This window comes from Lactuca virosa, chromosome 9 (assembly GCF_052849685.1).
Source record: "Lactuca virosa cultivar CGN04683 chromosome 9, Lactuca_virosa_CGN04683_v6, whole genome shotgun sequence".
Lineage (NCBI taxonomy): Eukaryota > Viridiplantae > Streptophyta > Magnoliopsida > Asterales > Asteraceae > Lactuca > Lactuca virosa.
Genome location: NC_136434.1, coordinates 237,889,519 through 237,961,607, shown reverse-complemented (window position 1 = coordinate 237,961,607; position 72,089 = coordinate 237,889,519).

Here is a 72,089-nt window from a genome sequence, read left to right as displayed (position 1 = left end):
TGGATCGGTCTGTGATAGTGTTCATTGATGACATCTTGGTTTTTTCCAAGACTCAGGAACAGCACGAGGAGCACCTGAGAGAGGTGCTAAAGACGCTGAGGAGGGAGAGACTTTACGCGAAGTTCTCCAAGTGCGAGTTCTGGTTGCGCGAGGTGCAGTTCCTTGGACACCTCGTCAACAAGAAGGGTATACTAGTGGATCCGGCCAAGATAGAGGCCGTGAGGCAGTGGCAGGTCCCGAGATCTCCAACTGAGATTCGGAGCTTCCTAGGATTAGAAGGGTACTACAGTAGATTCATTCAGGATTTCTCCAAGATAGCAGTTTCGCTCACCCGACTGACCAAGAAGTCGGTGGTGTTTCGTTGGGGGCCTGAGCAGCAGGCAGCATTTGAGACCCTCAGGCAGAGATTGTACGAGGCGTCGATTCTCACCCTGCCAGAAGGAGTAGAGGATTTTGTAGTCTACTGTGATGCTTCGATCACAGGTATGGGAGCAGGGTTGATGCAGCAAGGGCATGTGATAGCTTACGCCTGTAGACAGTTGAAGCCTCACGAGGCAAACTATCCGACACATGACTTAGAGTTAGGGGCAGTAGTGTTTGCCCTCAAGATTTGGAGACATTACCTCTATGGGGTCCGCTGTATCATTTACACGGATCACAAGAGTTTGAGGTACCTCATGGATCAGCCGATTCTGAACATGAGGCAGCGCCGATGGTTAGATGTGGTAAAGGACTACGATTGTGAGATCCTTTATCATCCGGTCAAGGCCAACGTAGTGGCCGACGCCCTGAGCCGCAAGGCGGTAGCCGCCCCAATCAGGGATATTTGTCTGAGGATGACGGTGATTACTCCATTGTTGGAGCAGATCAGAGAGGCACAGGTTGAGGGCCTGAAGGAGGAGAGACAGAAGTGTGAGAGGATTGTGGGCCGAGTAGCTTCCTTTGACTATGACAGTCGAGGATTGTTGACCTTTCATGGGAGAGTTTGGGTATTGTACTGGGGAGGCGTACGGCAGGTACTGATGGATGAGGCCCACAAGTCTCGGTTTTCCATCCACCCAGGGGCGACGAAAATGTACAGAGATCTTCGACCCGACTATTGGTGGCCCTGCATGAAGCGGGATGTAGCTTGGTACGTGGAGAGATGCCTGACCTGCAGGAAGGTCAAGGCGGAGCATCAGAGACCCCACGGCAAGATGCAGCCGTTAGACATTCCCGTGTGGAAATGGGAGGATATCACCATGGATTTCATCACTAAGCTTCCCAGGACCGCACGCGGAGTTGATTCGATTTGGGTCATAGTAGATCGGCTGACCAAGAGCACGCATTTCATACCGATTCAGGAGAGTATATCGGCCGAGAAGCTAGCTGATATTTATGTGCGCGAGGTAGTGGCTCGGCATGGAGTGCCTGTCTCGGTGGTGTCAGACCGAGATGTCCGGTTTACTTCCAGATTTTGGAAGCGGTTTCATGACGAGATGGGTACTCGTCTCCATTTCAGCACCGCTTTCCACCCTCATACGGATGGACAAAGCGAGAGGACGATTCAGACCCTCGAGGACATGCTTCGGGCATGTGTACTAGATTTCGGTGGCAGTTGGGATACGTATCTTCCGTTAGCGGAGTTTTCGTATAACAACAGCTACCACTCCAGTATAGACCTCCCTCCCTTCGAGATGCTCTACGGGAGGAAGTGCAGGACCCCAATCTGTTGGGGTGAGGTCGGTCAGCGAGTCATGATAAGTACAGATGTGGTACTCAACACCACAGAGTTGATCCAGCAGGTCCGTAGCAGACTGCAGACTGCGTAGAGTCGGCAGAAGAGTTACGCCGACAGGAGGCGTTCGGATTTGGAGTTTCAGGTGGGCGATATGGTCCTCCTGAAGGTATCACCCTGGAAGGGTGTTATCAGGTTCCGAAAGAGGGGCAAGCTGGGCCCCAGGTTCATTTGCCCTTTTAGGGTTTTGGCCCGAGTAGGTCGGGTCGCCTATCGGTTGGATCTTCCAGCAGAGCTTAGCCAGATCCACAACACTTTCCATGTTTCTCAGTTGAGGAAGTGTTTGGTGGAAGAGTAAGCGGTTGTACCCTTGGAGGATATTCAGGTTGATAGCAGCCTGAATTATATCGAGAGACCAGTTGCGATCTTGGATCGGAAAACGAAGACTCTGAGGAACAAGGTAGTCCAGCTAGTGAAGGTGCAGTGGCAGCACCGAAAGGGTTCAGAATAGACATGGGAGGCCGAGGAGGAAATGAGGGAGCATTATCCAGAGTTGTTTATAGATCCAGCAGCAGCAGACTTCGAGGACGAAGTCTAAGATAAGTGGGGGAGAGTTGTAACGCCCCATTTCTGGTATGTGATTTAAATAAAGTAATTTTCATTTTCTTAAGGGATACTCGACGAGTCTGTAGCCCAACTCGTCGAGTAGAGACGGGATGTTCACGCATTTTAAGTTGGCTACTCGGCGAGTCCATATGAAAGGACTCGGCGAGTCTGCCTGTCTGGATGAAGCCCTAATTTCAAGGGTTTGTACCCTATATAAACGTCATTATAGCCTCCCACCCCAGCCTCCAGCACCTTTAGAGCATTTCCCCTGTAAACCCTAGCCCCCATTGTTGAGCTTGAGTGTGTTTGTGCTAGTTTGGAGGTTTTGGAAGAGAAAGAAAGAAGGAAGGATCCAAAGGAGAAGAAGAAGATCCAGAGTCTCTTGATCATCAGCCTCACATTCTGGTACTAAAGCTTGTACCTTGCTTGTTATTTCCATTTGATAGTCTTGTATGCTTAGATGTGCTTCTTTTTGGGACTTTTTGGATCCAAACTCAAGATTGAGACTCCTATAAGGAAATGGATCATAGATCTGAGTATATTTGAGCTGTAGGAGCTCAAAGTAGCTGCCTTTATGCACCCAAGGTCGAGTTCCAAACCCTAAGACCCCATTGTTAGCTGATTTTGATTCTAGACTCATCTCTTCATGCATGCACGTAAAGTTGGAAACTTTACGTGTAAAACCAACCCTAAGAGCCTAGATCTTTAATTTGGAAGCACTGAAATCGATTAGAACCGACTGTATAGTAGCTTTTTTCACCATCCAGCTTACGAGGTGAGTTTCCTTCCAGTAGGAACGGGTCTACGGCCACAATGCCGGCCCGTTTAGTTAGCAGAAGTTCCAGACCTCGGTCTGATGCAGTAGTTCAGTGTGCTTGATGTCTTTATGATTCAAGCATGTTTTTGTGATATGAGTTCTGGACTTCGGTCCGATGCAGTATGCAGTATATGTGTTTATGCCAGTAGTTATGATTATGCTATGCTATGCTCAGTTAGTTCCGGACTTCGGTCCGATGCCGGGCGGGGCCCGATGTAGTGGGCAGGGCCCAAGCTAGTTCCGGACTTCGGTCCGATGCCGGGCGGGGCCCAAGCTAGTTCCGGACTTCGGTCCAATGCCGGGTGGGGCCCGATGTAGTGGGCGGGGCCCAGGTTAGTTCCGGACTTCGGTCCGATGCCGGGTGGGTCCCAAAGCTAGTTCCGGATTTCAGTCCGATGCCGGGCGGGGCCCGATGCAGTGGGCAGGGCCCAGTATTTGCTTACATGTCATTGTATGGTATGTGGTAGTTTGGGGAACTCACTAAGCTTTGTGCTTACAGTTTCAGTTTTTGGTTTCAGGTACTTCCACAAGTAAGGGGAAGAGCTCGGGATGATGGCATGGCACACACCACAGCTTCAGTTTTATCTTGGGAGTTTTATTCAGATATTTCGATATGATTGATACAGTATTTGTTTTGACACAATTACTTGACTTTTGAGTTACTCACTCTATGGTTCTTAGTATGTATGACATTGGATGATGTGATTTTAGTAATATTAAAACAAAAAATTTTGGGTCGTATTTTGGGATGTTTCATCCATCAAGTACCTTAAGCTTTTGTGATCAGTGCAAATAGTACAACGGAAGCCATAGAGGTAGTGATGCCAAATCTTGAGAGAAAAAACCACCACCCTCAACTCCAAATCATGAGCGGGAAAGTTCACCTCATGAGGCTTTAGCTGTCTCGAAGCATAAGCAACAACCCGCCCCCTCTACATCAGCACCACAACCAAACATGTGATCGACGCATCACATTATACCACGAAATCATCCACATCGGAGCCTCGCACAACCTCTATCTCAATCTCTCAAATGTGACCTGCTGGTCAGGCCCCCGACGGAAAGTAACTGTCTTCTTCGTTAATCTGGTCAACGAAACTGCGATCCTGGAGAAATTCTCGATGAACCTCTGATAATAACCTACTAAACCCAAGAAGCTCCAAATCTCAGATAGAGACTTCGTAACCTCCTACTACATCACGACCTCAATCTTGGCCGGATCAACCAATATCCCCTTCTCATTAACAAGTTTCCCCAAAAACTACACCTCACACAACCAGAACTTGCACTTGGGGAACTTTGCATAAAGCCTCTCCCTTCTCAGAGTCTCCAGAACCTCTCGCAGATGATCCTCATGTTGCTCCTTGGTCTTAGAATAGACAAGATATCATCAATAAATACAATGACAGATTGATCCAACATCGGTCTACTCACACATTTCATGCGATCCATTAATGCAATTGGGGCATTTGTGATCCCGAAAGACATCACCACGAACTCGTAATGACCATAACGAGTCCTGAAAGCAGTCTTCTGGATATCCTTATCTTTGACTCTCATCTGGTGGTAGCCTGAACGCATATCGATCTTGGAGAACCAAAATGCACCCTATAACTAATCGAATAAATCATCAATCCTCGAAAGCGAATAACGGTTCTTCACCGTTAGATTTTTCAGCTCCCGATAATCGATATACATCCTATGGGAGTCATCCTTCTTCTTCACAAACAAAATCGTTGCTCCCCAGGGTGAACTACTCGATCTGATAAACCCTTTGTCTAACAGCTCCTGCAGTTGTGTAGACGACTCCCGCATTTCTGGCGGTTCTAACCGATAGGGTGCCTTGGCTAGCGGTGCAGTACCTGGAACCAGATCTATACGGAACTCCACCTATCTCTCCGGAGGCAATCCAGGAAAGTCTCCCAGGAACATATATGAATACTCTCAAACTGCTGGTACATCCTCAATCGTCTTCTTTCTCTCCATCTTGGTATCCAATACATAAGCGGTAAAACCTAAACAACCCTACTAAAGATATCTCCTAGCTCTCGCAACTGAATAGAGATTTGATCCGCGCGGAGAACCCTTGCCTTGAATAACTATTTCTCCCTCACTTGGGGTTCAAACCCATACTAACTGGTGCCCACAATCAATCATTGCCCCATTAGGGATCAACCAGTCCATCCCCATAATGAACTTGCTCTCACGCAAAGGAATAGTAACTAAATCAATTGGTTACCTCTCTCAGAATAGCTCAAGAGTACAACCTCGATGAACCCTCGATACTCTCACTGAACGATTATCAGCGATCTCCACCTCCAACAGGTAATCAAGCTCCCCAGGAGCATCACCAAAACTCTTGTTGAGCCCAATAGATACAAACGATCGGGTTGCACCTGAGTCAAAAAGAACCAGAGTAGGCAATCCGTTCACTAAGAATGTCCCTAAACATCACAACATAAAACATAAGCATAAACAATAATCGAAGCGCATAAATAAAAGGAAAACATACTCATAACCACATCAAGAGTCGCATAGGCCTCCTCGGCCATCAACTGAAAAGCCTTTCTCTTCACTATAGGGTTCGCCTGCTTTCCCTCCCGACCATCTGTGATCCTTAAAGTCGTCGGAGCGGGTGCTGCAACCACCTCTACCATCAAACTCAGTCAATCAACCTTCTTGTGGCCCCTCTGATTTTAATGAAAGCAAATCAGACCTGAAACATGGGTGGTGGTGTTGGCAGTTCAATCCCTGCCAAAGTGCCCATTCTTACTCCACTTATCGTAGCCCGAACCACCCGCCTTGCAAACCCCATCATGCATCTTGCCGCACTTGCCACAGCAGCCCCTTCCCTGCTGGCCCCTCGATCTAGAATCAAAACTTGGGTTTCTTCGCTGAACCCCCAATCTTCTACACCTGCTCTGCCTTCTTCTTTCCGATATGCTCCAAATCGATTTCCCGTTCCCAGGCCCTGGATCTCATGTCCTCCAATTTCAGACATGCTGGATAGCTAACAACGTCCCTGATATCTGCTCTCAGTATGTTGTGGTACTGAGTCTTATTCATCTCCTCATCTGTAGCATACTGGGTTACCAATAAAGCTCTCTCTCATTACTTGGCTGTGATCTTCGCCATGGTTTCAGTCGTCTGTCGCATATCCTAGAACTCCCTCGCCAGTTGTTGCAGCTCAACATCCGGTGCAAACTCTTCTTGGAATCAAGTCACAAAATCCAACCAGATCATGGCCTCGATGGTTGGTGATCCCAGAGCATAACCAACCTCCTCTCACTAATCACAGGCTCGCTCCCTCAGACAGCCTGCAACGAACCTCACCTTCGACCCTCGGGGCAGAATCTAGTCACCTGACCACACTCCATATCTGATATCCATCGTCTCGAGGCAATGGGGTCCATCACCCCAAAGAACTCTGGTGCCCACATCCCCTAAAGTCCTTGAAGGACAGAGTGTGGGATCTGTACTAACCAGTAGCTACCTCGACTCTAAAGGCCTGCAAGCGCTCCTCCATCAACTCGATGACACCCTCTTTGATCGACCTGACATCACCGGGGTCGCATCAAAAATGCCTCTCGTAATCTCAAACGCGATGAACTCGCGTAGCCCCTCATCAATTGGTTTGGTAGCCATGCCCAAACCCGATCCAGATCCTGAACCTCCTGCTCCACCACGTTTCATCACCATGTTGAAACACAATACATAAACAATCAATACACGCACAAAGAGAATCACACTCTCAAAGTTTCTCGAAATCATCAAGGCTTCCCTTGTCTCGGGTATATATCCTATGTTTTTATTAGTACAGGCCCAATACTACCTTCCACACCTATCTATACCTTCCTCAAGGACTGTCTCAAATCCTCCAAGTTACTTCCCTATTATTAATTACTTCACTCATACTATAGAACGCCCTGCACACTAAGTCATATCCTAGGATTCCCTTTTTCCATCACCCTCTGCCATCAGCTGCAGAAGAGACTCCCCCCCCCCCAACATCTTCTAACTGCCTCACGAATACAGTTACATGCTATCGAGATCAAATAATTTTTGAATGCTAGATCCCACCTTACATGGTTGGACTCAAACAAGAGCTGCGCAATATGGTTGAATCTAACCTTCAAAAATTATCTTATCCCCATAACATGTAATTTAACGCATTCTCTTAGTAATTAGCCGACATCAGTGGAGTCCCTATAAGCACGAAGCAAGCAGCATTAGAGCATTGGGTTCTATACTAGTGTACTACCTAATCAGGCCATCTTATATATTCATCTGAAATCTATACTGGCATGCAGTTCTAAAGGCTCATACAACTGGCATACAAGGCACCTTTCCTAGCATCCTACCATGTAATTACGAGCAGATCCTTAGCCCTAATCTAGCATGCTATATACATTACATATACTGAAGCTATAACCATGTATGGGTATTTTGGGAAATACTTACTTGAGCTCGGTTGATTGAACACATCACACCCCTTTCTTATAAAAATATATCTATAAAATCCATTTTCTTTCGAAAAGATTAGTAATTCATCTGTTTGAGTTTAGACACACCCGAGAGTGTGCCCGAATCCCTCAAACCAAGGATCGGATACCAACTTGTAACGTCCCAAAAATTACTAAGTTAAAATTTCATTTTAAAAACCAACAGAACATCATTCATTCATTTCAAAACCCATCAAAACGTGATAATGTATAAAAGAATTATCAGAGTACAAATCATGTCATAAAATGTGGAATGCTGGTGGATGGGGTGCGATCATGTCGAGCCCTTCCCTTTTGAACTGGAGGTACCTGAAACCAGAAACATAAAACGGTGAGCACAAAGCTTAATGAGTTTCTCCCCAAAATACCCAATACCAAACATACATAACAGTTCAAAACTAAATTGGGTCTATTTCACCCCCTTCGGTATCTTTTAACCGATACTGGGTCTATTTCACCCTTTCGGTATCTTTCAACCGGTACTTGGTCTATTTCACCCTATTCGGTCTCTTTCAACGGGTGCTGAGTCTATTTCACCCCTACAACTAAGCATACAACCATATCAGCCAGATTCACAAAGACAACAAGCACATACAGGCATAACAGTAAGTGTCACAAAGACAAATATTATCCTACAAACATAATTCAGTGGGTCGGCATTGGTGTCTTCAACCCACGAGTATAGTGATGAGACTCACCTAACAAACGATGATCAACTGCAACTGCTCCTACTACTACAAATACATATTCTACAAACCACCTATATAGACATATAAAGTCCACCCTTAGCTTTCCTCCGAAACTAGGGGTTTGACCAAAAGTCAACGCAAGTCAAAAGTCAAAGTCAACGGTTAAACTTTACGCGCCACGTCGTGGGCATCGTGGGCATGTCATGGCCTCCAAACGATAAAACACACATGTTTTCCATAGTCGCCACGTCCTGGCAGCCTAGGCCACGCAGTGGAAACTGGATCCAAAACATCATAATGAGTTAAGCCAAAACCTCTAATCCCAGAGGTTCCAAAACCCAGATTTGATCATTATTGTTGTCTAAAGGGATAAAGTTTCCAACTTTATCCCTTGAGATCCACAAAAGGTCTAGATCTCAATTCGTAGTTCCATAAAGAATAACCATGACATGAGCTTAATCAAGAAGCACTTAATCCCTTAAGTCTTGAACCTATTTCTTCAAGAAGGGCTTATAACACTAAAACCATCCTAAAGATTGATGCTTTTTAGACTTGCATGTCCAATGCAAGTCTTGGACTCAACTTAGGTTAAAATGGGGTTTTGTGACCAAAATCTTATGCATGGCATAAACAAACCACCAAACTTCATATCTAAACCCTAAATTATTTCAAATGATCCAGAGATTCATAAAGTTGCAACGTTTATGAAGTCTCACCATTCCAACCAACGAGATCACGGAGAAAATGGGACAAAATGCAAGATTTAGCACTCTATAATAAAAAAAGGTCTAGGAAGGTACATGGGGCTTTCTTGTTGATCCTTGGCTTTACTCCTTCTTGCTTCTTCCTTAAATACCTCTCAAAAGCATTTAAGAAGGCTTCAACAATGGAGGAAAATAGGTGGAGTTTTCTTCAGGATAAAAGAGGGTGGTAGAGGCTGGCGGTGAGCAAACCCTAGCCTCCTCATTCATTTAAATAAGTGCAAAACCTAAAAAAATAGGGTTTAAGACATCAGTGGCGGCCATGTCGTGGCCTTCCTTGCCACGTCGTGGCGAGTCAAAAAGACTCGCGGCTGGAAAATTCCTCGTCGCGTCGTGGCCATCCTTCCCACGTTTTGGCGACTCACCAAACTTCAAATCTTAAATTAAAATAAAACATACCTCAAAACCGGATGTTACATAAGGAACCGTGGTAGCAGCAACTCGAGTGTGTGATTCAGTTATCTTCAGTTAGAGGCGAGTCTTATTAACGTGCTTGTGGGTTGAAAGCACCAATGCCGACCCACTAAATTGTCTATGTGGGATGCTATATGTATTTGTGACTCTTGCATGTTTGTATGATTGGGTTGAAAGATACCCCATGGCTGGGCCCATATTTGTATGATGGATTGAAACAAACCCCTAGGTTGGGCCCATAATTGTATATTGGGTTGGATTATACCTCAAGGCTAGGCCCAGTTGTATGTTGGTATGTGGTACTTTGCAGTGGCGGAACGTGTATATGGCCAGGGGGGGCCATGGCCCCCCTGATTTTTTTACTCCTTAATACATTTATTATAGTATGTGGGATGAGTTTTATTTTTTTAACTTTATGGCCCCTTCTTTTATTATCTATACGATTAAGTAAATTCAGAAAAATATAAATCAATCTTATTTTCTTATTATCTTGAAACTAATAAAATAAAAGGTAACCAGTTGAATTATAGAAATTTACTGAAAAAAATCAAAACCAAATCTTAATTTTAAAAGATACTAACTGTTTGGAAACTAAAACTATACATATAAACCCAAAAACTATTCTAATTTACAATCTATTAATGTAATCTTTCATTAAATATTAAACCCTAAATTAGAGATTATCACTAAGGCCGAAAAAATTACTCACCGAAAAATAGTGCGTCTCCTCAAATCTTCCGGAGTTCTCAGCAGCGAACATCGTCACTACCGCCGGAGTGCTCGTCATTCCTTCTATCATCTCTTTGCTGAACTTTGTGCTCCAAATTGGTAAAGTTTTTTTCTCTTTCTCACCCTCTTCTCATTCTCTATCTTTTTCTTTTTATTTCTCTTTAAAAGAATGTGATTAGATAAGACGTTGGAATGTGAAAAAGATGTAAAAAAGTAATTGAAAAACCTCTTGTAATATATTTACTTATTTTTATTTGTTATTTATTAATTTATGAGTTTTTATTAAATCAAGAACGTATTTGTGAAGACGGGAAATTTAGAAAAGTAGAGTTTAATTATTTTGTTTGTTATGAATGTATATGTTAAATTTTAATTTTTTCTTTTATATTTACTAGTTATTAGTTAGTTTTGTAATTTGTTAATTGTCGTTAGAGTACAATTATAAATTTTGTAAAACAAGAAATGTAATGATATTTCATATTGAGTTTCTTATTTACAACTTTGAATAATAATAAACTTGTTTACACATTTACGCTTTGAGGTTTTAGTTTCGGCCCCCTCGGTCTTAGTACTCGTGTTCCGCCCCTGGTACTTTGAGGAACTCACTAAGCTTTGTTTACAGTTTATGTTTAAGGTTTCAGGTACTTCCGGTACAAAAGGGAAGGGCCCGACGTAATGGCACAACATCCCCTCATGATTCCACACTTGTTTTCATCTGTACTTTGATGTTTTGTTGACATTTTATTTTGTGATTGACTTTGTGATACCTGATGTGTGAATTTAATGGTTTCTAAAACGAAAAAATTTATTACTTTTTTTATGCTATTTCAAAGTGGCACTTCTAAGGCGATGGTTCTTGATGTATTCAGTTCAGTTCCTTAAGTTTTTTGGCGTCTGCTAATTTTGGGGTTGCTTTCATACCTATTGTTTTTTGCTGCGAATTTTCGTTTTTGTCTTGGTGTTGTTCTTGATTTGAGTCATTTGTTTTTCTTCTTGTCTTGTTGCTTTCTTTTGTATTTGGTACTATATATTTCTGCTCAGTTGCATGCTGATTTTTTCTAATAAAATATATTGTCGTTCAAAAAAATTGCAAAAAGATTTCACAAAAGCATAAAATGTCACTGAATCATTTTTTTCTTTTAATTTATTATTATCATTGAACTTTATGTAATTTTGATAATATCCAACTATTTAAGCAATTAATATAATAAGAAAATAAGACTATCTCAAATTTGGTTAAACGACCGGTTCTAAAAAACTTTGTTTTAACTTTTGATTATCAATTTTGTAGTAACTAAATTGAAACTTATTAAAAAATAAGTTCGAAAAATAAGCCGTTAATAAGTTAATACAAACACCTCCTAATTAACCAACTAGGTAATTAGACGATAAAAAATGTCTATTTATTAACCAATATCTGCAATAAAATTTCAAACAACAACAGTTGAGATTAAAGGTTGTCCACCATATGACATCTCCACCATTCAGGTTCTCTAAACATATAAAATTCAAAATCTTTCCTACAACGTCTTTTACTTTCTACCTTCTTTGTTCATTGGAGTGTTGTATAACTTCTTTACAGTTGTTGAACCTCAACGAATCAGCATCCTAAAGTCAATGAAGCACATTGCCCTACAAAAAGTTCAAAGTAACCGTCAAACAACAATTATCAACAACCACTCCAATAAGGTGTTGGAAAATCCAAGATATGGTGTTGTCCTTTTGCTTTCAAATCCAAATTTTGAGCTATAGGTTCTTCATAAAAATTATCCATGGCATTTATGTTCTATTTAAGCAATCAATAAAATAAATTATGAAAAGAACTATAAGTGAAAGTCAAATAAAAATATATGATCATCACATACCCTCACAAGGATCTCTTGCTGTTGCATTGGTTTGTCTCTGAAAATATAGGAAAAATAGTTCGAACAATTTAAAATAATGCCCCAGGTTCCATTTTGTATTTAATTGTTTTCCATTTAGTTGGAGTTTCTATTGCTTTTCGAACATTGTAGCTCGAATCTAGAATATCTCATTTAAAAAAACATTATTAGAGGTCCCCCTACTTAACCTTTTTCAAAATCCATCATTGGTTGTGACTCCTTTCGAGGCTCGAGCTGCTTTCTGTACAAAAGAATCAAATATTAGAATTAGACAACGTTTCATATTTACGTAGGCAGAAACTAAAAAGGTTTGAAATAGAACTTGGGGTTCATACTTAACCTTTTTCAAAATCTAGCAACTCAAAAAGTAACTTTTCATTAAGCGGCTAGCGAAATAAACAATTAATTAATTGGGAAGAACCTTTTTCCAAATCTAGCAACTCAAAAAGTAAATTTTCATTAAGGAGCTAGCGAAATAAACATAATTTATTAATTAGGAAATATGTAATTTATCCATAAAAGGCACAAATTTTATTTAGTTAAATGGCTAGATCATGATTTTCATTTGTCTCGACCATTGTCATGTTGTTCTATTCCCAACAATGTATGTTGATACCGATGCCAACTGCATACAAAATTGAAAGAAAAAAAATGAAATAAATGATAATACTGAAATTGGAACCTAGTTTCTTTTAGGGATAATGACTTAAAAATGTAATATATTTTTCGATTTGTACACATTTGGTCACTAAGTTTTTTTTTCGTCCAAATTTACCCCTTCAACTTGTTAAACTGTACACATTTAGTCCTTATGACCGGCTACTACAAGTTAGTCAGTAAAAATGACTTAATAGGGTAATATATTTCTCACTTTGTATACATTTAGTCCTTAATATTTTTGTACACATTTAGTCCTTAATATATTTTTTGTTGCAAAATAAGTCATTTTTTTTATACTCATTTAGTAATTATGAATGATTTCTTTAAGTTTTTCTCACGACATCTTACGTGGGATAGTTATATGGTGGTGGGATAGGTTGAGGCGGTCATGTTATATGTTGTAGGCTAAGATACCTGGTGCGGGTCGGCTGTAAGCCGTAGGCACGGAGGCTCGAGAGCAGCGGTTGGGTTAAGGTGGCAGACCAACAAACCCTGGGTATTCCAGTCCGATGACTGATTGGATCTGTTGCATGTTGGCATTCCAGTCCGATAACTGATTGGGCCAATGTATTCCAATATGATGAGTGTGGGACCGTTATGCATGATAATACATTTGTTATATCGGGTATTTTGGGGGAAACTCGCTCAACTTTGTGTTGACCCAGTTGTTTATGTTTTCAGGTTCTATCGTTGATCGTGGGAAGGCGAAGGCAGGACTGTACACACTCATCAACAGTATTGAGGATTCAACGTTTCTTATATTACTCTGATTTTCGATAAATGTATTTTGGAATAAATGTTTATTTCTTAATAATAGATTTATAATCAGAGAGTTTTGCCTTATTTAAAAATGAAAATTTTTGGTTATGAAAATGAGACGTTACACATAAACATCAACAGCCCCACACACTTCATTAATGATTGTCTCACGTAAGATGTCGTGAGAAAAACCTAAAGAAATCATTCATAATTATTGAATGAGTACAAAAACAAAAATGACTTATTTTGAAACAAAAAATATTAAGGACTAAATGTGTACAAAAATATTAAGGACTAAATGTGTACAGAATGAGAAATATATTACCCTATTAAGTCATTTTTCTCAGCTAACCTGGAGTAACCGGTCATAAGGACTGAATGTGTACAATTTAACATGTTGAAGGGGTAAATGTGGACAAAAAAAAACTCAGTGACCAAATGTATACAAATCCAATAATATATTACCCTTTTAAGTCATTATCCCTTTCTTTTAACTTTCTTAAAATCAGCAATGAACAAAAATGACCGTTCTAACTAATTTTCTTTCTATTTATCATCAGATTTCCAACAACATTCAACTACTAACCGCCTTTTCTTGCTTTGACCATTTTGCCCATGACTTTTAGTAATAGAATAACCGACTTATCCCTTTCTCATATATATTATCCATCACATACCTAGTACCAAAGAATGTAATTACGAGAATACTCGTAATGAGCACCAATGTTGGACGATAATGATCTTACCTCTTTTTTTCAGGACATCTCAATCTATCTTAGTCATTTCATCCAACACTCGTTAAACATCACAAAAAGTAGGAATGATCAACAGAACAAGGTATCTGCTTTCGAAATCTGAACCGTCTTAAGCGGCTCTGGTTCTAGTTCCTAAAGTTTTGGAACCATTTATGCGGTTTTTATTTTTTCGGAACCGCTAACTAATGGTTAACCCACCGATTGAAAATTGCTCTCATTGTTTTTAAACTTGGTCTTAAAAATTATGTGTGTTCCAAATTGTGTATGTATTATGTAATAATTTACTTAGAAGTTAAAGGACTATTTTTGACATTAATGGTAAAAAATGTGGTTATTTTTGCAATGAAAGATAGGTTCTTTTAAAGAAAGACAACCGTTGGATTAGGCATGTGGTCTTTTGAGCATTTGGTGTCGGTGGGAATGTGTCGGTCCTCAGTAGCCGCGGTGCATATTAAAGTCGTTTTTATGGGTCCATGACAACCACTCATGCCCTGTCCTTCCAACTTTCTTGACGTCCTATTCATAAATAATTTTTTCGCAATTATACTAGTTTTTTTAAATATATATCTTTGTTTTGACATAACAAGCACTTAATATTATGATTATATTATAATGTTGGTTAATTAAGATGGGTAAACATAGTTTGGATTCTTACCAGAAAACCTCTATCATCTTAAAAAAATATCACATGTAACATATTTCTTGCAAATATTAATGAATCATTGCGCCATGGAACAACAATTCCATAAGGTGTTATTACCGAAGGAGTTCAAACATATGATTATTAGATGAACATATGTCAAACCTTACTCATTAACTGGAAGAGCGTAAGTGCAAAGTAATTATAATTTCAGAGTATATATTTTTTTTCGCTTTAACTTTAAATTAGAGTTATTTTACATTGATCGTAGCTTTATACGATATATTTTTTTCGTCCTAATCTCAGTGGCATTTATGGGGAACACTACCTGCTAACGTGAAGTGCAACTCAATTTTGATATCGCGCGAAAGATGTTTTTCATAAGATTCTATTGTTTTTCATCGATTTAATATTGTCTTTTTGAGCATGTTCCATTAATTACAAGATTCCCCGGCCACGAAGCATTCGACCCAACTTTTAATCACAAATTCATGTCTAAAATCTCAAAATGGAGAGTTTGTATGTCACAAAAACATGGGCAAACTAAATTGGTATTTGTAGTTGGTAGGGAAAGCCAATATGCTATGCCCCCACTCACTTGTAATATTGACATTGTGTGGTACATGGATAAGAACAACCATGACATGACTCACATACTTGCTTATAAGATAGATGTCCACAATATCTCTTTGATGATTGTGTTGACCGTTGTATTAATCGGTTTATCACAAGAGAAAATCTGGAACAAATTTAGTTTTAGGAGTATTTTAGGAAAAATTCTTTTTATTTAGTTTTTTGTGTTGGAGTAGAACTCTTTTAAACTTAGTACAAGTAGGGGTATTTCGATTGCTTTGTTTAATCAATTTTAGAATCAAGTTTTGTAGCAGTAAATCCTTCTTCAACAAGCTTCTTAATCTCCTATTGGTTATTCTTTTTTCCTGTGTATTTTGTGGGGCCTAAACCTTACACTTGGTATCAGAGCCTAGGGCTCGTGAAGACGTAGGGCGGACGGTTTGAGAGTCAGTTTCAAGAAAATTGCAGCCTTCCACTGCGGGGCAGACGCAACGGGAACCAGTTCGGTTTAAGGGGGTGTGGATTGTTTTTGACCGCGAGTTGAAGTATCATAACAACAGCCCCAATATTTCTTGATCGGGCTAGTTATAAGGTAGATGATGACTAACCGGAGGCGCGGAATAAACGAACATGAAGATGTCAAAGCCGATGACTTTGATTTGGTTCGTTTTGCGGGTGACAGAATATGGTAAAGGTGGTCGTAACCTTGTCTAGTTGTTCGGTGGTAAAGTGCTCTCGGAGCAAGTTTGATTAGGTCGAGGTTGTCAAAAAAAAAGACGTTGATCGGTTGAAATCAAAAGGCAGAAAAAATCAAAGGCTTGTGTCTACATTAACCGGACAACAATGATTAGAGAGGAAGAAAGTTCAACTTGTTTGTGATAAAGGGATACGGACGTAGGTGTGTGAAAAGCGGGCAGGAAAGATCTGCCAAAGCAGGTAGCTTTGGGTTCAGTTCGTTTGTCACGATTGAAAGAAAACGGCGAAGCAGGTGGCTTTGTTTTCTTGGTCGGTGGAGATGCCTCTTTGAGCGAAGGTGATCGGAACAAAGGAAGAGATTAGAGAAACGACACAGTGTGGACATTATGGCGGTGGAAGTTCAAATCGGATGGCTTTGGATCTGGCCGGGGAGAGGTCGTGAATCCGAGAGAAGTCTAGATTGTAATGAACATATCCAACGAGATGCCAATGTTACATGTTACATGTGTTGTCACCAATTAAAATGGGTTGTTAGAAGACTTTGGATGTGACTGAGATGGAGGTTGGGTGTCCAGGAAAAGTCGGGATTGTTCGGGAAGACGGTGATTCAACACTATTGTGCGAGAGGTACGACCAATCCAATTAAGGGGTGATTGTTGGATTAATCGATTTATCACAAGAGAAATTTTGGAACAAATTTAGTTCTAGGGGTATTTTAGGAAACATTTCTTTTAATTAGTTTTTTGTGTTTGAGTAGGACTTTATTAGACTTGGTATAAGTAGGGGTATTTCGATTGCTTTGTTTAATCAATTTTAGAATCAAGTTTTGTAACAGTAGATCCTTGTTCAACAAGCTTCTTAATCCCCTGTTGGTTATTATTTTTTCCCGTGTATTTTGTAGGGCCTAAACCTTTCATTGACTAATAATTTGTGCCAAATAGTGCCTACCAAGAAAAGCTATGAGTTGGTAAGCTTAGTACTTATTAGCGATAATTAGCCTAAACCCGTGTGTCAGCAAATCAGAAACCACTTCGCTACTCGTCGTGCTCATAATATGGACTATAACGAACAAAACAAAGTCTCCTTAATAAGGTCATTGGTGAATCACTTGTAGTTATAAGGTCAGTCAAGTGGTTAATACTAGTGTCATTGGTGACTTATTCCTAATTTCAAGCTTATAGGTTGTTGGTTCGAATAAAAAAAGGCTAACGTTTGTTAAAACGTCTAACTTTTTGTTAAGATACTAATACATTAGAAATATGGCATAGGAACTTTTCCCTTGAATCATATTAATGTTAACTCTTGCAGCTATATATAATCTTACGATTTATCAAAGGGATGTGAAAACTGCATTCTTGAATGGTGACTTGGATGAGGAAATTTATATGAAACAAACTGAAGGGTTTGTGATGCCAGGAAATGAACACAAAGTGTGCAAGTTAAAGTAAGGAGAAAATGCATCTTTGTAACGCCCGGTTCCTGGTATGTAACGCCCGCAGATTCGGACTAGTCAATTTAAAGACAATAAGCGTCAAAAAAACGTCTTTTTGATAGAAGTTTATTTAGAATGAACAATCTTAACTAAGTTGTAGTATATGTCACAAGGGTTCCATACATATAAAGAACGCTGAAATACGAGTTATAACGAAGAAGTTATGACCCGTCGAAGTTTTACGGCTAAACCGACACGACACTGCGTAACGTAAAAAGTGAATTTTTGATAAATCACTTTTTAGCCTTAGTAATCTAAACGAAAGTCGTAGTATATGTTAAACCGAGAATGTGCACAAAAAGAACGCCCAAATCTGACTTCGTATGAGGAAATTATGATTTTTCTAAGATTTGGCATAGCAGTGCACAGCCCGACATTTGAATTTTAGATCGATCGATTTTTGGCCAACGCAACCTAAATTAGAATTGAATATCTCATTAATAGGAGCTCAACGATAAAAATACAGACGAAAACGGAGTCCGTATGTAGAAGTTATGAATTTTACGCAGTCATTTAACAATATAATCTTCTCATATTGTTAAATTTAAAATCGGTCGAGAATTAGCCGACAGTGTCAAAGTTGTAGATCTTGTCTTTACCTACGTGTGGATATAAGAAACGTCAAAAACGGAGTTCGTATGCGAAAGTTATGAATTTTTAAAGATTGACTATTTTACTTGCGTCTGGCGCCACGTATCAGCACCAGACCGTGGAGCCTACGCAAGGCTCACAACGTGAGCACCCTTTTTCACGACGTGAATCGGCCCAGACATCCTATAAATAGAGGCGTAAATCACTCCCAAAACTCACACCTTTCATACTCTTTCTCTCCCATTACCCCCAAACCCTCTTCCCCCTCCCCTAACAACTTCTTAGTGCTAGAGGCGAGTCCCGGAACGCCGGAAGGCTCCGAGAAGAAGAGATTTCGGCTCAGAAGTTCTACCCCTGCAAAGCCCGGCTCCTAGCTAAACCCCCTCGTAGGTAAGATACGTCTACCCTACTTTAAATATAGCTTATATTTAAATATAATATCGTTATTATGAACCTATAAATAAGATTTATCAGTGATTCAAAGTCGTTATACTGATTGATCTACTTACGGGGATGACGTCTAGGCTGTGATTTAGTGGGGTGTTTAAAGTGGTATTTCCAAACAGTATACTTTGTATACGAAACGGACCCTACCTCCGATATGATCCTACCTGGTTGTTCCTTACTTGATAGATCATGAAAGTAGACTTTGAGTTAATGATGAATCTAGACTAATAATTAGTCGCAATAAAGATTAGACTAAAACTTAGCGATAATAATGCTAGGTTTCATTGAAGAAAAATAGAATCGTTAGAAGTGAAGCGCTGCCCGAGTTTGGAATCATCACTTTAACAAGTGAGTGCATAGTCCCTTTCATGAACATGATTTTAATACAAGTATTGAATAATGTATTAACTGTTTGTTGGTGTGTAAAATATTTGATATTGCCTGAAATACGTGTTAAGAGCATATCTCATAATATACGATAATTTTGGATACAGAGTAAACCTAAATTAATTAAGAGGAATATTGGGTAGTATCTCTTTATGAGAACGAGTGAGATATACACAGAGAGTCGAACTTTAAATTTGCCATTGATCTGAGAGCATTGATTAGACATAGTCAATTGTCCCTAGTCCGAGAGTATGGAATGGACATAATTATTGATCCGGGAGTATGGATCAGACATATCCGATCCGGGAGTATGGATTAGGTAAGGAGGTTAATTTCAGATCCGGGAGTATGGATTGCGTAAAAAGTTTAATTTTTAGATCCAGGAGTATGGATCAGGTAAAAAGGTTAATTTTAGATCCGAGAGTATGGATTAGGTAAAGAGGTTAATTTTAGATCAAGGAGTATGGATTAGGTAAAGAGGTTAATTTCAGATCCAGGTGTATGGATTAGGAAATACGGTAATTTTTAGATCCGAGAGTATAGATCGTATCGTTGTGAGGATTGTCGGGGTGGGATGAAATTGCTTATATGATGTGAAATTTTATATATCGTGAGTTCTAAAGTATATATATATATATATATATATATATATATATATATATGGTATAACATTGTGCGATTGAAATCCCTATGTACTCACCAGGTTTCCCAACCTGACACACCCAGTTTATTTGTATCACAGGTGTCGATACGAAGCTACATTACACTCAGAGATTAAAGGAGATGTAAATCACTAGTGTAAATGAATGTAAGGTCTGTTTATTCTTATGTTTTTGAATTGACGATGACATCCCACAGTTTTAATATAAACAAAATACATTTCTTCGGAAATGATTTGATAATATTATTATCATCTTTTTCTAGCAACAAATTCCGCAATATTTTTCTTTAAAGGATACTCTGATTTTCAAAATAAAGCATAAACAAATCGGTCTTTTCTGGCTGTGAAAATGAGGATGTCACAGTTGGTATCAGAGCATTAGGTTAAGCGAACTAGGAATAAGGATTTATTTATAGACTTAAACTTAGAATGCTAAGCGATGATCGTGAGGAGTGTGTCTAATATATTTTAGGTAGTACACCTGAATAGACTCAAACACTAGCTTATTTAGGGAATGATGCCTAAAATGCTTTTATGTGCTAAATGATTTGTGATTATTTGATTGGATCTATGGTCTGTTGCCGAACGGATCTAGAAACTTTATGTGTTCAGATTTCTAAACGTTTAATTACGGTATTACAACTGGCATATAAATTTTCGAAATAACAAGGAGATTTATACGTCTATCATAAATAAAGTTTCCCTATTCTCGTCACTACACACCGAACGTTTAAATTGGTGTATAGATCGACATGGTAAGAACGCGAACCGGACTCGGACACGCTAACGGAGATGTTAATCAGCGACCTGTGATTGAACGTGCACCAGAGGTAGCAGCTGCACCTGAGCCAATCACAATGGCTGGAGTACAAGCCATGGTTCGAGCTATGATGACCGAACAGAGGGAAGAGATGAGGCAATTGCTGCTGAACAATAGGGATGAACCTATAATGCCTGTTGAACAACTAGAACTAAATGACGGACAGTCGAAGGAAGGGAACTACAGTAGGATTGTTGGTCAAGATGAACCGCCAGTGGTTAGGAGGAACAACCAAGACGACAGAATCGAGAGGAACGGATGCAAGTATAAGGACTTCACAACTTGCAAACCATCGACTTTCACTGGGAAAGAGGATCCAATCAGAGTTATGGACTGGATTTCGGAGATGGAGTTGGCTTTCATAACATGTGGATGCAAAGGCAAGCTACAAACCACATATGCAGTGCGTCAGTTCAGGGGTGGCACTGTTCGCTGGTGGAACACTTTGGGAAAGATCAAGAGCCCTAATGAGCCACTGCAACTGACTTGGGAAAAGTTCTTGGTGCATTTCAAACGAAAGTTCTACTTGGCCCAAAATTTGCTAGAGCTAGAGAACCAATTCCTAACGTTGAAGAAGGGCAGCATGTCTATTGAAGAAAACACCAATGCCTTCACTGACAAGATGGAATTTGCTTTACACATTGTCCCTGACGAGCTGACGAAAATCGATAAGTATACAAAGGGACTACCATGGGAATATGTTGTGCTAGTATGCCAGGCACCTACTCTTGAGGCAGCTATCTGGGCTGCTAAGTTTATTGATGAAATGATCAAGAGTAGAGCCACTAACAAGGTTGAAGTTGGTGAGAAGATAAAGTTTGAAGGATCTTCAAGGTCCGACGAGAAGAGAAAATTCTCGAAGTCTGGTTCGAAGAAGTTCGAAGAAGTTCGAAGAAGGAGCACAATGGTGCTACAAGTGTAGAAGGAAACACGTTGGGAGATGCTCTAAAGAGGTGACCTACTTCAAATACGGGAAGACTGGTCACTATTCCGACAAATGAATGGCCAAGAAAGAAGTCTGCTTTAAGTGTGGTGAAGAAAGACACTTCAAGCAAGACTGACCAAATAAGGAAGGGGTTGCAAAGCCAAATGTGCCGCCAAGGCCAAAGGCAGGAGCATTCCAAATGATCCTTGACGAAGCAGGTGGCAATGCAAGGGATCAGGAATAAGGATCTATGAAGTAACCATGTGGATAGTATCACGTGGTGTAGCCTATTAGAGGCCTAGTATAGGTTGAACTTGAACATTTATGTAATCGCTTGAAGAAATAATTTAAAGCTTCGTTATGTTATCTGATGTGTTAAATGATTATGTGAAATTCTTGAATGGTGACTTGGAAAAACTGCGGGACAATACTTGGGACAAGCATGAGTAGGTGTGAATGGTAGTAGAGGCCTATACTACCGGAAGCACATGACTCGCACTTGGATCAGGGAAGGTCACAAGGTTACCAAGAAGCCAGTAATCGATTCTGTTTTGTTCATGTCTGTCGTTACCATCGTTTCGGTAATGACTGAGAAGATAATTATTAATCCGACCCTAGTGGTCATATCAAATCGAGTCCGACTAAGATGAGTATGTTACATGGTTTAAAGAACCAAGTTCGATGTAAGATCTGAGTTAAGCCAGAAGCTTGAAGTGAAAGATAATCGAAGCGATCAATAGAACTATCGCGATCGCCATTAAAGTAAGAAGCTTGTAGCTAGAGTGCTACAATATGATTATATCACATTAGAACAAGAAGAAAGGTATATTCCATTTGGGAATTTGACTATAAGAGACCTGTGAGAGAACAAAATAGATCTGATACGCAGGGACAAGGTTTGAGAACTCAAACCTTGAGTGAATGCTTAAGATCAATGTCTGCTTGGTAATAAATGTTCAAGTCAAGCCTGGAAAGACCAGTCAAGTCTTAGATAATGTATTCAACAAATGATCAAGTCATAAATGGAGAATGAGAATAAATGATCAAGGTAAAGCTAATAAATGAAGAACAACAAGAATGTTTGAAAGAAGTTTGAAATAACTTAGTAAATGCCAAAAGTTGAGTGAATGATCCGTCATTGACTTTGTATTGAAAGCTCCTATAAATAGGAGTGAAGGTTACATCGAATTAACTAGAAAACTTACATAGGACTGGACAATAAAAAAGTTTCTGACATTCTGATTGTCTAGTATTACAAAAGACTAAGTCATATGAAATGTCACATCAATACAAAGACAAACTTAATAAATGCACAAAGACAAAATATTGTTACTCCGGATCAGCATCCATTCCGGACATGAGAATCATTCCGGAATGCCTTCAGCTTCGCATCTTCTTCTCTTCTGGTCCGGACAAATTCTGGACCACTCTTCACATTTGACTCCGGGCCATTTATTTCGGAACAAGTGTACTTCGGAATTCGGACTTAGGATTGCTAGAGGTTCACTTTCAGGTTGCAACAACCTGAGTCTAAGCGTTGCATCATACGATGAGAGGTCATTAGAACATGACCCATCGATCTGTCATGATAATGGAAGTAAAGAACTTCTCTTAAGTTAAGTCTGCTAAGAAGAAGGAGTCTCATAAAGATTGATTTTTCAAATCGAAGGTTACGATTGAAAGTCCAACGCGAGATAGAGAGCGGATGTAAGATTGAGTATCGCCAGCAGTCAAGAAGTCCAAAAGTTAGATACTCATTTGAAGGAACATAGAAGTTACGCTTGATACCTAGGATGAAGAGATAACGTATGGAGTCATTATACAAGCCCTGTTTTGTTGATGATTCCGGGACGTAATCATCCTAGTAACGCCCGCAGATTCGGGCTAGTCAATTTAAAAACAATAAGCGTCAAAAAATGACTTTTTGATAGACGGTTATTTAGAATGAAAAATCTTAACTAATTTTTAGTATATGTCACAAGGTTTACATACATAGAAAGGACGCCAAAATCCGACTTATAACGAAGAAGTTATGGCCCGTCAAAGTTTTACGGCTAAACCGACACGGCACTACATAACGTATAAAGTGAATTTTTGATAAATCACTTTTTAGCCTTAGTAATCTAAACGGAAGTCGTAGTATACGTTAAACCGAGAGCGTGCATAAAAAGAACGCCCAAATCTGACTTCGTATGAGGAAGTTATGATTTTTCTAAGATTTGGCATAGTAGTGCACAACCCGGAATTTGAATTTTAGATCGATCGATTTTTGGCCAACGCAACCTAAATGAGAATTGAATATCTCATTAATAGGAGCTCAACAATAAAAAGACAGACGAAAACAGAGTCCGTATGTAGAAGTTATGAATTTTACACAGTCTTTTAACAGTATAATCTTCTCATACTGTTAAATTTAAAATCGGTCAAGAATTAGCCGGCAGAATCAAAAGGAAAGTTGTAGATCTTGTCTTTACCTACGTGTGAATATAAAGAACGTCAAAAACAGAGTTCGTATGCGAATGTTATGAATTTTTAAAGATTGGTTGTTTTACGTGCGTCCGGCGCCACGTGTCAACACCAGACTTCGCCTTGGAGCCTACGCAAGGCTCACGACGTGAGCACCCTTTTCACGACGTGAATCGGCCCAGCCTATAAATAGAGTCGTAAATTACCCCCAAAACTCACACCTTTCATACTCTTTCTCTCCCATTACCCCCAAACCCTCTTCCCCCTTCCCTACTAACTTCTTAATGCTAGAGGCGAGTCCCGAAACGCGGGAAGGCTCCGAGAAGAAGAGCTTTAGGCTCGGAAGTTCTGCCCCTGCAGAGCCCAACTCCTAGCCAAACCCCTTCGTAGGTAAGATACGCCTACCCTATTTTAAATATATCTTATATTTAAATATAATATTGTTATTATGAACCTATAAATAAGATTTATCAGTGATTCAAAGTCGTTATACTGATTGATCTACTTACGGGGATGATGTCTAGGCTGTGATTTAGTGAGATATTTAAAGTGGGATTTCCAAACAGTATACTTCGTATACCAAACAGACCCTACCTCCGATATGATCCTACCTGGTTGTTCCTTACTTGATAGATCATGAAAGTAGACTTTGAGTTAATGATGAATCTAGACTAATAATTAGTCGCAATAAAGATTAGACTAAAACTTAGCGATAATAATGCTAGGTTTCGTCGAAGGAAAATAGAATCGTTAGAAGCGAAGCGCTGCCCAAGTTTGGAATCATCACTTTAACAAGTGAGTGCATAGTCCCTTTCATGAACATGATTTTAATACAAGTATTGAATAATGTATTAAATGTGTGTTGGTGTGTAAAATATTTGATATTGCCTGAAATACATGTTAAGAACATATATCATAATATGCGATAATTTAGGATACAGAGTAAACCTAAATTAATTAAGAGGAACATTTGGTAGTATCTCTTTATGAGAACAAGTGAGATATACACAGATAGTCGAACTTTAAATTTGTCATTGATCCGAGAGCATTGATTAGACATAGTCAATTGTCCATAGTCCGAGAGTATGGAATGGGCATAATTATTGATCCGGGAGTATGGATCATGTAATGCCCGTGTTTCTAGGCTAGGCATTAATATTGACATGATAGTCTAGGTTAACCTTTGTGACTCATTTTGGAGAAATGAAAAGGAATTATGTGAATATTATGTGTTTTATGTGTTTTATGCTTAATTATTAGGGTTTAATTAACTAAGAATAAAAATGAGCGTCAAAAATAAATATTAGATAAAGCCGATATCTATTAAGAAACTTGTAGTGGGCGTGACAAGGATTACAGATATATAAAGAATGCCGAAATCCGAGTTATAACGAAGAGATTATGACCTGTCGAAGTTTCGCGACAAACGGCACGGTGCCGAATGTCGTAAAAAGTGAGTTTTTGATAAACCACTTTTTAGCCTTAGTAATATAAATGAAACTCGTAGTGTTCGTTAAACTGAGAGTAGGTATAAAAAGAACGCTCAAATCTGACTTCGTATGCAGAAGTTATGATTTTTCGAAGTTTCAGCTTAGCAGTAGAGAGCTAAAAACTCGAATTTTAGATCGAGTGATTTTTAGCCGACACGACCTAAACGAGAATCGAAGGTCTCGTCAATAGCAGTACAACGGTAAAAAGTCTGACGAAAACGGACGTCGGATGAAGAAGTTATGAATTTTTAACAGATTTCCTGTCCCGGTCTGTTAAAAATAATAATATAAAAATTAAACTCAAAATTAGCCGACCAAGTTTAAACGAAAGTTATAGAGCGTAATTTTACCTACTCGTGCATATAAAGAACGTCAAAAACGGAGCTCGTATGCGAAAGTTATGAATTTTAGAAGATTTTGGCACAAAATTCGAGAAATTTCGCATGGATGAGCTTCACCCGGAAATGCCATGTCCCCTTCGCTAGTAGCGTGCCACGTGTCCGAAATCGGTGAGTCATGCGATCCACGTGTCCGAGCCGAAGACCCAGCCGAGGACGCGTCGCCTTCTGATTCGTCCGAGCAGCGGTCCAATGCGCGTCCGATGCGCCTCGCTTCTGACTCAGCATCCTCGCTTCGCAGGTCCAAACCGAGGGCGCCCCGTGTCCGACACGTGTCTTCCTCCGGATTCGAGTACGTGGCCTTCGCTGCTGCTGCCACCTGCCTCACTGACTCGCCCTTCTGATCAACCGACTTCGGACCTCGCAGCCTATAAATAGAAGGCATGCGAGCCTTCCCGGGTAATTTTGGGAAATTGCCCATTTTTACCCCTTTTTCAATATTTTAGTTATTGTGACCTCCCCCGATGCCCCGAGATCATTTCCAACGCCCGAAACACGTCCCGGAGTGCCCGAGAAGCCCGGGAAATTTATTTTTTTCGGTTTCGAAGCCCGACCCTCGGAGAGCCCGGTTTCTCAATAAAACTCCCGGTTTTATTAGAAACGATCGTTTTAGGCAACGAAGTGCTGCCCGGTTATCGTTAAATCATGTGAGTGTATAGTCACTTTCACCTTACACATATATATGAAGTATTTTCTTTAAAATACGTGCTATGTGTAATTATATTAATTGTTTAATTAAGGTGACTGTTGAATAGATGTTTTATACAAGTTTTAAACTGTATATGTATTTTTATCTACAAATATGTTGGGTAAAACATGGGTAGATGAATTAGATGATGTGTGATGAAATAAAAAGTGATGAGAGGTATCGATGTTTAAGATAATCTAGTCATCTAGAAGAGTATAGACAACGACCACAAACTATTTTAGATAGTCCAGTGGAACGTTAGCAGACTTGTAATCGGTAGGTATGTTTAAACTATATGTTCATAAGGTGTTCTCGAACTATATGTTCATTAGGTGTTTTTGAACTATGTGTTCATCCGTTAGTTCTTCTTTTTGACACTATTACGTGTTGGGGTACGGGAGCGTACGTGAGTACTTTATTAGTATTTTCCCTATACTTTTATTTTGAAGAGCTTTGGAGTCTTTGTTTCTTCTATGAAGTGATCGGACGAGCTTCATGAGTCAGTGTTTCCATTCTCGATGCCGGATAGGGGTGAGTCTGGGGGTTCAGACCACAGCGTAGGCATTAGTCAGTGTTTCCATTTTTTATGCCGGATAGGGGTGAGTCTGGGGGTTCAGACCACAACCTAGGCATTAGTCAGTGTTTCCATTTTCGATGCCAGATAGGGGTGAGTCTGGGCGTTCAGACCACAGCCTAGGCATTAGTCAGTGTTTCCATTTTCGATGCCGGATAGGGGTGAGTCTGGGGGTTCAGACCACAGCCTAGGCATTAGTCAGTGTTTCCATTCTCGATGCCGGATAGGGGTGAGTCTGGGGGTTCAGACCATAGCCTAGGCATTAGTCAGCGTTTCAATTGCCGGATAGGGTGCGTCTGGGGGTTATATACCTCACGATATTCAGACCACAGCCTAGGCATTGATAATTACCCCTGACTTAATTGTCTTGTGTTTCTTTCTTTTACGAAGAAAGGTTTGTGGTTAAACTTATTCCATTCATTTGATGTCTTTATCGATCCTTGTTTGCTGCTAGGGGATTTCCGAAGCAGTTTCGTTAGTTGGTTGTTCATATCGATCCTTTAGGCTAGATCTAGTAAGATCACTGTATAGGATCAGTATGTGGGGATCGACGTTGTTAGTGCTTGTGGTATAAACCTTGGGCAGTGATGGACTTCGTGCCTATTCCTTAGGATGAATCCTTAGGAATGAGTGATAGTTGATTCTTAGGGTAAATACTTAAGACATAAATAAGATAATGGGGATTGGGTAATTGGGTTGATTGTTTGATGTTTAAGCATAATAAATTTATTTATTGTGGGGTGAAAACCCAATATGCTTACCAGGCTCCCAAGCCTGACCCACTCAGTTTAATTGTATCACAGGTATCGATACGAAGTTGCTTTACACTGAGAGATTAAAAGAGAAGTAGATCACTAGTGTAAATGAATGTAAGTTTTGTTTATGCTTATGTTTTTGTATTGACAATGACATCCCAATGGTTTAAGTGAATAAAATACATTTCTTCGAAAATGATTTGATAACATATTTATCATGTTTTTCTGGGAACAAATTCCGTAACATCTTTTAAAAAGAATTACTCTGATTTTATTTTAAAAAGCATAAACGAAATCGGTCTTTTCTGGCCGTGAAATTGGGGATGTCACAGTTGGTATCAGAGCATTAGTTTAAGCAAACTAGGAATTTGTAGGATTTCTAGACTTAAACATAGAATGCTAAGTGATGATTGTGAGATGAATGTCTGCTATATTTTAGACATGAGCACAAGTTTATTTTAGGAAAGATGCCTAAAATGTTTTATGTGTTAAATATTTTATGTTATAGCTATAAGGATGCCTTATATGCTATTATTTGTTCGGATCTATGGTCTGTTGCCGACCGGATCTGGAAACCTTATGTGTGTAGGATTCTAAGCGTATGATTACGAGATTAGAACTAACATGTAAACGTTTTGAAGTGATAAGGAGATTTATACGTCTATCGTAAATAAAGCTTTCCTATCTAAAATTCTCGCCCGATACACCGAACGTCTGTTTGGGTGTACAAAACGTTATGGTGAAGACTCATAGAGAATTGAGTAGATGGAGGAAATGAAAAGCTTATGATAGTGAATGATACCTATCAGAAGATATCGTAAGAGTGGTATCTTCCCTTTAGAATATGTCTAATAAAATAACGGAACGTTTAGAGGGGTACGGTACGTCTGAAGTACACCTTCGATTGGCAGGATGATGGAATGATTGGTGTAATTTTTGAAGTGGTCCCATCGTCTGGAATTTCCATCACCAACCAAGTTGAAGTAGAATTGAAGATTGAAGATACGCATGGAAGAAGTCCTAGTATAGTCTAGGAAAATTTTGTGATTAATTGGACACATTCGTATGTGTTAAATTGTTTTATGATTTTAGGACTTGGGGGCTGCGAGACAGTACTTGGGACGAGTATGAGTAGGTGTGAATAGTAGTAGAGATCTATACTACTGGAAGCACAGGACTCACACTTGGATCAGGGAAAGTCACAAGGTTACCAAGGAGTTAGTAATTGATTCCGTCTTATTCTAGTCTGTCGTTACCATCGTTTCGGTAATGACTAAGAAGATGATTGTTATTCCGACCCTAGTGGTCATATCAAATTGAGTCCGACTACGATGACTTTGTTACGTGGTTCAGAGAACCAAGTTCGATGTAGCATTTGACTTAAGCCAAATTGAAGTAAAGGATGATCAAAGCGATCAATAGAAGTATCGCATTCGTTGTTAAAGAAGTTGGGTTAGGTTGTGTTCTAACCCAAAGGGATAAAGTGATAGTGTATGCATCGAGGCAATTGAAAGGGCATGAAAAGAACTACCCCACTCATGATTTGGAGTTGGCAGCGGTAGTATTCGCCTTAAAGATATGGAGAAGGAATTGAACATGAGGCAACGACGCTGGCTAGAGTTACTCAAGGACTACGACTGTGAGATACTTTACCACCCTGGTAAAGCAAATGTTGTTGCTGATGCTCTTAGTCGGAAGGTAAATCTTGAAAAGGGCCAAGAGCGTTGAGAATTAAAGTTGTCTCGACAATGATGGAAAGTATAAAGAAAGCTCAGGAGGAAGCTTTAGAGAAAAATGACCGAAAGGAGGAACGTTTGGGAAAAACGTTGGTGTTTGATACAAACGGTCAAGGATTGAATGTATTCAAAGATAGGATTTGGGTACCTAAGACGGGGGGAGTAAGAGGTCTTCTGATGGAAGAAGTTCACAAGACCATGTACTCGATTCATCCCGACAATACAATAATGTATAGGGATCTAAAACCCTATTACTGGTGGCCGACGATGAAGCTCGATGTTGCTAAGTATGTGGCTGAGTGTGTAACATGTGCTAGGGTTAAGGCACAACATCAGAAACCGTATGGGAGTTTAGAACCTTTACATGTACCCATGGGTAAATGGGAGAACATTACCATGGATGTTGTAACTAAACTGCCCAGAACAAGGAACGACCACGACATGATTTGGGTGGTCGTTGATCGCTTCACTAAGAGTACGCATTTCATAGCAGCCAACGAGAAATGGTTTATGGATAAACTTGCGAATTCTTACGTGAAGGAAATTGTGAGGCTTCACGGTGTTTCATTAACGATTGTATCTGATCGTGACAACCGTTTTACCTCAAGGTTTTGGAGGAGTCTATAAGCGAAATTAGGTACCAAGTTGTGTTTGAATACAACTTACCATCCACAAACCGATGGTCAGAGCGAACGAACAATTCAAACATTGGAGGATATGCTGAGAGCATGTACCCTGGAATTCCAAGGTAACTGGGGTAAACACTTACCTCTAGTAGAATTTTCCTATAATGATAGTTTTCACTCGAACATCTAGATGGCACCTTATCACGCTTTGTATGGAGAAAAGTGTCGAACACCGTCATGTTGACTGGAAGCTGGGGAAAAGCAGTTTGTGGGACCTGAAATAGTCCATCAGACTGCTGAAAAGTTGAAAGTGATTAGGGAAAATATGTTAGCTGCTCAAGAGAGCTATGCTGACAATAAAAGACAACCGATATCATTCGAAGTTGGAGATTCGGTTTTACTTAAAGTCTCGCCGTGGAAGGGACTTATAAGATTTGGTAGAAGGGGAAAGTTGAGTCCAAGATTTATTGGACCATTTAAAGTTCTTCAGAGGATCGGTAATCAAGCTTACAAGCTAGAATTACCGGAAGAACTAGAGGGTATTCATAATACCTTTCATGTGTGTTATTTGAGGAAGTTCACGGGAGATGTGCCCGACATAATTCCCATTTCTGAATTAAGGTTGGATGAAAACAAGAGGTTGATTGAAGAACCTGAGGCAACCGTTGACCGTAAGACTAAAAGCAAAAGTTGTGACGCAAGATGGTCGATTTAGTGCTTGTGTGTTGGAAACATACGAATGGACCAAATCTCACCTGGGGAAAACGGTGAGTGACATGATGAGTCGCTACCCGTATTTGTTTGCTGATGTGTGATTCCGGGGATGAAATCATTCTAAGGGGGAGAGAATTGTAATGCCCGTGTTTCTAGGCTAGGCATTAATATTGACATGATAGTCTAGGTTAACCTTTGTGACTCATTTTGGAGAAATGAAAAGGAATTATGTGAATATTATGTGTTTTATGTGTTTTATGCTTAATTATTAGGGTTTAATTAACTAAGAATAAAAATGAGCGTCAAAAATAAATATTAGATAAAGCCGATATCTATTAAGAAACGTGTAGTGGGCGTGACAAGGATTACGGATATATAAAGAATGCCGAAATCCGAGTTATAACGAAGAAGTTATGACCTGTCGGAGTTTCGCGACAAACCGGCACGGTGCCGAATGTCGTAAAAAGTGAGTTTTTGATAAACCACTTTTTAGCCATAGTAATCTAAACGAAACTCGTAGTGTTCGTTAAACCGAGAGTAGGTATAAAAAGAACGCTCAAATCTGACTTCGAATGAGGAAGTTATGATTTTTCGAAGTTTCAACTTAGCAGTAGACAGCTAAAAACTCGAATTTTAGATCGAGTGATTTTTAGCCGACACGACCTAAACGAGAATCTAAGGTCTCATCAATAGCAGTACAACGGTAAAAAGTCTGACGAAAACGGACGTCGGATGAAGAAGTTATGAATTTTTAACGGATTTCCTGTCTCGGTCTGTTAAAAATAATAATATAAAAATTAAACTCAAAATTAGCCGACCAAGTCTAAACGAAAGTTGTAGAGCGTAATTTTACCTACTCGTGCATATAAAGAACGTCAAAAACGAAGCTCGTATGCGAAAGTTATGAATTTTAGAAGATTTTGGCACAAAATTCGAGAAATTTCGCATGGATGAGCTTCACCCGGAAATGCCATGTCCCCTTCGCTAGTAGCGTGCCACGTGTCCGAAATCGGTGAGTCATGCGATCCACGTGCCCGAGCCGAAGACCCAGTCGAGGACGCGTCGCCTTCTGATTCGTCCGAGCAGCGATCCAATGCGCGTCCGACGCGCCTCGCTTCTGACTCAGCATCCTCGCTTCGCAGGTCCAAACCGAGGGCGCCCCGTGTCCGACACGTGTCTTCCTCCGTATCCGAGTACGTGGCCTTCGCTGCTGCTGCCACCTGCCTCGCTGACTCGCCCTTCTGATCAACCGACTTCGGACCTCGCAGCCTATAAATAGAAGGCATGCGAGCCTTCCCGGGTAATTTTGGGAAATTGCCCATTTTTACCCCTTTTTCAACATTTTAGTTATTTTGACCTCCCCCGATGCCCCGAGATCATTTCCAACGCCCGAAACACGTCCCGGAGTGCCCGAGAAGCCCGGGAAATTTATTTTTTTCGGTTTCAAAGCCCGACCCTCGGAGAGCTCGGTTTCTCAATAAAACTCCCGGTTTTATTAGAAACGATCGTTTTAGGCAACGAAGTGCTGCCCGATTATCGTTAAATCATGTGAGTGTATAGTCACTTTCACCTTACACATATATATGAAGTATTTTCTTTAAAATACGTGCTATGTGTAATTATATTAATTGTTTAATTAAGGTGACTGTTGAATAGATGTTTTATACAAGTTTTAAAATGTATATGTATTTTTATCTACAAATATGTTGGGTAAAATATGGGTAGATGAATTAGATGATGTGTGATGAAATAAAAAGTGATGAGAGGTATCGATGTTTAAGATGATTTAGTCATCTAGCAGAGTATAGACAACGACCACAAACTATTTTAGATAGTCCAGTGGAACGTTAGCAGACTTGTAATCGGTAGGTATGTTTGAACTATATGTTCATAAGGTGTTCTCGAACTATATGTTCATTAGGTGTTTTTGAACTATGTGTTCATCCGTTAGTTCTTATTTTCGACACTATTACGTGTCGGGGTACGGGAGCGTACGTGAGTACTTTATTAGTATTTTCCCTATACTTTTATTTTGAAGAGCTTTGGAGTCTTTGTTTCTTCTATGAAGTGATCAGACGAGCTTCATGAGTCAGTGTTTCCATTCTCGATGCCGGATAGGGGTGAGTCTGGGGTTTCAGACCACAGCCTAGGCATTAGTCAGTGTTTCCATTTTTGATGCCGGATAGGGGTGAGTCTGGGGGTTCAGACCACAACCTAGGCATTAGTCAATGTTTCCATTTTCGATGCCAGATAGGGGTGAGTCTGGGGGTTCAGACCACAGCCTAGGCATTAGTCAGTGTTTCCATTTTCGATGCCGGATAAGGGTGAGTCTGGGGGTTCAGACCATAGCCTAGGCATTAGTCAGTGTTTCCATTCTCGATGCCGGATAGGGGTGAGTCTGGGGGTTCAGACCACAGCCTAGGCATTAGTCAGCGTTTCCATTGCCGGATAGGGTGCGTCTGGGGGTTATATACCTCACGATATTCAGACCACAGCCTAGGCATTGATAATTACCCCTGACTTAATTGTCTTGTGGTTCTTTCTTTTACGAATAAAGGTTCGTGGTTAAACTTATTCCATTCATTTGATGTCTTTATCGATACTTGTTTGCTGCTAGGGGATTTCCGAAGCAGTTTCGTTAGTTGGTTGTTCATATCGATCCTTTAGGCTAGATCTAGTAAGATCATTGTATAGGATCAGTATGTGGGGATCGACGTTGTTAGTGCTTGTGGTATAAACCTTGGGCCGCGATGGACTTCGTGCCTATTCCTTAGGATGAATCCTTAGGAATGAGTGATAGTTGATTCTTAGGGTAAATACTTAAGACATAAATAAGATAATAGGGATTGGGTAATTGGGTTGATTGTTTGATGTTTAAGCATAATAAATTTATTTATTATGGGGTGAAAACCCTATATGCTCACCAGGCTCCCAAGCCTGACCCACTCAGTTTAATTGTATCACAGGTATCGATACGAAGTTGCTTTACACTGAGAGATTAAAAGAGAAGTAGATCACTAATGTAAATGAATGTAAGTTTTGTTTATGCTTATGTTTTTGTATTGACAATGACATCCCAATGGTTTAAGTGAATAAAATACATTTCTTCGGAAATGATTTGATAACATATTTATCATGTTTTTCTGGGAACAAATTCCGTAACATCTTTTAAAAAGGATTACTCTGATTTTATTTTAAAAAGCATAAATGAAATCGGTCTTTTCTGGCCGTGAAATTGGGGATGTCACAGATCAGACATACCCGATCCGGGAGTATGGATTAGGTAAGGAGGTTAATTTCAGATCCGGGAGTATGGATCAGGTAAAAAGTTTAATTTTTGATCCAGGAGTATGGATCAGGTAAAAAGGTTAATTTTAGAACCGAGAGTATGGATCAGGTAAAGATGTTATTTTAGATCCAGGAGTATGGATTAGGTAAAGAGGTTAATTTCAGATCCAGGAGTATGGATTCGTAAATACGGTAATTTTTAGATCTGAGAGTATAGATCGTATTGTTGTGAGGATCGTCGGGGTGGGATGAAATTTCTTATATGATGTGAAATTGTATATATCATGAGTTCTAAATTTTATATATATATATATATATATATATATATATATATATATATATATATATATATATATATATATATATATATATATATATATATATATGGTATAACATTGTGCGATTGAAATCCCTATGTACTCACCTGGTTTCCCAACCTGACCCACTCAGTTTATTTGTATCACAGTTGTCGATACGAAGCTATATTACACTGAGAGATTAAAGGAGATGTAAATCACTAGTGTAAATGAATGTAAGGTCTGTTTATGCTTATGTTTTTGTATTGACGATGACATCCCAAATTTTTAATATAAACAAAATACATTTCTTCGGAAATGCTTTGATAATATTATTATAATGTGTTAGGGTGCAAAGTCACGCTTGAATGAGGCTTTACCCGCTTGTATGTGTAATGAGTTGCTTTTCCTTTATAAGGAAGTGAGTGACACTCATTTTATGTAAGGAACCATTTGGAGTGTTAGACTAGAGAGAGAAATTGTGTACAAACCCATTTGTATATCCTTTCTAGATCTAATATGAGCTTACAAAGATTTATTTACTCCTTGTGTTCTTGAGTTTGTATGATGATTCACTAGATCTTTTCTTATTCCGTACATGCCATCATAATCAACACCACTACAATTGGTATCAGAGCGGGTCTTCAAGATCAACGTGATTTTTGAAGAACGATTCTCGGTTTGGCAACATTTGTCACAATTGGAGCAATTTTGGTGAGTCTCTCTCTATGATCTCTCTTAATTTCATTGAAATCGTGCGTAGCGTTTTTTGATTTGTGATCGTTTGACTCGTTGGTTCAAATTTTTCTTGAAAAACCCCATTGATGATCCAATATTTTTTTTATTGATCAAATCCAAAACAAAATCATTTTAGATCTTTCAAAATCCAAAATTCGTTACTGTTTATGTTTAAGCCCAAAAATCCGAGATTGCAATTAATTGTCAATTTAAGTCTAACATATCGGATCTGTCACTATTCATAAATCCAAATTTTGAGCCCAAACTAATAAATCAAGTAATGTTCATCTATCTGAATTCGAAGTCCAAGTGATCAATGAATGTGTTCTTTTTCATCATGCGCATAAACGAGTTGTACATTCTCGTTTATTTTCATTGTTCTTGGGTTTAACTTTCACTTTCTTGTTCATTAATCGATTAATGTTTAAGACCAATGTTCGTGAATATATTGTCATCAGCCATCCGATCCAATGCTTCATACTGTGCTTATATGAGTTGTACTGTTTGGTCGTCCAAGCAATTCATCTGTTGAGTGATTGTTCTTGATTCTTCAACCTCGTTATCTCAATTCTTGTGAATCGGTTCATTAACTGAAAATCGTAATAGATTTCTTGATATTGAGTCCTGATCGTTCTTCATCATACTATCTGGTTTGTTATTGCGATTCAATTTATGAATCGAATATGTTATCTGTTGAATAGAATCGATTTTCTTATTCATTGGATCGATTTCTTGATTTTGTGTGTTCTTGAATATTATTTGATTTTGATAAAATTGGTCAAGAACACGATGAAGAACAGTTGAAGAATGTTATGATTTATGTTGAAAATGGGTGTTTGATCCAAAAAATTTTGGTTAAAGATCGATAGATTTGGTGTTCGTCGGGGTCAACCAAAAAGTCAAACTCAGAACTTTCGGTGGTCAAGGATGTTTTCTGTGTTCTTGTGTTTGATAGTTGGAATCGATAGTTCAAAGTTGAATGGAGCTTTGAATGTTGATGTGAATTCGAAGGATTTGGGAAACTCAATTTTGACTTTGCTTTGTGTCAATATCTTGAAGACAAACAGATGGCTTGATTGGTTTGATGTACGAAGGGTTTCTGTATGATTATTGTGTTTGGATTCGTTGATTTGGAAACGAAATAAGATGGGTTGATCAGTCACGAGAAGATGATTTTGATTGTTAATGTTCGAAGGGTTCTCGTATGGTCCTAAACTGGGAAAAGTCGACTTTAATAAATTGATTGTCAATTTTAGTCGATTTTGAGTTATTGCTTGAAGAAACAAAGTCTGATTTTGAGGTTGATCGATTCGAAGGGTTTGATGTTGCTTGTAGGTTGTATGTTGAACTCGATTTGATATTGATAAAGGCTGTGAGAACGAAGAATTGGAATCAAGATGTTTGGGTGAATAATATTTGAAGGGCTGAGTTAGATCGTTTGATGGTCGATGATTGATGTCAAACAGATGAATAGATTTGAGTTTTGATTTCAAAAGAAGAACTAGATTTGTATGAAAGGGTGTTTGATTTTACTGTGATTTAGAAAGAACAAAGGTTTTTGGTGATTTAGATTCAAAGGGTACTTGATTTGGGTTTGGGAAGAACTGTAAGGAACGAACAACTGTAAGAACGATTTTGAAGCGTCGATGGGTCAAGCGAATCGATGATGTTAATGGGCAAGAAATTGAAATTGAAAGAATTTGGGGTTAATGTACAAAGGGTCCCTGTGTTTGGATTTTGAAGATACGATGGGTCGATTCAGAGGTTGGATGAATGGCTAAGAAGTTACTATTCATTACTGTTCATTGGATAGGCGTCGTATGCTTCGTGTTCGTTAGATTGAAAGAGAAAAATTCATTAATATGGTGCAGTGAAGTTTCATACGAAGAGGAGACAGAAAATGGGTGCAGATGAGATTTTGTACGAAGGGGTAATACGTTTCATACGAAGGGTATGAGATTTTATATTAAGGATTATAATTTTGTATAAATTGGAAAGAAGGAAAAGAAAAGTTTTGTTTATGGCCCCTGAAGTTTTGGCAGTTTGACAAAACTTAAAACCTTCGTATGAATTGGCACACTGTATGTCTTCGTATGAATTGAACAAAGTTAAATGACAAATTTTCGAATTCAGCCCCTGAACCTTCGAATATTTGGCAATCTCAACAATTAATTGAAGTTTCGAATGTTTGACACTTTTCACCCAAATTCGAAAATTTTTTAAGCTTCGTATGTTTGGGAAAATCTTCGTATGTTTGGAACAAAAAGGGCAAAATTTTTGAAAATAGTCCCTGAGGCTTCGAAAGTTTGGTGGTTCATACCCAAATTCGAAAAAGGACTGTTTTTGCTGAAAATTGAAGAAAATGCATTTCAGGCCCCTGCAGTTTGTGCAAATTGATGCTTTCTACCCAGCTTTGGAAAAGGGGGAGAGTTTTGCATTTTTGGTTGTTTTGGGCGCACCGGGTCACTGCAGAATTTTGAAATTGAAAATTTCTACCCATTTTTGAGAAATTTTGTCAAAGGCGGTCCGTGAACGAAGCTAAAAATTCAATATTTTTTGGATTTTCCGGATTGAAGCACAAAGTTTATGCCACATGTTAAAGGGGAGTTTTGACACGAAATATTCCGAATAGAGCACGTTCTCTTTCCTTGAAGGTTTTATAATCAAATTTCGATTATAAAAAGGGGGAGAAATTTATATGGAAATTCGAACTTGAATTTTTCATATTACGCGAATTTGAAGACCGAAGTGACCTTGAATTTTTGAAGCTTACGAAATGATGAAATTAGAAGTTCGGAAGTGATGTATTCGAAATGGGTTTGGTTTTATTGAAGATTTTTGGGGTGTGCTTTATGCTCAACTTTTGGTGATCAATTTGGAGTTTGAGAAGCTCGTGATCATTCGTTGATGCTCGGTTTGTATGGTTTCACATCCTAGAGCCCAATTTGAAGAATCATGGAAGAATTGAAGATTGAAGTTTGTTTCGACATGTGTCACCCTTGAGGCACGGATCGCGTAGTTGCTCGATTTTGGAAGATTTGAAGTGGGTCATTCATTCCTAACTTTGAGGATGAGAATGTTGGGGTACAAAGTTTTCCTTGAATGACTTTGTAATGTTTGACTTTTGTAAAACCCACTTGCATGTGGTGCATTAGCCTTTTGACTAATGAGTATTAGAGAGTGTGAGAGAGATATGTAAACACCTCTATAAATAGTGGGTTCATACCACTTGTAGAGGTGTTCTTGAGAGATGTAAAAGTGAGTATGTAAGCGTGTGTTATTTATGTAGTCTAGATCTAGATCCTTTTTGTGTAACACCATATACAATCAATACATCTCTTGAACACCCAAATCACCATGTTCATTGTGCAATCTTTAATTCCGCATGCCAAACCATGTTCTTATGTTACTACATTATGTTTTTCTGGGAACAAATTCCGCAATATTTTTCTTTAAAGGATACTCTGATTTTCAAAATAAAGCATAAACAAATCGGTCTTTTCTGGCCGTGAAAATGAGGATGTCACATGGTACGTATTTAAATAAGAATTTTTCATATTTGCTAAGGGGCTCGACGAGTTGGAGGCCCCAAACTCGTGGAATAGGAATTGGTTATGTTGGGCGCGAGACTTGAAGTCTACTCGACGAGTCAAGGAGCCTCGACTCGACGAGTAGGTCTGCGAGAGTGAAACGCTAATTTTCAGGGTTTGTACCCTATTTAAACACCTTAACACCTCCATTGTGGCCACCCTCATCGCCTCCCTTAGTCCAAAAAACCCTAATTTAAAACCCTAACCCATTTTGAGTGTTCTTGAGCTATTTTTGTGTGTTTTTGGTGGTTTTGAAACTTGAGAAGGGATAAGAAGCTTGGGAGTTCAAGAGAAAGAAAGTAGATCTAGAGGTTGTGTTCTATTTCCAGCTCATTTGAGGTATAAAGTTTATACCTTGACCATTCATCTATTAGATTTCTTCTTGGAGTAGTTTAGGGCTTTAAGGAGCCATTTTTGGAACCATTCATGGATGCAATCATGTTTTGGGGTATTGACTTCAGATCCAGAGCCTTTGAGGGACTCCATGGCATAAAGGTGCCAACTTTATGTCCATGGGAGTCCCATGCATCCTAGGAACCACTTTTTAGGGCTTTTTGAGCTAAATAACCATGCATGCACGTAAAGTTAGAAACTTTACGTGTTATATCGACACTAGGAGGCCAGATCTATGTTTTGGATACGTTAAGCCCGACTGAAATCGACTGTATAGTTTTGGATCATGGGGGACTCAACGAGTCGTTCTTAGGACTCGGCGAGTCGGGTCGTGGTTCCCCCAACGTTCTCTGTTACTTAGCAACTTGTTGAGTCTAGAAGATGACTCAGTCAGTTGGACGTGTTTTGGACTTAAAGGTCAATAACTCGACAAGTCCAAGGGTGAACTCGTCGAGTCAGTGAGAAAATGTCCCAAATGTATGAAGGAGAACTCGATGAGTGCAAGGAAGGACTCGACGAGTTCAAATGGAAAGTCCCGATTCTGTCATAAGGAGAAACTCAGCGAGTTAGAGGGTAACTTGACGAGTCAGATCGCGAATTTGAGATTCTTTGAATTGCAGAACTCGATGAGTTGATGGACCAACTCGGTGAGTTGAGTCAACCAGGATGTTGACTTTGACCATAGCGTTGTCTTTGACTTTGACTTTGACCATTATCCAAGATTGACCCATAAAGGGAATATGCATATGAAGGAGTTACTAAAGGAGACTGATATGTGTAGGAGTTTGAGGAGAGTTTATCCCAGCACAGAGGACAGTTCAATTATTGCACGCCATTGAGGCGAGTTACCTTCCAGTAGGAGTGGGTCTACGGCCACAATGCTGACCCACTAGTAGGAGTTGTATGTCAGATAAATGTCTTTGTGATAGTTATCTGGGTTTGCCACTATCTGTTATGTTTTATGTGCTAGCCTGGTATGATGTCATGTGATAGTGGTAATAAGGGGGAATAGTCCCCATATCAGGTCGAAAGGACCCAAGGGGTAGGTCGGGTACCTCGGTATGATGTTATGTTGTTATGTGGTAGTGGTAGGGGTGAAATAGTCCCCGTAACCAGTTGAGATAGACCGGAGGGTAGGCCGCGCACCCAAATATGCCTGACATGGGGTAGGTTAGGTACCCCGGTATGCCTAGCAGGGGTAGGTTGAGCACCCTGGTATGCTCAGCAGGGTAGGTCGGGCACCCAGATATGCATGGCAATATGTTTATTGTTTGGTATGTGGTATGATGGGGGAACTCACTAAGCTTTGTGCTTACAGTTTATAGTTTTGTTTCAGGTCCTTCTTCTTCGAAGGGAAAGGAGCCGGCTCGGTAGCAGCGCATCACACCATTATTTTCCGCACCATGATGTTCTTGGGATTGTACTCTGACATTATTATTCCATGACATGTTTTATGACATTTGACTTATGAGTTTATGGGTTGATATGATATTGATGATGATTTCACCAAACTGTTTTATAAATTACTTAATTAAAAACGAAATTTTTGGTCTTGAAATTTGGGATGTTACAATCTTCTTTTTCCTTTTATGAAAATCTTGCCCTTCAAACTTGTTCACTTTATCAAATTTGTTTGTCATATCCTTCACAGAATCGCCACTAGCCATGATCAAAAGAATACTTCGATTTTTGTTAGAAAAATCTATTACTTCGATTTTTGTTACAAATATGCTTCTATTTCTATTAGTGATTTGGGATTCAAAAGCAATTGGAAATTCTGAGATCATGATTGACACTTTCAAATCTATGTATTTGCGTGGTACTTGATGGATCTGAGCCAAAAGAACATCCTATGTGCTCATGCAAACCCTAATGCTTGGATCTAGGTTTCTCTAATTGTCCATGCATTCATCCAAGACTTTCAAACCCTAGATCTAGAATATAGTATTTAAAATTGACATATGTAAACAGATCTACTTACCTTGTTGTTGATTGAAGATCTTGAAGCCTTGAGAACCTTAGCACCTCAAGTGGTGTGCCTCTAATGAATCACAAACACCAATAGCAATTTGGAGGAAATAAGAGAGAGAGAGAGGGGAGAGGAGAATTTCGGCTCTAGGACTTCTAGGGTTCAAGTGGCCAAAATTCCCATGCCAAGGGGTCCTTTATATAGGTGTAGGAATTAGGGTTTCAGTGATTATCCTTATCTGGTTACTTAGCCACCAAGCAGCACATACGATAATTCTAGAATCCCTATCATGGACGAATTCTTAAGGCTTTATCCCTAGAATTCGTCCACCCTATCTATTAGGGTTTCCTTGCCCTACTTTTGTAACTATCACATAATTACAGTTCAGCCCCTTAAGTTCAATTAACTTCTTTTGATCACAAAACTAATTCTTAATTAATTATTGACCAATGTTAATTAAACAAATGTGATTTTTCTTTTAATATATTAGTCTTATAATATATTAATAAACCATAATCACCTCTTTCTATATTATTCCTCCAGTCAAGTTGCTTTGGTAAAGGCAACCCAAAAGGACCATGCACAACCGGGTCAAGTACATACCAAATATAGTTATGGACTTAGACACTAATCCAACAGTCTCCCACTGGGATAAGTCTAATAACTATAAATGAAAATGCACCTTCTGAATCCGATTAGTAATCGCAGTTCTCAAAACTCTTGATCTTATCAATAACCTGTCCTTCAGATAAGGGATCGTATAATCCTCTGTTTTAGATATCGTGTAGACAAATACATGGAACATAGTCATACTTATTGTCCAGCAGTTGTTTCTCGATCTCTGATTCATTTGACATAGAACTTAATTGAACACATCAATTCAGTCCTGACCGGGCCCGACACATAAGTCAAATCAAATCATCGAGGGGCCCTGATATCGCTTTTACCCTCTTAGGATAAAAAGAACAGATAAACTTCGACTTATATGCATTTACTATCCACTAATCAAATCATACACAACAATGCGTTTTATAACATCAAATTACTGATGCGTTTACGCATTATCAATGCACAACCAATTAGCAAACAACAAACCATATATCTAGGTTTTAAGACCATATGATATTATCGTCTTGTGATCACTCGTGATAAATTCCATGAAGTGATTCTAGCAAGCGCGGGTCTAATCCAATGCTCAAATCAAACTCATAAGCACTCATGAACATTGTAGCAAACTTTTTCTATGTCTAATACTCTTCAGACAATCTACACATCAATTCATGACAGTCTTCATTCATACCTACTTCCAACATATGAAGGATTGTGGACCGTTCGAATAAACTTGTTATTCAGGAAGTCAAAACATGCAAAATGAAACAATAGGTAAACAATTAACATAAGGCAGTAACATTACTAATAAATAATACTCTTTTATTTAATCATCTAATGTTAATTACAATTTATCTATTACACGTTTCTAAACAATCTAATCTAAACTAATATCGTCCTTCAGCCCAATGCTCCTATCGTGCTGCAAGTGCTTAACCCTGATCAGTCCCTTCGTAAGTGGATCTGCTGGGTTATCCTCTAAAGATACCCTCTTCACTACGAGGAGTCCTTCTTCTACTCGATGTCAAATAAAGTGATATTTTCTATCGATATGTCGAGATCTGCCATGATCCCTCGGTTCATTGGTCAAGGCAACCGCTCCTTCATTATCACAAAAAATTTCCATGGGCTCCTTTATGGCTGACACAACTCCAAGGTCTCCAATGAAGTTCTTCAACCATATTGCGTCCTTTGACACTTCGCTCGCTGCAATGTACTCTAATTTGCACGTTGAATCAGCTATGGTCTCCTGCTTGGAACTTTTCCAAGTCACTGCTCCTCCGTTAAGGGTAAAGACCCAGCCCGACTGCGAACAATAGTTGTCCCTGTCAATCTGAAAGCTGGCGTCACTATACCCTCGCACCTTTAAGTCATCACTCCCACCGAGGACTAGAAACCATTCCTTGGTCCTCCGAAGGTACTTAAGAATATTCTTGACTGCGGTCCAATGCGCTTTGCCAGGATTCCCTTGATATCCACTGACCATGCTCAAAGCGAAGGCCACATCAGGGCGAGTACAAGTCATAGCATACATAATCGAGCCAATTGCGGAAGCGTATGCTACTCAGCTAATTTCTGCTATCTCGACTTCGGTACTCGGGCTTTGAGTCTTACTCAACTTGGCATTACTTTGGATCGGTAACTCCCCCTTCTTAGAATTCTCCATACTAAAACGTTTTAGTACTTTGTCCAACTAAGTATTCTGAATAAGTCCTATTAGTCTCTTACTTCTGTTTCTCACTATCCTTATTCCCAGAATATAGGTAGCCTCTTCGAGGTCCTTCATAGCGAAGCACTTCCCAAGCCAGGATTTAACTTCCTTCAGGGTTAGGATGTCGTTTCCTATGAGTAGTATGTCATCGACATACAATACGAGGAAGCTTACTATACTCCCACTGGCTTTGACATATACACATGATTCATCATCGCTTCGCAGAAAACCAAACTCTCGGACTGTCTCATCGAAACAAAGATTCCATCTGTGAGAGGCTTGTTTTAGTCCATAAATGGACTTCTCAAGCTTACACACTCTATTAGGGTGCTTTACATCGACAAAACCCTCTGGCTGAGCCATGTAAACATCCTCAGCCAACTTCCCGTTAAGGAAGGGGGTTTTGACATCCATCTGCCATATTTCATAGTCATGAAATGCAGCAATGGCTGGTATCACCCTGATAGACTTTATCTTCGCAACTGGTGAGAAGGTTTCATCATAGTCAACTCCAGGAGTTTGAGTGAAACCCTTCGCAACCAATCATGCCTTATAGGTGTGTACATTCCCATCCATTTTAGTCTTCTTCTTGAAGATCCACTTGCACTCGACCGTCTCACGACGTGGCACATTGTCAACCAAATTCCAAACTTGGTTGTCATACATGGTCTGAATCTCGCTGTACATAGCCTCTTTCCATTTTGCAGACTCCGGGCCTGCCATGGCTTCCTTATAGCTGTTAGGTTCGTCCAGATTCACTAGTGTAGTATTACTAATGAACATATCCCCTTCCGTAGTAATATGAAAACCATAAAACTGGGGTAGAACACTAACCCTTTTGGAACGTCTAAGAGGTAAGGACTCATCAATCGGTTCAACAGGAGTTTCCTCCTCGGGTTGAGTGCCAGTTTTAGAGGTTCCTTCATCGCTCGACCCTTGAAGCTCTTCAAGATCGATTTGCCTCCCACTATCCCCTTGGCTTACGAGTTCTCGCTCTCGGAAAATCCCTCTCCTCGCAACGAAGACAACATTGTCACTCGGTCTATAGAAGAGATATCCAAAGGATTTCTGCAGGTAGCCGATGAAAATACATCGCTCACTACGAGGTTCAAGCTTGTCGTGAGTCTCTCGTCTTACGAAAGCCTCACAACCCCAAACCTTGATGTTTGCCAACGAGGGAGCTTTTCCTGTCCACATATCGTGGGGTGTTTTGGCAACCTTCTTTGTAGGGACTAAGTTAAGGATATGGGCGGCAGTCTCTAAGGCATACCCCCAGAATGAGATAGATAGCGAAGAACGACCCATCATGGAACGAACCATGTCTAGTAAGGTTCGATTACGCCTCTCAGCCACACCATTCAACTGTGGTGTCCTAGGTGGCGTCAATTGCGAAACAATTCCTCATTCCTTGAGGTAGTCGTGGAATTCAAGACTTAGGTATTCTCCACCTCGATCAGATCAAAGCATCTTGATTTTCCTGCCCAACTGATTCTCCACTTCTTTCTTGAACTCTTTGAACTTTTCAAAGGTTTCTGACTTATGCCTGATTAAGTAGATATAACCATATCTGCTATAATCATTGGTAAAAGTCACGTAGAAGCGGCAGACATCCTTTGTGGTGGATCTAAATGGTCCACATACATCCGTATGTATGAGGTCCAATAAACCCTCACCCCTCACACAAGTGCCAGTGAAGGGTGACTTGGTCATCTTTCCAAGTAAACAAGATTCACACACGTCATCGTCCCTAAGGTCGAATGACTCCAACACTCCATCCTTTTGGAGTTGGGATATGCGCTTCTTATTGATATGTCCAAGACGACAATGTCACAAGCATGCTTTATCCAAATCATTGGAAGAATCAATACACAACACATCATTTACTAGTTTGTCTACAACCATCATAGTTTCATATATTCTATTACAAGGCAATGCTTCAAAATATAAAACACTATTAAGATAAACATAAATGGAACCCTTTTCATTATCAAATGAATATCTAAATCCTTGTTTATATAAACCATGAAACGAAATGATGTTTCTTGCCATATCTGGCGAATAGCAACAATTATTTAAATCGAAACCTAATCCATTACTAAGCACTAAGGAATATATTCCAATTTTGGTGACAGACGACGATCTTCTGTTTCCCATGATTAGGTTTATCCTTCCACACTCCACATCCCTATTTCTTATTAGTCCCTACAAATCAGAACATATGTGAAAACCACATCCTGTATCAAGAACCCAAGAAATAGCATGCAATTAATCATTAGATTTAATAGTGTAAATACCTGCGAAGGACGGCTTGATCTTCCCATCCTTGATAGCTTGCATATATTCTGGGCAACTTCTTTTCCAATGCCCTATCTTGTGGCAGTGGTGGCATTCTGCCTCCTTAGGGTTAGAGTTGGGTTTAGCAGAACCAACTTTTGTTCCACTAGAAGAGGTACTATCTTGGGACTTTCCCTTGTGGTGGCTCTTTGAGGGATCCTTCCTCTTCTTACCTTTCCCTTGCCCAATTGCCAGGTCATGCGGAACTTGCTATAGCAGGGAAGCAAGGAATGAATGATGATATCAATTGCCAGCTCTTCATCAAAGTTCACATTCAACTTTAGCAGGCGATCAACATATCTCTGCATCTATTACAGACGAGCAGTAATGGACTCTCCATTACCCATTTTGGTAGTGATCATCGAAGTGATGATCTCGTAACTTTCTTGCCTAGCGCTTTGGTGGTACCGGTCCAGCAGATCCTGATGCATTTCATAGGGGTACATGTCCTCATAGGACTTCTGGAGTTCTGCAGCCATAGTCGCTGGCATGATGCAATGGACTTTCGTGGCATCACACTCATGGGCCTCAAAGGCCGCAATCTCTTCAGCAGAGGCAGTGTTGATGTCAATCTCAATTAGCTTCTCATCGAGGACATACTATTTGTCCTCGTAACGAGTGACCATTTGAATTTTTTGGATCCAATCATTGAAATTGGACCCGTCAAATATCACTCTCCCACACAAGTTCATGAGTGAGAACGAGCCAGAAGAAGTTGAGCCAGAAGCGTTGTTGTTGACGTTCAACATCTGAAAAGGAAAAAGAACAATGTTTGATTAGAAATGAATCCCCAATTAAACACCCAAATGAGAAATTATGGCTAGGATCCAACAACATTATTTACAAATTAGAAAAGGGATGCCATAATCTAACAAGTAAATAATTTGAAGGTAAGTGAATGACGATTCACTAATTCTCCACCATGAAAAACGAAAAAGAGATTAAGTTTTAAATGTATTGCAAAATCATAGATCTTTTGAGATTCATTGAACTTTTCAATGGGATGTTTAAATCTCGATATGCCCCTCTAGTTTGTGACTGGGATGCCGAGGATCACAAAGCGGGTGTGAATAACCATGCAAATATACATGGTGCCCTCATTGTTACAGTCACCTATTCGATGTGCCGGTTAACCACACACGCTCCAACGAACTATGACAAACAATGAGTCACCCTTTGCCACCTTTGCTTAGAACCCAATTAGTTTGCCGGTTAACCACACACGCTCCACTAACGTCTTAGCAAGTGTAGAAAGTGTAATTTCATGGAATTGCATCAATTCACTTTTGCCTAAAGTAACTAAGATTGAGAATTTTTGAAAAAACATTTAGTTACTTTTATAATTCATTATACTTATTAATGAGGAAAGGGTTGCCCTATCCTACCCGTTCGGATAACGACCCTCCACCAATCAAGGAAGCGGTGGGTGAGAGTGGACACCCATTAAACGGCCATTCTATAGGCCATAACCTTATACCCCCCCCCCCCCCTTATAGATCGACTTTGTGAATGAGGCCTACTAACGGTAAGACTAGCATTTAAGTTATATATATATATATATATATATATATATATATATATATATATATATATATATATATATATATATGTATATATAAATCTTATAATATTATAAAGTATAAGGTTGAATTTTAAACTTGTAAAATTCTATATAGGGTTTGAAATTTAAATAGTTCAAATTGAACTTTTAATCAAAAATATAAATTTCAAAACTTGAGGGCAAGTTTTGAACTTTTCAAAACACAAATGATCAAATAGCAAATAATTTAAATTAAACATGTAATTTAATGATTATCTAAATTTGACCTAATCAATTTTATTTACAAGATAATTCAACAATTAATTTAAATAATCAGATATTATCAAATAAGGAATTTATTATTCAAACAATTGGTAATTATCTTTTGATTTGGTAAGGATAATCATAAAACAGTAATAAAATTCGGATTTTATTAGTCAAAAACGATTTAGGTAATTATCCTTAAGCAAAACAGCAAGAAATCCCGAAAATCTCTCCGTCTGACAGCTAAACTCGTCGAGTTCACATTGGTACTCGTCGAGTTCACATTGGAACTTGTCGAGTTCATCCAACTCGTCGAGTTTCCAATGGAACTCGTCGATTTCATCAGATAGATAGCCCAAAAATTGATTTTAAAGCATGAATGAACATACAAGGCATCAATACAATAGAAACCAAACAAATCTCTGATACCACTGATGGATCTGAGCCAAAAGAACATCCTATGTGCTCATGCAAACCCTAATGCTTGGATCTAGGTTTCTCTAATTGTACATGCATGCATCCAAGACTGTCAAACCCTAGATCTAGCATATGGTATTCGAAATTGACATATGTAAATAGATCTAGATGATTACCTTGTTGTTGATTGAAGATCTTGAAGCCTTGAGAACCTTAGCACCTCAAGTGTTGTGCCTCTAATGAATCACAAACACCAATAGAAATTTGGAGGAAACAAGAGAGAGAGAGGGGAGAGGAGAATTTCGGCTCTAGGACTTCTAGGGTTCAAGTGGCCGAAATTCCCATGCCAAGGGGTCCTTTATATAGGTGTAGGAATTAGGGTTTCAGTGATTATCCTTATCTGGTTACTTAGCCACCAAGCAGCCCATAAGATAATTTTAGAATCCCTATCATGGACGAATTCTTAAGGCTTTATCCTTAGAATTCGTCCACCCTATCTATTAGAGTTTCCTTGCCCTACTTTGTAACTATCACATAATTACAGTTCAGCCCCTTAAGTTCAATTAACTTCTTTTGATCACAAAACTAATTCTTAATTAATTATTGACCAATGTTAATTAAACAAATATGATTTCTCTTTTAATATATTAGTCTTATAATATATTAATAAACCATAATCACCTCTTTCTATATTATTCCTCCAGTCAAGTTGCTTTGGTGAAGGCAACCCAAAAGGACCATGCACAATTGGGTCAAGTACATACCAAATATAGTTATGGACTTAGACACTAATCCAACAGTACTCCCACAACCTCAATTGGATAATACTCAGAAGTTTGGGAACATGAAAAGATAATGGGAATTATGTTTTTGTCTGTTGTGTTCTTTAACATATTGTACCATATGAAAAGTTTGACCAAAATTTGCTTAAATATGTCTCTTTGTAAAAAACGGTTACACAACAGTTTCTAACGTTCAAAACGACACAAAACAAGCATTTAAATAATGGATAAAAGTATAACCAATGTGTGTCCCAAAAACTATCATCAACAGTCAAACCTGAATAAAATGAATCGTTTAACCATTGGATAAAACAATGTGCCGATAGGTAAAACACCAAACTGTACTTGCTATGAGCAAGCATGTTGCGATTCATGGTTGCAAAAACAAGTTCGTTGTGATGCAACCTTGTTGCGACATGGGTCTTTCCTATGTGATCCGATATGGATCATTTCGATGTGATTCATCAAGGATCGTTCTGATGCGATCGCAAGTTAGCAACAACATCCAATCTAATGCAAAAGTTACGATGCATAACATTCCAACAAGTTGCGAACAATCGCAACATGCTATCCGATGTGAATGTTCCAAAGTGTTGCGTTCCAGCTAGTTGCGAACGATCGCAATTGAACAGTAATTACTTTCGTTGTGAAAGTGCATTCGCAATGCAATCATTTCCAGTGTTCCAAAATCGCATTCGCATCATAATCAGGTCCAAGATCAATCTCACTCCGAGATCAATTTCAGTCCAATATCAACTATGTTATGAGATGTATTTTAGTCTGAGAAAAACTTATTTCGAGATCAATCTTGGTTCCAATATCAGTTCATTCCGAAATTACTTTTTGTTCCAATTTCAAACCGCTTTCGAAATCAATTTAGCTCTTACTTGAAATCTTGAATAAACTTAAATAAGCTTGTACCCACACCTTCCTTACTTGTTTAATATTCATCAAGATTGATTTTGGTTAACAAGTCAATCCATTACACTTAAATACACTTAGTGAAACAATTCACTAACAAACCTCCCCCATTTAAGTGTAATATTGATTAAGTTAAAAGCAAAACATAACAACAACAAACTGATGCATATATGAATTTTTTTGATGATTGAATTTCATATTAGTATATTATTCATTCCAAATATTCGAATATCAGGGTGTCAAGGATTGAACCGTTTCTATCCAAGTGAACACATGAAGATAATATACACAACAATTTACATTCTCATAATTTCTAACTTGACACTATATTTTACTAGCTTGTGTCCCATCCTTCAATAAGAATATCAAAGTCAAGTCCCAACTTCTTGAGGTGTTAGGACATTATTTAGGTGGTTTATATTTTACTTTATACAACATTGTGTGTTCTTGGTTTTGGACCAAGAACAGGTAGATTTCGGTTGTGTCTGGACCGAAATCCCAAAGGGGTTTCGGTGGGCCTCAATAGATTTGGGTGTGTGGGTTGGGCTTTGCATTAGGGTTTAGGTTTGGCTATAAATAGTTGCTACTCAGTTCATTGTAAAGATTGTTGATTTGAAATTTAGAGAGAGCTAGAAAGAACCGAGAGTTTGGGAGATTTCATTGTACTTGACTATTATTGAATATAGTGTGCATTGAGATTATTCATCTGTGTTCTTAATCGATTTATTGCTAGTCAACATGATTGGGTTTCCACACCAATTGAGTTGTTTTAGATTGATATATAATTTGGGTTTTACAGTTGGTATCAGAGCTTAGATCAGTATCAATCGACCTGGCAGAGTATTAAATTTTTCTTGGATTTGTTCTTGGAGTTTTCTGGCGTTTTTGATTTATTTTTACGAAAAGTATTGTTGTTTGTTCTTCGTGTTCTTCATTTATTGAAGACTTTGATCGAGTTTGGCTTTGAAAATCTACAAATTTCATGTTTTTGGCAAATTTTGGGAGTCTTCGGTCAAAGATTCGAAGTTCTCGGCGGCAAACTTAAGTCCTCGGATAGGGCTTGCGAGTTCTCGGCGGCGAACTCAAGTCCTCGGTTAGGGCTTGCGAGTTCTCGGCGACATGTTGGGTTTTATGTACTATAACACTCCTATGGTGCACATACAACCCTAATAGCTTTGGATATAAGTTTTCTCTAGTTAAACATGCAATAAAATATCCAAAGCATGAAGCCTACAACTAGCATACAATTTGATACTTGAATCATAAAATAGATTAGATGATTACCACTTTGTTATAGCTTGATGTATTTGGCCTTTAAGAACTTAGCACCCCAAGTGTGATGCCTCAAACAAGTCACAAACACCATGAACAAAGGAGGACTTTGAGAGAGAGTTTCTAGGCACCAAAATTCGACTATAGCATCTCCAAGATCACTAGTGTATCAATTTTGTGCATAAAGGGGTTACATATATAGTGTAGAATCCAAGAGTCACATGTAACCCTAATTCTTACACTTAGGCTTATGATCTGTAACTCATGTGGACTAACTCTTTATGGATTCTTACATAAACTTAGCCCATCATGGATCAATAACCCAAACCATATGTATCACTAATTTACATAATTAGTCCCCGTTAATTTAATTAGTCTCTTTTGATCACTAAATTAATTCCAAATTAAATCTTGATCAATACTAATTAAATAATATGATTTATCAATTAATATATTATACTTATACTATATTAGTAAATCATAAATAACCTCTTTCTCAAATATCCATGCTATCAAATTGTCCTGGTGAAGTCAGCCCGAAGTGGACCACGCTACTCTCGGGTCAACTACATACCAATTATAGTTATGGGCATAGACACCGAATCCAACAGTCTCCCACTTGGATAAGTCTAATAACTATAACTGAATGTACGACTTAAACATCGACTAGCAATCGTAGTTCTCAAAAGCCGCTGTCGAACTCTTACCTAGTCAATGATGCGTCCATTAGATAAGGATCATATATTCCTCCATTCTACAAGATATCATATGGACTGAGACATGGATTATAATCATTCTCTCTGTCCATCTGTTGTTTCCCGATTTCCGATTTATGACAACTGACTAATTGAACAAATCAAATCAGTCCAGACTTGGACAAGCGCTTAGGGTGTCATCACTAAATCATCAAGGGGTCCACATAATCACTTTTATCCCTCTAAGGGTAAAAGGAATGGATAAACTTCGACTCATATTCATTGTATAATGTTTCGATTAATCAACTTAATACTTGAATTAAAACAATAGTTATGCCATGCTCCAAGCATGCACGCTACGTTTGCCTATGGTCCTCTCTTTGTGAAATAGATCAATGGACAACATTTCAATGATGCTCATTTCACAATGCAAAATCCCTATCGTAAATGTAAGAATACCAAATTCTTGCCATTTGCTAAAATCTGTTAGATTCTAAACTTATATGCAATGATCCTCTTGTAATGACTATGCACAAAAGTCATAGAGACTTGGCAATAGATATTACAAAGTATTCCAATGGAAAGCAATTCCAAGGAAACGAAGTCTCATATTCAAAGTACATTCCTTTGAACGTCCTTCTTGCATTAAGTTTTCTAATCTTACATAGATTTTATTATTAACTTCTACTTATGGTAACATTTCCATATTCCCATTTTTACTATCACTTCTGAACAAGAGTTACCTCTTCTCAGAGTATCTCAATATGGTCCTTCCAAAATTTACACTTTACTTCTGTAAGGGTCGAATTGTTGTAATTAGTCGAAATATATTTTGTACTCTTCGAATGTTTTGTAATGTATTTTACTAGGGCGCTTTTATTCGAAGCTTTAGAGTCAATGCCTTAGTATATTTTTTGTACGCTTTCGGTTCCCTATAAATAGGGGTTATTTACTAGAGTTAGATAAGAGTTTTTACAGACCTGTCTATTTTCTCTGTAAACATTCGAAAGCGTAAATCAAGCTGAAACAAGATCATATTTACATCTGGTGTTCAATCTTGCATTCATACTGGAATTCATACTCTGATTAATTCAATACTCGATTCATTGGTTCTTCAATTGGTATCCGAGCAGGAATCATATCTCTGATCTAATTTTCACGCTGTTCAAAAGGTTTTTGAATCAACTTTTTGATTCAAAAGTTTTCGCACTTTTTGAAAGTGAAAAATTGTCTCTGTGATTCGATTCTGCATTTGAATTGTTGAATCGAGTGTTATTCTCATCAATTCGATTTGATTCATCTAGTTTGTTTTCAAATTCTCAAATCTTTTCAAACTTCTCAAAATCATCTTCCGTACAACAATGGCGAGTTTCAATCTCAATTCGATGACCTCGTTTTCTCATCTGTTAGGTTCATCAACCAAAATTCCAATGCTAATCCCTGAATACTATGATCAGTGGGCTGATCGTATGCAGGATTATCTGAATGGTCTGGATGAAGAATTATGGTCATGTATCACTGGAAATTTCAATGTTCCAGTGAATGTTCAACCAATTGGATCATCTTCTACAAATTCTGGAGTTGATAATCAATCTGATCGTCTGAAGAAACTGGAGAAGAGGTGTATGAGGGAACTGCGAGGTGCTTTACCTCCAGTTGTGTACAATTACGTTAGAAGTTGTACAACTGCAAAGAAGGTATGGAACAATCTGAAAGATAAGTTTCAAGGAAGTGAGAAAACAAAAATCAATTCAGTCAAACAGTGTTTGGTTGAACTGAAAGATTTCAAACAAAAAGAAGGAGAAACAATTGAAGTTTACTATGATCGTCTGAACGAGTTAATCTATCGTTGCAATCGCTATGGAATTACCAGGACTTCAATGGAATTCAATCTCATCTTTGTAATGGGGCTTCGAAAAGAGTGGAGAAGTGTGAGTATGATGGTGAAGAATAAACAAAGTTTTGATACATCAACTCTCAATGATTTGTACAATCAGTTGAAAACACACAAAATTGAGGTAAATGAAATTGCTGAGGAATCGAAGCTGAATTTGGGAGGTCCATTAGCTCTTGAGTCAAAGATTTTGGAGAAAGAAGCTGAAAATAGTGATTATGAGGAAGAAGAAGGATTCATCATGAATTTGGATGATGAAGCAATAGCATTTTACTCGAATAATCGTGTTAAGAAATTTTTCAAAAAGCCGTTCAATTCGAAGACTAAGCTTGCTGAGGTGAAAGGAAGTTCTGTGAGTAAAAATGTTGTTGAGGAGAAAAAGAAAGTTGAGAAGCAAGATTCGAAGATAGCTGAAGGAAAGGGTGAGAAGAAGCTGAAAGGTGATGCTGGAATAGATTGTCATTATTGCAACGGTGCGAATCATCTTGCAAATGACTGTATGCTTCGAAAGAAGGATAAGAGGAAGAATAAAGTCAAAGATGAGGCATACTATACAGAGAGGCTTGAGGTGGTTCGTGCTAAAGCAAAGAATTTGTCATTGGTTGCAAAGGGTGAGCATGAGGATGAAGATGGAACTTATCAAATCTGGTCATCTGGATCAGATGATGCAGAAATGTGAAATCTGACACATGGAGCGTTGTATGCGAAAATGGAGGAGGACTCAGATGATGAGGAATTCGAAGTGAGGGGACGATGCTTCGTATCCAAAGCGGCTGACAAATCTCCAATGACAACAAAGGTACGTAAAATTATCGAATCTTTTAATATTCCTACTCATGCTTATGATTCTGAACTAATATCTTTTGATGAAACGGTTACTTATTTTGATTCAATTGTTGTGTCTGCTAGTAATGAGGCCAACAAATTGTCCATGGAGTTGTTAGAGATCAAAAAGAGATTAGACATGAAAATAAGCAAAATTGAATGTTTGGAATTACAAATTACAAACATTATGTGTGATAGAGATACTTTAACGAGTGATGTCAAACTTTTGCTAGCACAAAGAAACATTTACTGTAATTCTGCGAAAAGACTTTATGGCAAATTAACTGATTTACATCATTCAAGTGACATAAGTAAAGAGCAACATAGAAACTTACTACCTTTTCTAGCATTCGAAAGGGCTAAGGTAGATAATATTTCGTATGATTGTGAGCAAATAATAACTGATTTTGACAAAGTTCCTGATGATAGATATAAATATGGAATTGTCAAAATTGATGAATGTCTTGATGCAAATGAATTAGTTAACATCGTGAATGATACTATGACTAAAACTGAACAAATTCAAATTTTGAAAAAGACTGAGAATTCAACATCTGATTCTCAATCTAATTTTGCTGATATTGAAGATAATTCTGACAATATTAGTGAAATTAGTGAACTTGAAGATGTTGATTGTTCTCAGTTGTCTGTTATTAATGTTGCATCAACATCTAAAGGGAAAGAAAAAATTAAGGATTTGATGGTTGAAAATGAAACTGATATACCCTCAACTTCGAAAGTTAGTGATGTGAACTTTGTGAATATCAAAGACAGTCAAACTGATGATAGTGATGATGAAGATGAAGAGAAAATTTCGAAGGAAAAGAAATCTTCAAAGGAAGAAGAAAATCCACGAATAGTGGTTGATCAGGTGTATGGTGATACACAAAAGTTCGAAAAAGTTATGAATGAAAAAGGTGAACACTATCTTGAAACGAATACAATGGTTTATCCAAATTTCAAATGTATAGATGATGTCATTTTTCCAAATCAAGTTTTCGTAACTACTAGAAATGTTGAGAAAATCAAACCAGAATTAAAGAAGTTAGTTGAAGAGGATAATTCAAAAACAACTAATGAAGGCTTTTTCGCAAATCAAAGCACAGTTGAAAACAACTTAACAAAGAATTCGTATGTTTTCCAACGTCAAAAACCACAAAGAAAATGGGTTGAAAAATCAAAAATTGAAAAAGAGAATTCAAAACAATTTGAAAAGGAATGTGAAAAAGTTGTCAAATTAAACTCCAGGGAATTCAAAGATCAAATTGACAAATTTTCGAAGGAAAACAACATTTCAAAAAGACAAGCAAGAAAGAAAATATTTTGGCAAAATGTTGAGTCTCAAAAGGTGTCTGAATCACAATCAACCAAAAATGTTTTCAAAGCTAAAAATTCATCTTTTTCAACAAAACCTCAACATTCATCTCAATCAAATCATTCAAAGTCTGAAGTGAATAATCAACCAAGGTTTTCGAAAGTTTCAGAAACTAATATTCCAAGAAAATTTTCAAATAACTCAAATCCAAATCAAAAATTCTTTCAACGTCAACATTTTAAATCAACAGTTGATAATTCATATGCTAAATCTTTTATAACAAATCCAAAAGTTGATTTTGTTCCCAAAAAGCCAAATTTTCCAAATCAAACGAAGAAAGAAACTATGAAAACTTCACGAGAAAAAGGAATAACGTCAAGGAAGAACATTGATCATTGGCTTGAAGGCAAAGGAAAGATGTATTAGTCAAATACAATTTCAAAGGAGCAAATTCACGAAGCATATGAAAAGTATATGAATAATTCATCAAATGGCAGTTCATCGTCTAAGGATTCTAACATTTCAGTCAAAGCTTGGAAACCAGTAGTAAAAGCAAAGAATGGGTTAAAAGTTTTTCATTGCATTCGAAATTGAAATCTAATTTCCAAGGACCCAAAAAGTCTTGGGTACCTAAATTTTTCCATTGAATGTAGGTACTATGTGACGAGCAATATGATAACAAGTGGTACATCGATAGTGGTTGCTCTCGTCACATGACTGGGAAGAAGGAGAGTTTACGTGATTTTCGAAGTCTCAAAAATGCTGGAGTAGTGAAGTTTGGGAACAATAAAAAATGTCAAGTCAAAGGATATGGGAAGATCACGAATGGACAATTCACAGTGAATCGTGTGGCATATGTTGAAGGTCTTCAACATAACTTGATAAGTGTTTCTCAACTTGTTGTGGGCACTGGCAATCAAGTTCTTTTTAATGAAGAAGGAAGTGTTATTTCGAATGTCAACACAAAAGAAGTGTTACTAAAATCCAAAAGGAAAGGTGACATGTTCACTTTGGATATCAATTCGATAGTAGGGAAACCTGCTATATGTCTTCTTTCGAAAGCAACAGCAGACTTAAGTTGGTTATGGCATCGAAGACTTTCTCATCTCAATTTTCGAAACATCAATAAGCTTGTGGTACAAGATCTGGTAAGAGGTTTACCTGTACTTAAATTTGACAATGATTCTTTATGTGCAGCTTGTGAAGTTGCCAAGCAACAAAAAAAAGGTTATCCAATTACAATAGATTCGAAAATTGTCGCACCTCTGGAGCTTTTACATATTGATTTGTGTGGTCCTTCGACTGTTTCAACTCTCAACAAGAAACGGTACATTTTAGTTATTGTTGATGATTTTTCCAGATTTACGTGGGTTTATTTTCTCAGGCTTAAATCCGAAGTTGCACAAATCATGATTGACTTTATCAAAAAGATGGAAACAACATTGAAGAAGATTGTTCGAAAAATTAAGAGTGATCATGGAACTGAATTTAAGAACAATGTTCTTGATTCATTTTTGGTGGACAAAGGAATTTCGCATAATTTTTCATCTCCATACACACCACAACAAAATGGTGTTGTTGAACGAAGAAATAGGTCTCTATGCGAAGCGGCAAGGACTATGTTGGCATATGCGAATCTTCCACAATGCCTTTGGGCTGAAGTCGTATCCACCGCATGTTTTACTCAAAACAGATCTTTCATTCATCGCCGTTTTAACATTACTCCATATGAAATTCTCAACAATCGAAAACCTAACGTCAAATTTTTTCATGTTTTCGGATGCAGATGCTTCATTATGAATCTCAAGGATAATATTACGAAATTTCAAGCTAAAGCAGATGAAGAGATTTTCTTGGGATATTTGCATAATTCAGTCACATATCGTGTGTTGAACAAAAGAACACGAAGAGTTGAAGAAACTTTTAATCTTACATTTGATGATTACTACATTAAACAAACAACATCACAGTTTGAAAAGCATCCTATTCTGACAAAAACACAAGATGAATCTGAATCCTCACAAACACTAGATGTTGATTATGATTTAATTTTTGGAATTTCAGATCATGCTGTTAATGCTGAAATACATGCAAATGATAATCATATCTCTGAACTCACAAAGCTTACTGATGATTCAACATCAACTTCTCCAGAGAAAAGCGAAAGTATGCAAAACAATCCAGTGGAGGGGGAGCAATTGGATTCGAATACTCTAGTTGAGGAAGAGCATTCTTTCGAGGGGGAGAATGGAAGAGTGAATGCTAATGTTGAGGGGGAGCATTGAGAAAACATTGAGAATAATGATGATTTAGATGATGTTTATTCGATTGCAGGTTCAGAAAATGAAGATATATACGAAGATCCACCTTTGGAATTTGATCCAGCATATCCGCCAATGGAAAAGTGGACAAGAGATCATCCGAAGGATCAAGTAATTGGGAATCCACAAGAGGGAGTTTTAACAAGAGCTCAAATTCGCGCAAAGAATGAGGTATTGAATACTCATCAAGAATTTTGTATGTTCAATGTTTTTATATCTAAAATTGAACCAAAAACAGTTAAGATTGCAATGGAACACTCAGATTGGGTTGTTGCAATGCAATCTGAATTGTCTGAATTTGAACGAAACAAGGTTTGGAGATTAATTCCTAAACCTGAAAATGTTTCGATTGTCGGGTTAAAATGGATTTTCAAAAATAAAACCGACAAAGATGGAAATATTGTTCGAAACAAAGCCAGACTTGTTGTTAAAGGTTATTCACAACAAGAAGGAATCGACTATGAAGAAACTTTTGCCCCTGTCGCAAGACTCGAGGCGGTTCGTATATTTCTGGCTTATGCAGCTCACAAAGATTTTGATGTTTATCAAATGGACGTGAAGTGTGCATTTCTAAATGGAGAGCTTGAAGAAACTGTTTACGTGGAACAACCCCCAGGTTTTATTAACGAAGAATTTCCAAATCATGTTTATATTTTAGATAAGGCAGTTTATGGTTTGAAACAAGCACCACGAGCATGGTATGCAGCTCTTACTTCATTTTTGAAACAATCTAAATTTAAACAAGGATCTGTTGATCCCACATTATTTCGAAAGAAAGTTGGGAATCATCTAATGCTTGTTCAAATTTATGTTGATGATATTATTTTTGGCTCAACTGACCCTGCTTTATCTAGAGAATTCGAAGATTTGATGAAAAGTAAGTTCGAAATGAGCATGATGGGAAAAATCAATAATTTTCTTGGTTTGAATATTCGTCAAAACAGAGAAGGGATTTTTATTAATCAGGAGAAATATACGAAGAATCTGCTTGAAAAGTTTGGATTGACGAACATCACAAAGTTACGAGTTCCAATGGCAACTGGCATAAAGTTGACACCTTCATTAGATAAACCTGCAGTTGACCTAACTCTTTACAGGAGCATGATTGGTTCATTACTTTATCTTACAGCAAGTAGACCTGATATCATGTTTTCTGTATGTAATTGTGCTAGGTATCAGTCAAATCCACGAGAACCATATCTCACTGCTGTGAAGAATATATTTCGTTATCTTAAAGGAACAATTTCGTTAGGATTGTGGTATTCTTCGAACACTGGGTTCTTTGTACAAGCATATTCGGATGCAGACCTGGGTGGTTGTAATCTTGATCGAAAGAGCACAAGTGGTGGATGTCAATTTTTTGATGGCAAATTGATGAGCTGGAAGTCGAAAAAGCAAACATGTGTATCAATTTCAACAGCTGAAGTAGAATATATGGCTGCTGCTGCTTGCACTTCACAAATAATATGGATCCAAAGTCAATTGCGTGATTATGCAATAAATAGGAAAAAGATTCCATTATATTGTGATTCTCAAAGTGCAATAAGAATTTATCATAATCCTGTGCAGCATTCGAAGACTAAACATATAGCACTTCGTTATCATTTCATCAAGAATCACGTGGAGGATGGGAATATTGAAGTACATTTCGTGAAAACAACTGATCAGTTAGCTGATATTTTCACGAAACCTTTAGATGAAAAATCTCTTGTGAGAATTATAGAGGGACTTGGAATGATTGATGGAAATTCTGTTCCATGCGAAAAAGAAGAATGATGCATGATAAGGACTGATTCAGAGGCGCTGAATGAAAGACAAAGCAATATCCATCAGCATTCAGAGGTTACTGTTCATACTTAACGCTTCGACCCCTTCGAATTCGTAAATTTGTCACTTATTTTAAGGGTTGATTCAGAGGTTACTATTCATAGTCAACGCTTCGACCCCTTCGAATTCGTACATTTGTCACTTATAAGGGGATGATAAAATTTCGCATTTTTGCAACAAGTACTGTTTCATTTTCAAAAATTCAAAAATCCAAAAAGATTTTCGTTTGTTTTGTCATTTAATTTTCAAAAATTCAAAAATCCAAAAAGATTTTCGTTTGTTTTGTCATTTAATTTTCGAAAATTCAAAAATCCAAAAAGATTTCCGTTTGTTTTGTCATTTATTTTCGAAAATTCAAAAATACAAAAAGATTTTCGTTTGTTCTGTCTTTATTTTCGAAAATTCAAAACAACAAAAATATTTTGATTCTTATTTTTTTTTTAGTATTTTGTTGCCAATAATCTTGAAGACACAGAGTGGCTTATGCTTGCAGTTCTAGGGTCAGGTACATTTTTCGTATGAATCGATAAATTTTTCATCATTTGAACTAGTTAAGTTGTCCCTAGAAGCATGCTGCTGCATGTTGTCCAAAGCCTCCAATGACTCAATGTGTGTGTACGAAAGCCTTAATGAAATATTTCATACGAAAATTTCTTCCCAATCAGGCTTATATTCACATTAGTCTCTGAGCTACCCGACTCTTCTCAAAATGAGTTAAGAGTTTACTGTTTGGTCCAAACATAACAGAGGTACTTTTCGTGTCTTACTCTAGTCTTTTTCATCCATAAAGTTCTTACACGATCACACACGAAGACATATGTCCGAGAGCTCTCTGATCAAACCCATCGAGACTTAGACATATCAAAAATTTGTGTTTATGATCTGACATCATGAGACCGTGATGAAAGTGAAACTCAATTTTCATTACCTTTTTAAGGAATTGACGGGGAACTAAGTTCCAGATTTTCACGAAACTTTTGTTTCTGTATCAAAATTCAAAACTCCAAATCATATTCATTTCGAATGAGTGGTCTTGATCAAACATTCGAAACCCACGATGGTTGTTACCCAACAAGATCCAGCACACAAATTTTTTCTTGAATATGATTTCCGTGTGAGTTTCATTCAAATATCCTTATCATTTCAAAATTTATCAAAGCCAACTTGTCACTGACTACACTGGTCAAACAAGCAATTTCTGTTACAATTTCTCACCTTATGTTTAGGATGACATGTAAAGAAATTTCTAAACTACCCACGCAGCATTATAAAAGAAGCCCTTCGATACTTATCAACAAGTATTCGATTGTAATTCACGGGAACCCACACAAGCGATTGATCATTTCTCTTAATGATTAATGAAGTAATCTTTGCCCGGGATTTTATCTGCTTTTGTGTCAATGGTTTGACATCACAATATCCCATATTTTTCTTATTTTTGTTTCTCGTCTATATTCTTTGGAACACTGCACTCACGAAATCCTTGAGGCTCTGAGTAATACCAACTCAGGCTGATGATTTCAAACTTTTGGCGTATGACTTCGCTTTTCATCCCAAAAGTGAAAGAGCCTTGCTTCCATTCGAAGGGTTCTGACGGTTACAATACTCTTGGGGATAACAAGACAGGCTGTTTATAAATGATTTATGGTATTCTGTCCGGTTTTCAAGGTGATGTGACAACTACTTTTTGACGCATGACTACTTTTCCGCAGTAATGGTCCGACTTTCAAGGTGTCATGGTTACATATAAAAGGGGATTCAAGGGTTCATTGTCAGTTTACACGATCAAAAAGCAAATTTCACAAATTCTCTGTTCATTATTATCTTCAAACCCTAACAATGGCGACTTCTGCTCATGTTGATTCTCATACCATTGAAGATGACTCTTCATTACCAATAATGAAGATTCAAGCAACAAACTATTACTTGGAGGGTGAAGTTTCTCAGTACCCGGAAGAATTGAAGATGATAATAGTTGCCTTGAAGAACTCTGTTTTGGCTAAGGCGATGTTCAATTCTTTCTCTGTTCCATTGTCCTGGCTTTCTCAAGCAGGATCAACTGCGACTTACAACAAAGCATCTGATACGATTACTTTTCATCTGGTGAACGATAAAAAGGTCAGGCTATCCAAGAAACTCTTCTGCCAAATTCTTGATATTCCGAATTCGCCTCCATATGTTTCACTTACTTTTCCACAAATCGTTCACATGTTTAATGAAATGGGGTATCAGCCACCATTGTCCAAGATTAGTGATTTTAAGAAGTATGGTCTTCCACGCCTATGGAATTTCTTATTTGGTATTTTTCTACGATGTTTGACTGGGAGATCTGCTGGTCTTGATAAAGGAAGAATGGAGGTTTATGCCATGGTTGCTGGCATTTATTATGATCTTCAAGTGGATTATTCTACACAGTTGTGGAAGGAATTTCAAAAAGGTGTAGAACACACGAATGCTATTCATGGTATTTCGTGTGCAAGATACTGGAGTTTGATTTTGCAATACTTTTACAATAAGGAAGGGATTTTGGTACCCAATGATGAAGACAAAGCAGTTTTTCAATCATACCACTATCCGAAGGATGTCACAGATAATGCTGAAGCTTTTCCATCAGTTGCTCGTATTCCAGATGCTATGCATAAAAGAGTTGATCCTTCGAACTCTGTCTTGGTGGCATATTTGAAGACTATTGATTCTTCAATCGAAACTGGCATTCTCTTGGATAGAGATGATACGAAATCCAAGAAGACGAAGAAGAATGAAACTGAGTCAAAATATTCGAAATCTCCAAAGAAGAAGCTTGAAACCGTTGAAGTATCTGTTGCTGAGACTCAAGTGATTGAGCCCATTCTTGAAGAATCACAGGAGCATGTAATCATTCCTTCGAAGACTGGAATGTTTCGAAGAATCAAAATGAAGTCCACTCACAAAAGCAAGTCTCCTACACACAAAGTGGTTCGAAAACCTCAAATCACTCGTCAAGGTGTGTTAATTCGAGAAGTGTCAGCACCTATTTCTCCGGTGTCCAAGAAACGAAGGGCTGAGGATATGGCCAAACGTTTGTCAAAGAAGAAGAAGAAGCAGACTCGAAAACTCGTGATTTCTACTGAGTCAACAGAAGATGATGATGAAAGAATTCCAGAAACCCCAGAGTTCACTCATCTCACAGAAAGTTCCACTCCTGAGAAGACAGTCGTCATACCACCCGAAGATTCGATTGCCAAATCAGTTTCTGAGGCGGTTCGAACTTCAGGCATCCCTTCACACGTATCTGATACGGATGCAAATGTCAATATGGGTGAAGGAGGTTCGAAAAATGAAGCTCAAGGTCACGTTACTTATGCTCCTTTTGAAAGTATTGTTTCTTTACCATTATCCACTACTCGTCTTACTTCAACCACAGATTCCCCAACATTCGAACACATTCTTGATCAACCCTTTACTTCTATTTTTTCTTCACAATCTACTGAGCCACCCAAACCAACTTCACCTATTCAAGAAACTGTGTTTATGGAGACAGAGACTGATAATTAGGGGTTTGGTGGTATGTTTGATGAACTGGAATTTCATGAAGAAGAAGAACAGTTTCCCGATCATATGTTGATGACCATGAAACAGTTCAAAATTCTGAATCAGAAATTGAATTCAATAATTCAATCTCAAGCAGATCTAGGGGGTGGTTCATCTGTTTCTAGTTTGGAGGTTGATTCACTGTTGAAAATGCTCGAAGCCAGAGTGGTTAGCAAAGTATCTGGAATGATTACTGACTCTGAGTCTCGAATTCTGGAGAAGGTTGATTATAATGATCAAAATAATGAACTTCATATCAAATCTCAAAATTCAATGTTTACCAGTGATGTGAAAAATTTGAAGAATGTCGCAAAGGAAAGGCATGTTCTTTTTGTGCAAGAAGTGAAGAAGGTCAGGGAGGATGTAAATTTGCAGATTCACGAACTTCGTGAAGATATGCAAAAAGAAATTGTCACTGTTCAACAAGATTATGCATCCTTAAATCAAAAGGTTGATATCATTTGTGATGCAGTCATACGATTTGTTAAACTGTATGAAAGTTTGAGTCCTCAAATAACTCAACTTTCAACATCCGAAAGTGCAAGCTTTGAGGAAGTGCTTAAGTTGCTTAAGGAGTTAAAAGAGATTTATGATAGGCCGGTTTCTTCTCCATTGATTACTCCTGAATTTTTATCCCAGAATTTTATCCAATTCGAAGCCATTCTCAATAAGCAACTTGCTCCTCTCTTTTGCATCTCAAGCCTTCTTCCAACAACAAATGCCCCGCCTGTTTTCACAGGGGTGCAAGGGGGAGAAAGAAAAACTACTGAGTCGAAGGCTAGTGGCGAGGATGCGAAAGTTGTAGGAAAAGTTTTTTCTTCAAAAATCCCAACAACAAAACCAGTAATAGTTTCTGCTGAACTGGTTACTTCAACTGTTGTAACAACAATGCCAATTGCAAGACCAATTTCGAAAGGAATTGTTATTGGTAAATCTTCAGAAACTGGTGGGAGTGGTTCGAATCCAAAAGAGACAATTGTCAATCCAGCCTTGAAAGATAAAGGGAAATCAATTGTAGTGGAGAAGTCGAAAGAGGAAAAGAAGGCTGAAGCAGAAGCTGAAATTGAAAAACTGAGGATTATTCAAAGCATTATGACTCAGCGTGCTAGTGATCCGAAGGGAATGGATAAAGGTGATCCAGCTAAACACTATAATTACGAAACAATTGAGGCCAAGGTTGCTTTTAATCACATGTATAGATTCGAGAAGAAACCAAAGCAGAGTTATTTGGTCACGAATACTGATGCAAGCCAGCTGGATTTTCCCATAAACGAAATGATGTTTATCATGCCTCAGTTCAAAGCAGAAGGGAATTTTAAAAATAAGGATGAAGGTACACACATGAAAATTCGTTTTCATGCTGTTCTTGGAAAAGCCCTTGAGGAAGTTTGGTCTTTAATAAAAATAAAGAAGGTCATAAGTATGAAAAAGGATGTGATTTTCGAAAACACAGTCCAGAATGTTAAGTATGTGGTTGCCAGGGTAAATAGAAATATTTGCGAATTCACTGTTGCTGATTTTCCATTGATGAACTTGTATCGTCTTATACAAGTTGCATTACTTCTAAAAGACAAATCATTTTCATTCCTTCAAAACACTGAACCAGATGAATTCAAGCTTGGAGTTGTTCACATCAAGATTTTTATCGAAAACTATTATGAGTGCTTGGCACTAACAGATGTGGAATTAGCTACTGCCAAAGGAATGGAAATAAAAGCACCGATGGCTCCTACGAAGACTCAGGCGGAATTGAAGAAATATGCTGATGGTGAAATTTGCCTGAAGCCTTTTGGAATGGTCTACGCAGGAAAAGACAAAGCTGGAAAAGCTAAACGGTTCTTATTCCAAGCAAGTGAAGTAGAGAGATATTGAACATCTCAATATACAAACTTGATTGTTCGTATGAATCATTGCAAGAAGAACAATGAAGGAGACAAGAAAGAGCTGAAGAAGATTATCTCCTGGTACACGGAGATTCGAAGAGTGTTACCGTATTCCATCACACTTCTTACAAATTAAGGATTTCGACTATGATTACAAAGGGGGAGATTGTAAGGGTCGAATTGTTGTAATTAGTCGAAATATATTTTGTACTCTTCGAATGTATTGTAATGTATTTTACTAGGGCGCTTTTATTCGAAGCTTTAGAGTCAATGTCTTAGTATATTTTTTGTACGCTTTCGGTTCCCTATAAATAGGGGTTATTTACTAGAGTTAGATAAGAGTTTTTACAGACATGTCTATTTTCTCTATAAACATTCGAAAGCGTAAATCAAGCTGAAACAAGATCATATTTACATCTGGTGTTCAATCTTGCATTCATACTGGAATTCATACTCTGATTAATTCAATACTCGATTCATTGGTTCTTCAACTTCCAACTGTCCATGAGCAACCAATCTTTGGTAAACCTCAGAATGTCCTCGACAATTGCTTAACCATTTTAGTCATATCTCATTCTAGTCCCTTTTCCCTCTTAATGCCCTAGGCATATGGAAAATTAGAACATAATAATATTATAGCTTATGTAATCGATCCTATATTCGAAGCATATGGAATACGATTCATAATGTCTCACATAAAGACGTGTACTTTACCAGTCTTTCGCTATAATATTTCCACATACATAATTTCCTTATGTTGAATCATTTCAACATAACATTCACATATGTCCATGACTAAATTCGATTAAAATATCAATCTAAGCTTTTAGATTCGAAATGAAGTATGAATTCCTCTCCCTTAATTATAGCAAAACAACTTTTCAACCTCTGCAACTTTGAAAATCGAAACTTTTGTTTTCTATAATTAACATTGCTAACTTACAACAATTACCATAATGATTATGCTCCCACTCGCATAACAATTATTTCTTTAATAGTTTAACACTTATGCTCCCACTAGCTTTGACATGTACCCAGAAATCAGCTGGACTTCTAGAAATCAATACTTGTTGACTTTCTTACCAAAGTTCAGATTTCTGATACAAAATGCTTCGATAAGACTTTATCTAGGCTTCTCAAACTCATACACCTTTCCTTAGATAGCTCACATGTGTGTCTAAACAATTTTAGAACTTACATCAATAAGTCTCAACTGTTTAGACCTTTTGCCATTTCTCACAATTCGAACTATGAAGAGGGATGTCGTAATCATAATCGAATTTGAGAACACAAATATCACAATTGCTATCTCCTTAAAATCTACTCAGTGAAAGCGTTTCCTCACAATCATTTTCATGAATTTGAGAGAAACCTTATGACACTTAGATTTTATGGTGTATGTGCTCCTATCCATGTGAATTTGTCATAACCATAATCACAAGACAAGGTTAGTGACAAATCCAAACCCATATGGACTGAACTTGTTCAATCCTAATTTCTTGCCACCTCGCAGCGCAAGGGCCTACCATTGCTTCCAAGTTGTTATGCAAACAATTGAGCACTCATAGAACTCACATGCATTGTCAACTTTAAGTGGAATGGGCACGGAAACAAGAACATGTCAACACGATAGGTTACAAACCCAAGTCGTGCGCTAGTGATTAAAATAGGTTCATTCTTGATTAGTTCTTGAAGCTTTTCAAGGTCTTTAAGACTCCCACTGACCTCTTGACATATAAGATTCTATTGTCCTTGACAAACAAATATTCAAGAGTTAGTGCAGATTCTTATCAAGACAAACACTTCACACAATTGGTCTTAGTTGGTCTTTGTCTTATCCAAGACATCAGAACTAACCAATTTCAAACGTACAAGAGTAAGTAACATTTTACTCTACATTTGATGAGTGTTATAAACCTATTTAAGATATGCCACTCAAGTTACAATCTTGGAGTACGACTCTAAGACTCGATTTTGGAACGAAGTATGATTCACCTTTTGATTTAAACATTTAAACAATTCCCGATTCCTCTTCTTAGCCATACAAGTGCACTTAGAGGATCAATTGTGATATGGTTCCATAATCACTAAGATGATCATAAAACACGATACTCAAGTACTCTCCCTTCTTTTCATATTGGAGAAAATTTTATCTTTCTGCCTAATTTGATTCTTCTTATTCGTTCTGATATACATTGAAACTTTTTCAATGATCCAGAATTACACTTAATCTTGAAAGTATAACCATATTCACTAAACGTTTAGTAAATCATGACAAATAATCTTATCGTTATTTGTGGTGGACCTGACCAGCGCGCAACCAAGTGTACCCGATCCCCTAGTCCTTCACTTGACTCACATATACATGTGAACAAGGAATTAGTCTTAATTTCCCAAAGACGAAGGTTCTGATTCATCACACAATACAAGTTGCATGATTCCATGTTTCTATCCAACTGAAACTTGGGTGATGAGAATCTTTCCTTATTTGGTAAAACTTGACACTACCACAAACGAAAGAATCAAATACATATTGCTAAAAAACACACAAACATCAATTTTCACAAATGCCATTGCAAGGAGATATAAAATAAGACAACTAAAATTTTTCTTTATTTATAAAATGCGGAAAAACTTTTCCTTACAATGCAATTACAAATGAAAATTATGTTGTTATCTATTCCTAAGCAATCTATCAGAACTCTTAAGCAGCAGCTCAAAATTCTGATCATCGAACAATGCGATCGAAATCCATCTCTTCGCGATCAGAATCAGCTTACTCTTCCTTTAAGCTTCCTTTCTTTTCTTCGATCCTACAAAACATCAAAATGTAATTAAATTACATCATGTATTAAGAATCTCCAAATAGGAACTTAATAGAGTTAGATAGTCGACTTACCTGAAGCAGAGTCATACACTCTGACTTTACATCCTTATGATCCTTCAGGTAGATTCGGCAGCGTCGCAACCAATGCCCATTCTGTTGGCAGTAGAAGCAAACGGATTCTTTTGGAATGGCACATCGGATAATCTCAAACTTAGTCCTTCTCTTTACCATTTGGTCAACTGTGTTGACTATGGCTGATCCCTTTCCATTTGGAAGAGAAGACTATTCTGGACTTCCAATGTTTCCATTGTCAATATCCGTGGAAGTTTGGTAGGTAGATCTTCTAATCAAATTTGCTTGACCAGTGCACCAAATCATTTCTGATTCAACAACAATTAGCAAATAGGTAAGATCAATAAGGGTCACGTCGCGGTCTGTCATATAGTAGTCTTTAACAAATGGACTATACGACTCGGGAAGTGACTGAAGAACCAAGTCAACAACCAACTTCCTCGACACAACGACTCCTAACATTCCCAACCTGTCAATGTGTGACTTCATCTCCAAGACATGTGTACACACAGACCTTCCATCTTGGTGTTTGCTAGCCAATAGGGCTTGAGTGACCTTGAACTTTTCAAGTCGACGAAATTGTGGGTCAGGCAGAATTATTGGAGGAAGTGGAGGAAGTGAAGCATGAGTTCCATCTCCACGATCCAATCTTGGGACATCATATTCATGAGGAAAGCTTTTTCCAAAAGATTCGGGAAGATCATAGTTGTCAGAACTAGACATCTACAAGGGATAAATTCAAGTAAGTTGATTTAAGTCCTTAATATAACACCCAAAATGAAATATTAAGGCTAGGACCCAACACAATTTTTTACAATTCGGAAGAGGGATGCCATAATCCAATTGCAAAATATTTGAAGGTAGGCAAATGACGATTTACCAATTTCCACCATGAAAAACGAAAATGAATTTTAGCTTTTAAATGAATTGAAATTCCTAGATGCTTTGAGATTCATTGAACTTTTCAATGACATGTTTAATCTCGATTATGCCCTTCAAGTTTGTGACTGGGATACCGAGGATCACAAACAAGATGTGAATAACCATGCAAATTAGCTTAGTACTCCCGATATCATTAATCACCTAATCAGTGTGTCGGTTAACCATACACGCTCCACTGATCTATGAAAAACATCGAGCTACCCTTTGCCACCCTTGTTAGTCCAAGTTAGTGTGCCGGTTAACCACACACGCTCCACTAACGACTTGGCAAGGTGCAAAGTGCAATTTCACGGGTTAGCATCAAATTCACATTTTGCCTAAAGTAACTAAGATTGGGAATTTATAAAATATTTTGCCTAAAGTAACTAAGTATGCGGTCGGTGGCTACGGCTTGCTGGCTGCGGCTAGATGGCTGCGGCTCGCTGGCTGCGGCTAGATGGTTGTGGCTACTCAAGGAGACTCCGGTTCAAGGAGGATTTGTTCCCTATAGAGGGACTTCGGCCCTAAGAGGCTATTTTCCAAGGTATCTTCCCTTTCGAATGGTTTTTCATCAAGTCAAGTGTCGGGATGCCCCAAATGATTACAAAAAGATCAAAAGAGGTTTTGAGAGAGATTTGGGAGAGATTTGACATACTTGGAGAGATTTGGGAGAGATTTCACATACTTGGAGAGATTTCTCATACAGAGAGAGATTTGGGAGAGATTTGACATACTTGGAGAGATTTGGGAGAGATTTCACATACTTGGAGAGATTTCTCATGCAGAGAGAGATTTGGGAGAGATTTGACATACTTGGAGAGATTTGGGAGAGATTTCACATACTTGGAGAGATTTCTCATACAGAGAGAGATTTGGGAGAGATTTCACATTCTTGGAGAGATTTCTCATACAGAGAGAGATTTGGGAGAGATTTCACATTCTTGAAGAGATCTGGGAGAGATTTCACATACTTGGAGAGATTTCTCATATAGAGAGAGATTTGGGAGAGATTTCACATTCTTGAAGAGATCTGGGAGAGATTTCACATACTTTGAGAGATTCCTCCTACTTAGAGAGTTTTGGGAGAGTTAGAGTGAAAGAGATTGGGAGAGACTTCTTTTGTGACCTTTTTGAGTGTTTGGCTTCGCAATTCAAGGTTTGTAAACCTCGTTAAGTCTTGTTATGATTGTTATATGCCCCCGAGGGTTAAGAAATAATGTTTTATCGAGTAGTTTCATCACTTGCCCTGATTAGGGTTTAGAGTTTCCGAACACGCAAAAATTCCAAGTGATACTTTGTATTAAGATTGCGAGTTTTTCGATAAGAAACATAATGGAAACCCTAATATACAAGGGTTAGATGAGTTGACCGGTTTCACTTGTTGACTTTAGTTGACTTTGACTTGGCCAAAATTGACGGTTGTCACATCATCCCCCCGTTAGAAAGAATTTCGTCCCAAAATTAGTGTTTTGGCTGGGACTTCAAGAATTTGGAGGAAAGATGGGGGAAACTTTTCGTAGTACAAGAAATTGATTATGGTGATGAACAACCCGCCTGATGTCACATAACGACCTTGGAATTTCTTATTGTAACTTGAGGTGAGTCGATTTAAAAGGAGTTATTGTTTTGGAATGACAGTGTATTCTACGTGTGCCTTTATGCTCTCTGCTTTATACTTGGTATTACCACTAAGAGTATCTTACAATGTAGTTAGCGAGTTCCAGCATTACGAATGTTTCAACAATTTGTGATGAGATTTGCATTATAAGTCCTACTAGTTCTTTTATAATCGCTTGGTGTAAACTAGTCGTATATCATTAAGATTGCAATGGCATTCGGATGGGTGACCCTGCCTTAAGCCCACAACCAAACAAGGAACAGGGAATGAGGCGGAATCACACATTCTAAGTCTACAGGATCTTAATGATACATGACCATAATGTTTACACTAGCCATCATAGATTCATTAGTAAAAACCCTGCATTTTTATATAGATGATAAGACTTATTCGGGTTTTGCCGTGTTCTCGAGATGCTTTCAGCCTTTCTCGAATTTGTACTAAGTCATAAGTGATAACTTCTCCTCGGAGCGCTGCATAGGGTTTGCTTTAATGTTTCTCGTTTGATTAGATCGGTTGGGAACATATGGGTTCGGTTTACACGACTAGACTTATTCGGATGAAGGGACGTTCACTCGCCCTCCTGGGTATCCTTGTCTCGAAGTTCGTGGCAGGACTCGTACCTGGTCCATCTATCATTAACTTGCGCATATAGGTCGTATGTACTTAAGGTTGGTGAGACAGTTGGATGGGTGACTCTGCCCCAAGTCCACAACCAGACAAGGAACAGGAAATAGGGCGGAAGCACACATCCAATGTCCGTAGAATCTTAATTATACATTATCCTCGTGTATACACGTAGTAGTGGTAGACTAACTGTAGTCGTCCCAAGCTTCTGTGCTTGAGCCTTATCTGTTGCATGCGTGACATTCCGGTAGGGTCTTCTGTAAATACTTGTGGTAAGGTTTCAGAAGATATAATACTCCTCTGGTGAGTGTTTTTGGGGTTTCGCAGCGAGAGATGGCCCGGAGGTCCGTGTTGGATTTGTGTTTATGCGAGACGAAGGTTTTTCGAGATTAGGTGAAAGGTCTTTTCGTAGCTGTTTAGTCGGGAAAGTGAGGACTATATCAATTGAAATCGAATGACGACAACAGTATCTTTTTAGGTAAAACATGTGTTAAGCTGTATTCGTAAGAAGTGCTCATTAGGGTGATAGAGTATCTTGTGTTTCTTTTCAGTGTGTTCCGTTTCGTTCGATGTTATTATTACTGTAGATGATTCCTACC